The sequence below is a fragment of the Homarus americanus genome, unplaced genomic scaffold (genome assembly GCF_018991925.1).
Source record: "Homarus americanus isolate GMGI-L3 unplaced genomic scaffold, GMGI_Hamer_2.0 scaffold24523, whole genome shotgun sequence".
Classification (NCBI taxonomy): Eukaryota; Metazoa; Arthropoda; class Malacostraca; order Decapoda; family Nephropidae; genus Homarus; species Homarus americanus.
In genome coordinates, this window is record NW_024744357.1 from 1,141,603 (window position 1) to 1,212,400 (window position 70,798).

General features: G+C 39.7%; 10 protein-coding genes across 11 annotated transcripts; 4 read left to right on the plus strand and 6 right to left on the minus strand.

The window, feature by feature from the left end:
• Positions 1 to 12,909: 12,909 nt before the first annotated feature.
• On the minus strand, positions 12,910 to 15,388 carry LOC121877771 (cuticle protein 8-like). Its single transcript, XM_042383631.1, has 3 exons — positions 15,303 to 15,388; positions 13,665 to 13,766; positions 12,910 to 13,288 (listed from the first exon to the last, which is right to left on the minus strand). The coding sequence occupies exons 1-3, from the start codon at positions 15,312 to 15,314 to the stop codon at positions 13,019 to 13,021; spliced, it is 384 nt and encodes a 127-aa protein (XP_042239565.1). The 5' UTR covers positions 15,315 to 15,388; the 3' UTR covers positions 12,910 to 13,018.
• Positions 15,389 to 22,458: 7,070 nt separating this feature from the next.
• Positions 22,459 to 23,560, minus strand: LOC121877801 (cuticle protein 19-like). Its single transcript, XM_042383677.1, has 3 exons — positions 23,466 to 23,560; positions 23,032 to 23,133; positions 22,459 to 22,827 (listed from the first exon to the last, which is right to left on the minus strand). Exons 1-3 carry the CDS (start codon positions 23,499 to 23,501, stop codon positions 22,570 to 22,572), a joined length of 396 nt encoding a protein of 131 aa, XP_042239611.1. The 5' UTR covers positions 23,502 to 23,560; the 3' UTR covers positions 22,459 to 22,569.
• Positions 23,561 to 29,960: 6,400 nt separating this feature from the next.
• Positions 29,961 to 30,955, minus strand: LOC121877788 (cuticle protein 19.8-like). Its single transcript, XM_042383652.1, has 3 exons — positions 30,917 to 30,955; positions 30,489 to 30,560; positions 29,961 to 30,345 (listed from the first exon to the last, which is right to left on the minus strand). The coding sequence occupies exons 1-3, from the start codon at positions 30,926 to 30,928 to the stop codon at positions 30,073 to 30,075; spliced, it is 357 nt and encodes a 118-aa protein (XP_042239586.1). The 5' UTR covers positions 30,929 to 30,955; the 3' UTR covers positions 29,961 to 30,072.
• A 650-nt stretch (positions 30,956 to 31,605) lies between these two features.
• LOC121877836 (cuticle protein 19.8-like) lies at positions 31,606 to 32,483 on the plus strand. Its single transcript, XM_042383724.1, has 3 exons — positions 31,606 to 31,647; positions 31,903 to 31,971; positions 32,113 to 32,483. Exons 1-3 carry the CDS (start codon positions 31,636 to 31,638, stop codon positions 32,383 to 32,385), a joined length of 354 nt encoding a protein of 117 aa, XP_042239658.1. The 5' UTR covers positions 31,606 to 31,635; the 3' UTR covers positions 32,386 to 32,483.
• Positions 32,484 to 37,836: 5,353 nt separating this feature from the next.
• On the minus strand, positions 37,837 to 38,825 carry LOC121877805 (cuticle protein 19.8-like). Its single transcript, XM_042383682.1, has 3 exons — positions 38,788 to 38,825; positions 38,351 to 38,422; positions 37,837 to 38,190 (listed from the first exon to the last, which is right to left on the minus strand). Exons 1-3 carry the CDS (start codon positions 38,797 to 38,799, stop codon positions 37,918 to 37,920), a joined length of 357 nt encoding a protein of 118 aa, XP_042239616.1. The 5' UTR covers positions 38,800 to 38,825; the 3' UTR covers positions 37,837 to 37,917.
• A 1,706-nt stretch (positions 38,826 to 40,531) lies between these two features.
• On the plus strand, positions 40,532 to 41,003 carry LOC121877749 (cuticle protein 18.6-like). The gene is made up of 2 exons (XM_042383606.1): positions 40,532 to 40,627; positions 40,788 to 41,003. Exons 1-2 carry the CDS (start codon positions 40,532 to 40,534, stop codon positions 41,001 to 41,003), a joined length of 312 nt encoding a protein of 103 aa, XP_042239540.1.
• A 2,015-nt stretch (positions 41,004 to 43,018) lies between these two features.
• LOC121877844 (cuticle protein 19.8-like) lies at positions 43,019 to 43,877 on the minus strand. 2 transcript variants are annotated; one of them, XM_042383737.1, is made up of 3 exons: positions 43,856 to 43,877; positions 43,497 to 43,577; positions 43,019 to 43,360 (listed from the first exon to the last, which is right to left on the minus strand). In XM_042383737.1, exons 1-3 carry the CDS (start codon positions 43,865 to 43,867, stop codon positions 43,088 to 43,090), a joined length of 366 nt encoding a protein of 121 aa, XP_042239671.1. In that variant the 5' UTR covers positions 43,868 to 43,877; the 3' UTR covers positions 43,019 to 43,087. The 2 variants fall into 2 exon arrangements, with proteins under 2 accessions (XP_042239671.1, XP_042239672.1); XM_042383738.1 differs by having other exon boundaries at positions 43,497 to 43,565; positions 43,856 to 43,874.
• Positions 43,878 to 45,463: 1,586 nt separating this feature from the next.
• Positions 45,464 to 46,616, plus strand: LOC121877779 (cuticle protein 19.8-like). The gene is made up of 3 exons (XM_042383640.1): positions 45,464 to 45,492; positions 45,803 to 45,874; positions 46,035 to 46,616. The coding sequence occupies exons 1-3, from the start codon at positions 45,481 to 45,483 to the stop codon at positions 46,305 to 46,307; spliced, it is 357 nt and encodes a 118-aa protein (XP_042239574.1). The 5' UTR covers positions 45,464 to 45,480; the 3' UTR covers positions 46,308 to 46,616.
• Positions 46,617 to 51,340: 4,724 nt separating this feature from the next.
• Positions 51,341 to 52,486, plus strand: LOC121877803 (cuticle protein 19.8-like). Its single transcript, XM_042383680.1, has 3 exons — positions 51,341 to 51,359; positions 51,671 to 51,742; positions 51,903 to 52,486. Exons 1-3 carry the CDS (start codon positions 51,348 to 51,350, stop codon positions 52,173 to 52,175), a joined length of 357 nt encoding a protein of 118 aa, XP_042239614.1. The 5' UTR covers positions 51,341 to 51,347; the 3' UTR covers positions 52,176 to 52,486.
• Positions 52,487 to 67,016: 14,530 nt separating this feature from the next.
• On the minus strand, positions 67,017 to 70,352 carry LOC121877730 (extensin-2-like). Its single transcript, XM_042383586.1, has 3 exons — positions 70,252 to 70,352; positions 69,437 to 69,868; positions 67,017 to 67,675 (listed from the first exon to the last, which is right to left on the minus strand). The coding sequence occupies exons 1-3, from the start codon at positions 70,261 to 70,263 to the stop codon at positions 67,106 to 67,108; spliced, it is 1,014 nt and encodes a 337-aa protein (XP_042239520.1). The 5' UTR covers positions 70,264 to 70,352; the 3' UTR covers positions 67,017 to 67,105.
• Positions 70,353 to 70,798: the final 446 nt, after the last annotated feature.

The window sequence follows — 70,798 nt, forward strand, 5'->3', positions numbered from 1 at the left end:
AGACGTTTATGGTGATGCAAAAAGCTGGCCACCACATTCAGCACACGAGACAAGAACTCACTCAGACTAAGTTGAAGCGTAACAACTTGTTACTGCGTATTGTGGGCGCATGAAGAAGCTAACCAGAGCTGGTAGTCACTTCTCCAAACACTCTGACCTTCGAGAGACGACAAGACAAATGCTGGATCATATCAGGATGTCGGGTAAAAATGTAAAATCTTTGTTTATTATATAGTAACTCCACTAAACCGCCCGATCTAGTGTCGAATTTGACCTCGAGAGTGGAGGAAGATGTACACTACACAGGCCCAACTGTTTTATCCAAACTTGAAATAGATAACACTCATAAAATAAGCCAAGTTCTTCTTCAATAATTAAAAACCAAACAGTTAACAAGCTATAAAATAATCTTCCATCTACCTACACAACCCACACGGCACTTCACCCCTCTCTTCACCCACCGGGCTGACGCCACCATGTCCACCACCACCGAGCCTTCAGTGACTTAGAAAGCTGTATCTCTATAAGTTTTTAATCGTTTATGTCTACTTGACCAGTGTATTTACTAACCTAGAATACGCGCTTAGAGACCTGAGTTGTTAATGTGCAGTAATGCATTATAACATCAACATCGAAAAGCTATGTATAACAGTTTTAGGGACGGCAGTCTCATATACACAAAGACTCTCGCCTCGTAGTGCAGCTGCACCCCAAGTTTTAGTCACCGTTGACTGCTAGTGGGTGTAAGGAATGAGACAGAGGAACTCGTTCCTCGTAAAGTGTGCCAAGACTCTAGCTTCAAGTATACGGGTGTCCAGGACCCAGGGGGTTGGGTTCTCGGTCGAGCTTTTTGTTTGAGGTGGTCTTGGGATTCAAATCGGGAGTAGAATTGTTTGATGGTGACAGTCAAGTCATCATTGACCTGTGTGACAGACTGTGGCTCGTTTGAAGTATACCATGCTGCCATATATCTGACGAGCGTTTCTACATTATGATCAGGTAGAAGATAGTGTAGCCGACGTATGGGGAGTGTGGCCTCTTTGGGGACCCAGTATGAAACGGCGATGGCGATGTGGTCTAAGATGAGATGACGGACAAGGTTTGCCTCTATTCTGTCACTAATAAGACCAGCACTTAGTACGTGGTCAGGCGTCCCACCCATAGTATGTGTTGGACCTTGTGGAGTGTGGTTAATAATGCTGTAGGTATCGACGACGTGTACTAAACGTGTCCCATTAAGGTTGGTTCTGCCAAGGGGTCGTGGATATCAGGATAAAGTTAGTTGATATTGCCCATGTGTAGTATTGACTTATCAGCTGGGTTTGGGAGATGTTCACGTTTCATGGTCTGTTTGTGACCATAGATGTTGCAGAGATGAATGTGACTGTCTGCCACGTTGAGTTGTAGGAGTTGATCTTGGGTGACCTCGTCGCGGCTTGTTTTGACCTGTTTGTGCTGTAGGGACTGTTTGATGTAAATTATGAGGCCGTTTAGAATTGGTGAGAAGTACATTGCATATCCAGGAAGAAGCTTAGGGGTGTGAAACTGGGCGCGTCTCACAAACACTTCTTGTAGAAGAACAATGTCCGTGTTATGAGTGTGGACGTGACAGTAGAGGGTGGTGAAGCCATGTACAGTACGTATGTTCCAGGAGAGAAACATGAGCTGCTCTAGATTATGATGAGTGAGAGGGCTTTGTCGATTCACTGTTGTGAATTATTTGTGGAGGTTGTTCTCGAGTGCCGGATTGGTGCCCATTTGTAAGAGCTGGGATCTTGGTGGTCTTCCCGATGGGAGAGTCAGTAGCAGTAGCGTAGTCGACAAAGTGATGGTAAAGGAATTCATGTTGGCGAGTGATCATTTTATATAATTTTTCGAGCAGATGTTTTGGCTTTCATCGCTTAAATTTCAATTCACTATAGTCATAACTTATTTCCTCAGCTCATCCTCGTGGGAATTGTGTTTGTTTCCATTTCTCCATCTTGAACAGCCGTTCTCGGTCATGTCTGTCCTTCTTGAGCTGCTCCTCTGCCTTCTCTATCTGTTCAATGGTGGATTCAAGAAGTTGCTGGAGTTTGTCATTTTCTACTTGTTGTTTTAAGTCTCTTTCCTCTTGTGTTTCCAAGTGTTTCTACATTGCCTTCCCAAGGTCCGTCAGCTGGGTGTTTAGTGAGGTGATTTCGTCCTTAAGAAGTTGTATATGGATTTTGTTAGTGGTGAGTGAGGCTGGTGGTGGAGGTCTGAGACATAGCTATTGTCTCCAGCAGTGAGTTGATTTATGTCCAGTCTCTCAGTTTTTGAAGCAGGAGACAGGCCTGGAGTCCATTAGGGTGAGTTGGTATGGTGAGAGACAGTGGACACAATCAAATTTATATAAGGACGGGAAAGGTTCAGTTCCTTCCCAAAGGATAACAATTCTGTTGAGCGGCTGGCCATTTTTCATGAAGCGTTGGGTTCGAAACACTCCCGAGAGTTGATGTGCTAACTTGTGGTCATATCCGCAGGAAAGCGAGTCACCAGGTATTCAGGTAGCTCTCGGCTGCGGAGGGGCTGGTCATCCACTTTCATTTGGATGGTCAAGTATTCGCCGGCGACGATTGCGTCGATGATATCTTTCTGGTTTCTAACTATAAGGACAGCCTGGGACTGTGGTTATGAGGTTTTGACTGCTGACTTCGTCCAGTGTCGGGTCCAACATGTTGGTGCAACGGATTTCAGTAAGCTTGGTTATGTGGATAAACAAGCTTGACATATTTGTCACGTGGCTGTTGTTACATTTGATCCGCTGGGTGGACTTGACAATATAAGTGGCGGACCCAGAGTAGGCCAATCTTCAGGAGTTTCACTATTCACCCCACTGCTTGTTGTTGTTCCACTAGGCAGGGACTTGGACGTAATTTTTCTCCTCGGTTTTTCAATTGATGAATTATATTTGTTTTAAATAATTTTTGCTTGTTGGTGTCTGTATGAGCATCACTGCCAGACTTGTGGTAGTTGGCGCGCTTATCGCAATTGAGACAGTTGTATTCCCTGTGATCCTATGAGGCATGTTTAGTACCCCATGTCTCCGTGTTTGTCTCCACAGCATCTTTAGTAGTCGTAGTAGAGTGTCTTTGGTATATCCATGGTGAGGATTTTTGTATAATCGAAGCGCCAGGGACCAGATGACTCTGTTGTTCCAACACCGGCCATTACGCCAAAATGACGTCAGCTAACTAGGGATTCCTTAGTTAACCCAATGGCATGCCTCAATTCAGACCAGGATTGGTGGGTCTCGTGCCACCGATATTTACCTGCTAGAACCAAGACTTAACTCACATCACCGTGCTCTTGGCGGGATCCCGTTTTCTGTGTATGTATCCACTGAGTTTTGCTGCCCTAGACTCATGAAGATGAAGTAGACAGGGCGAAAAATCCACAGGTGTTAGAGAAAACCTTTTGTTAAATTGATTATACAGTAGGAGAATAGGTCAAATGCTGCAGTGTATATTATTATTATTATTATTATTATTATTATTATTATTATTATTATTATTATTATTATTATTATTATTATTATTATTATTATTATTATTATTATTATTATGATTATTATTTTTTTTTTTATTATTATTATTATTATTTATACGTGTTAAGAAAATGTAAAATCAACACTGCAAGATTAGAAATAAATTAACTACTAAAATATTTTAAGCTTGACTAAATGTAACACTGTTATATTACCGGTATGATAGCATGAAAATATAATTGTAGTTATGAATATAATTTGAATGTGGTTGTATTATAATGTACGATAAATAGTATTGGTTATTCATATATCTTAAAGATTGTATATTTGAAACTCAGAGTGAAAATGTAGCCTAGAAATAATATATATATATATATATATATATATATATATATATATATATATATATATATATATATATATATATATATATATATATCATGTAGATCCACAATGAAAACGTTGATAAGATAAATCTTGATAATAATAAAATAAAATAATGATACACAGAAGAAAGTATTTTGGTCTCTCTCTCTCTACTCCCCTTCCTGTCTGTCTGTCTCTCACTCCGTCTTCCTATTTCTCTGTCTCTTAATCGGTCTGCCTCCCTGTCTTTGTGTTTCTGTCCACCTGTTTCTCCCTCTAATCTCTATCTCCCTGTCTCTCTGTCTCTCTCTCTGTCAACATTATTCCGCTCAACGCCCAGTCCACCTGTGAACCAGTTTCTCCGCCGCAATAAACTGGTTTCTTAATCATTGACCTCAGTCTTGGCATGAGTTGCATCCCTGACACACACACACACACACACACACACACACACACACACACACACACACACACACACACACACACACACACACGCATCTTGTTCCTTCGTTTCTCGTGAAAAATATGAACTTGTGTGTAAGTGCAACGAGAGATGATGTTCAGGTGATAAAACTAAGCGGCGAGGAGAGATATTGCAGAGGCAGTCCGAGCTGAGGTTATATATATTTGTAATTAGTGATGTTATGGAAAGATGAGGTGAACAGGTGAGAAATATTGCAAAGTACTTCTGTGAGAGATTTGCAAGGTATATCTGCTAATGCTTTATGATAATGCAGTCTTGGACCTTGCAGTCATTAATGTAAGTGATATTAACATTAAAAGATGAAAAATGCAACTGCAAGTTATACCTGTTAGTAAGTTACAGAATATTGCAATTGGAAGCATTAAAATATTTGTGTATATGAAGTGTAAGTTGCAAATTTATTTCTTTTCTTTTAAATAAACGACCTGAGGAGACATAGCCAGCTCTCATATATGATCAGGTTAACCATCTCTTCCTGGCCGAGATTCTCACCGGGGAGTGATAGTTGAAGCAGGTCTGTTGAAGGTTTGAAGCCTGAAATTTATGGGAAAGCAGCTGTGAGGAAGTGAGTTGTATAGATATGCAGGTGTGGCAGCGAATACAGTTTTTATTTTTTGATAAGGCAGACGAAAGCAGTGCTCGGCCTCAGGTCTCCTTGTTTAGTACGATCTAACACGCTGAGCAAAGCAAGTAGAGCTAAAGGCAGATCTTATGTCATTATAGTCAATGTATACAAGAGAAAAGGATTGTTGAGTATTGCAACTTGAGACAATGCGATAATTATCATAATATAAGCATTGCAATGTGGCTCATCTTTATTTACGTCGCCAATAACGGCAGAGACACAAGTAGAGTAACAACCTTACGTGAGAGAAATATTGCAAGGTAATATTACCTGGGTTACAACTAACTGAACCCCGAGATACTGGTGGTATAATGAGCCGACCTGAGATAAATATGGTGAGGAAGATTTATGGATGTTGAGTTTTATGGTGAATTTTAGCATTGCAAGAAAACATAAAGAAAATTTACCACAAAACTAAATAAAACAAAAAAAAACGTAAAATTTAAGAGGTTTTATCTTTTTTATTTGCTTCTCCAAAATTACCAGCTGACTCCTATTATTTCCATTTATTTCCTTTAAAAGATTAATCATCCCCTCCAAAATATATAAATAACTAGATAAATAGATATCCTCCTTGTAGGTTTAATATCTTTAGGCATCAAAATATTCACACCCGAGTAGCGACCACCTCACTTATGACCAGTCTCACAGATCATTTCCTCAAATTATTTAACACCTAAAAAGAACGGCTAACCTGTTAAAATCTTACCCGTTTTTATTACAATATTTAACCTCCTTCTCCTCCAATTCCTGCCCTTCACTCTTTTCACTCCCCTCTCCTACCCCTCCCTCCCTCTTTCCCTTCCCCCCTCTCCCCCCTCCCTTCCCCCTCTCCTCCTCCTCTCTCTAATTAACCGTTCCCCTCCCCCTCTCCCCACCCACTTCCTCCCCTCTCCTTTCTCCCTCTCCCTTCCCTTCCCTCCTTCCCCTCTCCCTTCTCCCTCTGCACCCCTTCCTTTCCCCCTCTCTCTAAACCTCCCCTCCTTTTCTCCTTCCCTTCCCCTCTCCCTAAACCTCCCCCTCCTTTTCTCCCTTCCCTTCCCCTCTCCCTACCCCTTCCCCTTTCCTTTCCCCGTCTATTCCTACTCTTCCCCTCCATATCTTCCTCCCCTTCCCTTCTCTCCTTTATAAAAAGGGACAACAACATTTCTCATCAAGATATTTAAGGAAAAGATTCTTAGACGAAATTTCGCTTGGCAATATATATATATATATATATATATATATATATATATATATATATATATATATATATATATATATATATATATATATATATATATATATATATATATATATATAAGGTAATTCAAATTGACATTGAGTGGTAAGCAATAAATGATATGTTGTGGTAGCACCAGCTATTAATGTTTCCACTCTTTATATTATATACCTTATGTCAGCCCCGAAGAAGAGGATCACCAATTTAGAACTTACCTATAATTGTGAAAATGGATAATTATTACTCACTTTAAATATCTAAATATACATAATTATTAAGAAAAATTATTAACATGCAAAATTATTAATTAATCAAAGATTATATATGAAAGTTTAGTAATCACATAAAGAAAGTTATGAGATAGAAATCTTTTCTTACCTTCACTATCATTCATCATAATGATATAAGTGCAGTGATAACTTCTCACTAGTCATTCACTGTCATAATATTGCCCAACTCTTTAAATTCACTATTATTCACTCGTGAATTTCTCTCGCTACATTCACAATCATAATTGGTAACCACTTATCTTCACTTTTGTCTTGGTATTGTAATAAACCTGATTAAGTATTAATTATTTAAAACAAAAATTCTGATGTTAAAAATTTTTATTATGCGACAGAATTGTGTAGCTCAAAAGTTTAGACACCCCTTTGGTGTGTAAGAGAGTGAAGCTTAGAAAATGGGGCGTCGAATGCTGACCTCAGTAATTTGTAAAAGTTAAGAGAAACCTTTAAATGTGCTGTTATTATTGTTGTTAAGTAATAATAAAGTGGACAAGAGCAGTGACATAATATTTTTAAATAATTTTGAATTCTTATTTTTTTTAATCAATGAAGAATGTTTAAAGAGAGTAAATATTTTATGCCGTGATATCAAGTTCTAAGGTATATATATATATATATATATATATATATATATATATATATATATATATATATATATATATATATATATATATATATATATATATATATATATATATCTCAGTAAATAAATTATGTTATCTTTTTAAATATTAATTACAAGATAGGTTGATGATTGTAGATTGTGATGATATTCTGAACCACTTGTGAATAATTAAGATTAAGTCATAAATTTTGAGATACTGAGAGAACAGTCTGGACAAGTTGGAGTATAGTTGTTTAATGGACAGGTCCACTTCAGGTCAAGATGGATGAAACCACATGGTGTCTTACTGTGTCTGAAAGTGTAATAACTTAAGACGTAACAGGTTTAGGAAGAATGGTAGTGGTTTATAAACTTTTAAATAAGTAATGTAAAATTATCAAATGGAAAAATATTGCGAAATATTTAACATAACTAAACTGAGTCTGTGTTAATTATCAATAGATGTTAACTAAAATTTTAACCAATAAACGAACACAGTTAGACCGAGAGACATTAACCATACTGGTGGTGTTTTGATACTGAAGACTTCTCAGATCTCTCAATGTTCATATCTCGTGTGTTATAAACCTCATGAGGTAAAATTATGTTAGTTATATACCAGTGATATAATGAGTAGCTACTTGGTAATATAAGTGAAATATATAGTAACATTGAAATATATATGACAAACAATATAATTCTTTAATGATATTATGATATATATATGTGTGATACTCTTTTAGGTATTGTACTGACTTATAAAGTAATTAGATGTAATTTACTTAACAGTGAACATTTGAAAGAAATATGTTTTTAGTAATTTTAAAAAGAATAGTGATATACTTGATATTCCTTAGTGTAATATATTTACTTCTGTGAATTATTTACCCAAATGATTTTTTTGTAAAGCGAACATTAGTGATTGATGTGAATATTTTATGATTTATTTTACCTGGAATAGATTACTGAGATTAGGATATATTTCGAGGGTTTAATTGTAGGCTGTGTATTGTTCAGTGAAGTTCCGTTGTATTTGTACTGTAACCAGTTTGAAGATAATTACTGGATGAGAGAACATTGGATTAGGACTTACGTACAGGCTAAGTTTATGAACATTTATAGTTGTGAATGGAGTGATAGAATTTCACTAGAGAAGTTGTGAATTTATAATAAGTTGGAAAAAGTTTGTGTGTATACTAATGAGGCTCTATCAAGGGCCTTCTATCATTTTTGATGAATAATAGGAAAAATTTGAAAAGTTTCTATCTAATTTTGTGATTATTATACTTTCATATATATTATCTTCGTAATTATTAGTATTGCATGATACTAATTTTGCTTAATAATTAGGTATATTTCAAAATTAAAATTGTGCCTAATTATAAGTGAATTCTTAATTGGTGACCGTTTTTTTTAGACTTACATAAGGTAATATAAAGACTGAAAACATTATTAGCTGGTGCTACCACAATTTACCAATTGCCTACCGCTGATTATCAAGTTGAATTACCTTGTCTGGATAACAAAGAATAAGGTAATATACTCCAATATCTGATAGTGTTAAAACTTTGCAGTATGATTGTTCCATCCAGTGATCCTTCACGTTGATATTCGGATTACCCTTGAGTGCCTCTTTGAACAAGATTGCAGCATACAAATTAAAACCCTATATCAAGGGGTTTACTAATCCTCTCATAATATATGTACTATGTATATATATATTTTTTCCACTGCAGGAACTTTACGCAACCATCTACATAAAAAGAGTCTCACCAGTTCCCTTCAGGTCACTCCGTCATGCACCGCTGAGCTGAGGGAGCCGGAGCGACGCGCCTCAGGCTGATCACTGACACACGCAGAGTCACTTGGAAAAACCTGATATCAGAACCTTAGTGATAATAATATGGTTCTTGACTAATGAGAGAGAGAGAGTCAAACCTGTCTTTATTCTGTGTATGCTTGTATGAATTTTTTCGTAATTCTTATTATTTCAGACACTAACCTTCGTGTTCATGAATAAACCTCCCAACCACCCTCTTACACCTCCCACCCGCCTCACACACCTCCCACCCTCCCTCTCACACCCTCCCACCCTCCCTTTCAAACCCCGACCTTCCCTCTCACTCTTCCCTCCCTTCCTCCCTCCCTCCTTCTCACACCTACCCTCTCACATCCCCCTCCTTCCCTCTCACACCTCCCACCCTCCCTCTCACACTTCCCACCTTCCCTCTCACACCTACCTCCCCCCCTCTCACCCCTCCCTTCTGCCCTCTCACACCTACCTCCCTTCCTCTCACGCCTCCCTCCCTCCCTCTCAAACCTACCCTCCCTCTACACCTCCCACCCCACCCCTAACACCTCTCCCTCCACCTCACACCTCCTCCCCCTCCTTCCCTCTCACACCACTACCCTCCTTCTCACACTTACCTCCCACCTTCTCACACCTCCCTCCCACTCTCTCACATCTCCCGCCCACTCTCTACACCTCCCACCCTCTCATATCTCCCGCCCACTTTTCCACTCCCCCCACATCTTCCCTTTCACATCACTATCTTACCTGGCTCTACACTGTTCTAGCCTGAGGTAGGTAACCTTTCCTAAGTGACCTGGTGGAGTAAGTCATCGCTTTTGATGATAAGTGAAAGAGAAGAGTGACAAGGAGGAAGAGATAGAAAGACAAAGGAATAGAAGGAAGGGTAAAGAAAGAGGAAATGAAAGGGAGAAATTAAAAGAAAGAGAAGAGAAGTGGAGATATGATATACTACTATAGACACACAGACACATACACACACACACACACACACACACACACACACACACACACACACACACACACACACACACACACACACACACACACACACAGAATGAGAGACAAAAGGAGAAAGAAATAGTTTGATAAAGAGTAAGAAGGAAAGACAAATAGATAGGGTTTTGTTATGTTAAGTTTATTTGTATTCGAATAGAAATTTTTTGATACCTTTACTGTATATTATGTAAAACGTTCACATCATACATTATGAATATACTGGTATACAGTGTAGGTGAGTTGGCCACGAGTCCTTATAGACCCCAGGCTAATACTGAGCCTCATCCTAGCCTTATCAGACTTAACCTAACATATCCTAAGCTAATTTAACTTAACCAATCCTAAGAAAACCTAACCTAACCTAACCTGACTTAACAGGTCTTGGTTATGCTGGCCGAAAGGCTGGAAGAATATTATTATTCGTTATTATAGTTTTTTTATACCCTTATCAATTATTTATTTTGGAGTTGTCGTAACATCATTATATTTTCGTAGTAGTAGTAGTAGTGTAGCTATTGGGGGAGGCTGAAGGCCACGTTAAGTAGTAGTAGTAGCAGAAAGATCACTACTTGCACTACCACCGAGACTGGGAAGAATGGGATTGACCAATCCAGAGGAGATTGCTGCCACCGAACATCAAAACTCAGTTAAGCTCACGGCAGCTCTCAGGGACCACATAATAGCTCAGAACGCAACAGGGGAGGTGGATACCAGAGAAGTAAACAAGATTCGAAGGTCCATTACGACAGAACGACAGCACGGTCAAAGTGATAAGTTTCAGCAACTGATGGTGCAAGTACCAGAGAACTTGAAAAAAAAGTGGCTATAGTGCAGGAGGTGGGCGGCTCGAACTGGTTAACTATGTTACCGATAAGGGCAAATGGTTTCAGTCTCGATAAACAAGAATTTACAGATGCCATTGCTCTAAGGTACGGTAGGCCAGTAGAAGGTTTGCCCTCCCAATGCGTGTGTGGCTCTTCCTATGACGTCGATCACGCCATGGTGTGCAAGAAAGGGAGCTTCATATGCATGAGGCATGACGAAGTAAGGGATCTCACAGCAAATATGTTGAAGGAAATCTGCCGTGATGTCAGGGTAGAATCGACCCTCCTTTCATTGGATGATGAGATTTTCCAACATAGGACTTCAAACACATCCAACGAAGCCCGTGTTGACGTCAGTACTCGAGGATTCTGGACACGGGGACAGCGAGCCTTTTTCGACAACAGGATTTTTTATCCCATGGCCGCATTTCACCGTAACTTAGCTATCGATGCTGCACACAGGAGGAACGAGACGACAAGATAAGGGCATACGGGGAGAGAATTCAGAACGTTGATCAAGGCAGCTTCACTCCTCTGGTGTTCACAACCTCTGGTGGGATGGGACCAAGTGCAAGATGCTTCTACGCCAGACTCGCGTAGGTGATATCCGAACAGAAGCAGCAGCCCAGAAGTTATGTTACAGCCTGGATGAGATGTCGACTGTCCTTCTCTCTCCTTCGGTCGGCTTTGCTCTGCCTCAGGGGAACGAGAGCATCGGCCCCAAAGTCGACAACAGTTGCAGATATTGACTATGAGGCTACAGTCACTGAATGCCGCATAGATCTGCGGCTCAACTAACTCAACACAGCTAGGATAGCTACTTATGCATTAGGATATTTAATTTTAAGGTAAAAGATGGTGGTGAAGGTATGGCTATTGGGGGAGGCTGGAGGCCATTATGTTAAAAAAAACTAGAAGTAGTAGTAATCGATAAGGGCAAATGGTTTCAGCCTTAACAAACAAGAATTTACAGATGCCATTGCTCTAAGGTACGGTTGGCCAGTAGATGGTTTGCCCTCCCAATGCGTATGTGGCTCTTCCTATGATGGCGATCACGCCATGGTCTGCAAGAAGGGGGGCTTCATATGCATGAGGCATGACGAGGTAAGGGATCTCACAGCAAATATGTTGAAGGAAATCTGCCGGGACGTCATGGTAGAACCGACCCTCCTTCCATTGGATGGCGAGATCTTCCAACACAGGACTTCAAACACATCTAACGAAGCCCGTGTGGACGTCAGTGCTCGAGGATTCTGGACGCGGGGACAGCGAGCTTTCTTCGACATCAGGATTTTTGATCCCATGGCCGCTTGTCACCGTAACCTAGCTCTCGATGCTGCACATAGGAGGAATGAGAACGACAAGAGAAGGGCATATGGGGAGAGAATTCAAAACGTTGATCAAGGCAGCTTCACTCCTCTAGTGTTCACAACCTCTGGTGGGATGGGCCCAAGTGCAAGATGTTTCTACGCCAGACTCGCGGAGTTGATCTCCGAACAGAAGCAGCAGCCCAGAAGTTATGTTACAGCCTGGATGAGATGTCGACTGTCCTTCTCTCTCCTTCGGTCGGCTTTGCTCTGCCTCAGGGGAACGAGAGCTTCTGCCCCTACTCCGACAACTGCTGCAGATATTGACTATGAGGCTACAGTCACTGAATGCCGCATAGATCTGCGGCTCAACTAATTTAACACAGATAGGATAGCTTCTTATGTATTAGGATATTTAATATTAAGGTAAATAAATGGTGGCGAAGGTGTGGCTATTGGGGGAGGCTGGAGGCCACGTTTAAAAAAAAAAAAAAAAAAAAAAAAAATCGTAGTAGTAGCAGTAATAATTGTAGGAGTAGTAGTAGAGTAGCAGTTGTAACTGTAATAGTAGTCGTAGAAATAATAGTAATCGTAATAGTAGCACTGGTAATCGTAGTTGTAGTAGTTGCTGCCATCGAAATGAATCTCCTAATGGACACCACATCATCATGAACTACATAACCTTCACTGTAGTTATGACACACTATAATCATTATTCAATATCTCTTTACTTCTTCGTAATTGAGAGTTCCGTCGATCTTCATAATTTGACAACTCTGGATCACTTGGGTAAGATATTCCTGACAAACGCCTATCGGAAATGCATTCATATGTTACTAATGTTATGTGAAGGAAAGTATTTTATACACTATATTAACTGAAAGTTTTATTATTTTTTTCATTTAAAACGTCATAACAGGAGTACTATCATAAATCATAGAGTTATGTTTCAGCCTAAAGCTATTGATATTTGTTCGTTAAATTATCCATATATGGGTTGGGGTTGTGGTGCGGGTTGGTAGCTGGGGGCGGGTTGGTAAGCTGGGTACTGTGCCTCGCCTTGGAAGTCGACCTTAGCTACGTAGCCGGAGTCACCATCAACGTAGTAGGTCACTGTCTGTAAGCGACCGTCGGGAAGTTGCACGTAGTAAGAGCCCTGGGTGTTGTAGCCGTCCCGGGTCTCCTGGTGGCCGAAGTCGTTGCCAGCGTAATCGTCCTTCACAGCGTAGTTGAAGTCGTACTGAGCGGGACCCTGGAACAGAAGGCAAAATGCTGCACTATACAAGAACACCCATCATAATAGTGAGGACAAATTTCTAGCAGCCATGTATAACACAAATTGAAGGGCTGATGTTTGGCAAACCTACTACAGCATGACTGATCTACACCCGAGTGTATACTGTAGAGATTAAAGAGAAGGAAAGGGAAGGGAGATGTAAAGGGAGAATAAACGATATTCTAAGTTTGTGTCACAATCCACCCATGTACATATTCAACTTAGTACACACACACACACACACACACGAACACACACACACACACACACACACACACATCACACACAAACACACACACATACGGCATCAGTAGGGGATTAAAAGAGAGCAAGAGAGAAAGCAAGTTCTTACCACCGGCTCGTACACGATGGGGGCAGGTTGACTATACCCCAGGCTTGGTGGAGACTCTGGTCTGGCCACGGCGGCGGCCACAAGGGCAGCGAGGAACAGTACCTAACGCAGATAAATTAATTAATATCCCAGCGTGTACATACATTAACAGGTGTTAAAATTCCGTGTATGTGTTATGTATAATCATTAAAAGCTAATTGATATCAGGCAATTAATTAAAAAAAAACTTTGTCTGACAGAGAGTAGTGATATGTCAAATAAACAATTAGATAAATAGATAGGAAAGTAAACAGACAAATTTATTATTAAAGTGAGTGGAAAGTTTTTTTTTATCCACATAATTTTAAAACAGGTTCTTAAAAAAAATGATGACTGGTGAAAATTATCGTGATATGTGATGGTGCAGCGAGTGAAGGTGACCCAACCCACCAAACCTATTACTCAGTGTCGCCAAGGTTCATAAGATGATGTTTTTCCTCAATACATGACTTAAGAAAAATATGCAGTTACAGTAGAGCCTCAGGGCAATGTCGACACTAGTTAGGAGGTCAAGTTTGTGTATCAGCTTGAGTGAGGAGGAAGTTAAAGGCTTCCTCATATTCCCAGTTCAGAGAAAATCGTATTGTAAGAAGATCTAAGAATTCATATTTCTATAGTATTTTAAGTGAGGCAGTTAAGTTAAGTTACGTTTAGTTTAGTTAAGTTAAGTTATGTTAAGTTGAATTACCTTAAGATAAGGTAAATTAAGTTAAGTTAAGTTAAGTTGTTTAGTTTAGTTAATTAATTTTTTTTTACGGGGATTAAACCACCCGGGCACAGGTCACTGACCTACATCGGGGCCTGGGGGGCGAAAATGTATTAATAGTAATAATTCATAGTAAATAAAATTATAATAAAAAGTAAAATAAAATAATAATGATAACAATAATGATAATAACAACAGTAACAATAATAATAACGAAATACAAAGAAATACCTCCCCCCCCACCAAAAAAAAATCAATAGTGAGAAACGCTTTATGTATATTGTGTTGTCAAGTAAGAGAAACAATCGAAACCCTGCAATTGTGTGTAAATGAGGCAGAAAGTCAGATCAGCAACCTGGGACTTGGTCACAATTTTCGTGATGCCATATGGCAGCAGGGTCTACCATTAGACAACACATTGTGCTTCCAATATCTTCCCAGGCGGTAGTACCTCCCTGTTTGGTGGATAAGCCTACTCCCTACTAGTTTAGTTTAGTTTAGTTTAGTTTAGTTTAGTTTAGCTTAGTTTAGGTTAGTTAAGGAGGGACTCTGGTCTACCAATCTTCTGTTGTAGAAGTGAACTAGTTACATCTTTTAAATATCACCAATTAATGGGAGCATTTTACGTGTTATCTCTTGAGAATTAATGTTTGTGTTGTAGATGATCTCATTAACTTACATGTATTCCCATATTTTGAGTTCAGGAAGAATTTAACCAATAAGTCGGTCATTCCGATACTTTCTCAATTCCCCAATTAAAGGAGATAATTTACTTTTTAAGGTTAATATTTTGTCTTAAAAACTCTAAGAACTATAACTTTTCTATTGTAGTTTAAGCGAGCAGTGATAACTTAAGTTATAAAACTTATTAATGTAGAGGGAATGATGATTACCTTAGAAGCCATGATGGAGGAGGAGGCGAGTGTCGTTTGTGATGTCAAGAAGACACAACAGGTGGCTTATATACCTCCCTTCTCCCTCTCCTCTCTACCTGCCTTCCCCCCTCTCCACTTTTTGTACTCGCCCCCTTGCCCTGTCTTACATCACAGAGATAAAAAAATCTTCATATCACTTCTGGATGATTCTTAGCTTATGTAATCTGGAGCGAAACACTTGGATGACACAGCGAGGTTCGGTGATTATGAACGTCTATATTAATACGTTCTTTATATGATTTATCTCTCTACGTTCTTCAGTAAGTTATATGAACATGGACAACTACCCGTCTATGATTTCTTCTTTCTATACTGTGTGTGTTCTCCTGTAGGCTATGAGTTAGTCTCCCTTTACACTATACCAGCTGCTGACCTTTCTAGACGAAGGTAACACGAATCAAGTAAGTAGGGCGGTCAGTGGTGTCTGTGTCGACGAAGAAAGGGAAGTATGTCTGTAATAAAGGAAATAGAACCATGACAACCTCCAGAGATCCTGTGATGTGAAGGTCAAAGGTTGAAGTCGACCCTCGCTGTGTATTGATGCCCCCCTCGTGTATAGTCTAGATAATGTGTCTACACGTAAATCCACTTTTATTTTTTGGGTACTCGAAATAACTATAGTGCCAGATGTATGTATGTTGGTTGGTTGGTTGGCTGGTTGGTTGGTAGTTTTGTTGGTTGATTGGTTGGTTGGTCGTTTTGTTGGTTGGTTGGTCGTTTTGTTGGTTGGTTGGTTGGTTGGTCGTTTTGTTGGTTGGTTGGTCGTTTTGTTGGTTGGTTGGTCGTTTTGTTGGTTGGTTGGTCGTTTTGTTGGTTGGTGGATGTGTTGTTAATAATGTTTAGTAGATCTCAACGCTTTAACAACTAAATAAGAACATGAAATAGTCATCAACAATAAAAAGACTAAGAAAAGTTATACTGGAACAAAAGACTTTAATAACGTGTGTGTGTGTGTGTGTGTGTGTGTGTGTGTGTGTGTGTGTGTGTGTGTGTGTGTGTGTGTGTGTGTGTGTGTGTGTGTGTGTGTGTGTGTGTGTGTGTGTGTGTGTGTGTGTGTGTGTGTGTGTGTGTGTGTTTATTATATTTCTACAAAGATTTCTGCTATAATTTACAAACACTCATAGATGATATTTAAAGGCCCTGTCAGCTGAAGCACAAAGTTCTAATACAACAACAATCATTTAATGCATTATTATATATTTACGCGGAGGTTCAAAAATATAAAAATATAAATATCATCCTCACTTTAGTTGGGCAAAATATTTGATACTGTATTTAAAATTGAATAAACCTTAAAATTCGTCTGGTAATATAAAGAATTTTCTGCATCACATTCCAAAAGAAAATCTGATAAGCCACCTTAATGTTTTTGTTTTTCTTCTGGACATCTGATATATATTCTGAATACAAAAGTGATATTCAATTCCCACGAGCATGTCAACAACCGGTATAGAGGTTGATGGTGTGCCTTCATTTTTTGTGTAATAGTTCGCTCAGATGGTATTTCCATAAAAAAAATAACAACACATATTGCTTCTTTTTCGAATTGATTTCTTAGTCGAGCAAATTAAATAGTAAATATCAAATTATATTATAAATGCCAGATATTTTAGTTAGTTAAAGATTTAGTGTGGAGGCAGGTGGGCTGGTTGGCTACGGGGAGTTTCACATCTGGTTGTTTTTATTCATTTCGAATGTCGCAACTGGAATGTCTTTTGTTATTATTTCATTACAAGTTAAAAAGAAACTGCACATTCAGTAAATGCCTCATATTTTGTAAAGGTTTATAGAATTAATGAAGAAAAGGGAAATTTCCACACAAGAAATAGGCCATGACTTTAAACTACTTTCACTTCTACGTAAAGTAAAAAAAAAATCGAAAAGTTTTGTTTCCTAACGCGAGTTTTACAACCAGAGTTAGCAAGGAACATACAGATAAATATCACACTTAATTTTTAGTAACTTATGTCTAGTGTACAGTAAGATTTAGTTGAGAGTTTCACACGAGCACAACATACTAGGCAGGTCACCATCAACTACCAAATTCTTGATACTCTTACTTTCTGCTAAATGGCGATGCATATTTTTGTACTTTTCTTATTGATAGTCGTCCACATGTAGGTCATACCTTCTCTCTTACGAAATGCTATTGAATAGGTTAAGTAATTTTAGTTGTGGTAAGTTAAAGAAAATGCAATTATGTTTAAATGCCAAAGCGATATAGTTTTACTCCAACCAAAATTAGAAGATTGACTGTTAATTTTACTTGGCTCAAAAGGTTGGTAATATTGTTAATTAATTGTATAAAGCAGTTTGTTGAAGACTGCCTATATAAAGATTTGTAAGAGATTCCAAATTTTCAGACACCTTTTTTCTTGTAATTAGTAATTCTAGTATTTACTTGTCGTAATGATTCCAGCAACAATTGAACACGTGTCTTCCTCCTTATTACTTGCCATTTATAATTGATTTTTCGATAATGATTTCTGACGTTTTTTCTTTTATTGTAAACGATTTATAAGAGTTAAACTCGCTAATTTCCATGATTATTTTCAGCCAAAAGAATCACCTAACCAAACCTAACCTAACCTAACTTAACCTAACATAATGCAGTTCAACCTAACCTATTGTAAAGTAATCTCACCAAACCTAACCTAATTTACTTAACCAAATCCAGTTCAACCTAACCAAACCCAACCTAACCCAATTTAACCTGATAGATTTACTTTTAGTTTCAAGAAAAAATCCCTCCACCCCCCAAAAATTGAGATTATCTTCAAAACCTCATAATACAAGCTCCTCAGCACGCCAATTAATGCACTACTGTTATTATATGAAAATGACTGGATTAAACAATTTAAATACATATAAATTGGTTTCTTAGTTCAGGTAACATTAATGTGTATAAAGCAACGGGACGCTCGATTGTCAATATCTATAAAAAAAACAAGGGACACCGGTTACACTGTGGCAACTACCGCGGGATCTCACTGCTGTCCATAGCTGGCAAGATTATCGCCCGAGTCCTCCTAAACAGACTTTTTCCTGAGGCAGAGAACTTCCTCCCAGCATCTCAATGTGGCTTTAGACAATCACGTGGCACTACTGACATGATTTTTGCTGCTCGCCAGATACAGGAAAAGTACAGAGAAGAATGTCGTGATTTGTACATGGCTTACTAAGACCTTCGACTCGGTCAACAGGGAAGCCCTCTGGCGTACCCTCATTCGTTTTGGCTGCCCACCAAAATTCATTGCCATTGTGAGGCAAATCCACAATGGCATGAACGGCAGTGTCCTACACAATGGCACCCAGTCTGAGTTCTTCCCCATCCAAACGGGGATAAAACAAGGATGTGGACTGGCACCAACTCTCTTTCTTTTTCTTGGCTGCCTTCCTTACTTATGCCAGTGCCAACTTAGCCGGCGGGGTGGATATCCAGTACCGGATGAAGGGACTTTTCAGCATAAAACGATTCCAGGCTGGAACGAAGGTGTCGGACGCTTCCATTACTGAACTTCAGTATGTAGACGACCTCACCCTCGTCGCTCACACTGAATGCGACCTACAAGAGATCCTGAACACCTATGCAGATGCGTATACACACTTCTGCCTTGAGGTGAATGTACGTAAGACTCAGATTCTCTTTCAGCCTGCCCCTGGTTCAACCACGCCTCCAATATCCATCCAGCTTAATGGTACTACCCTCTCTAATGTTACCTACTTCCAGTACTTTGGCTCCCACCTGTCCACCACCGCGAACATTGATGAAGAGAGTGAACATCGGATCAGATGTGCATCTCAAGCCTTTGACAGATTCCGTACCCGTATTTTCAGCTGTAGGGAACTGAAATTATCTACAAAGTTGCTCGTAAATCGAGCAGTGGTCTTCCCCACCCTGCTGTATGGCAGCGAGACATGGGTCACATACAGGAGGTACCTCAAAGCACTTGAAAACTTTCACTAATGTAGTTAACATTCTACCCCTTCGAGTTCGCTGGGAAGACAAGAGAGCAAATGCCAGTATTCTTGCTGAAACCAACTGTAGGAACATCGAGGCTGCCATTATCCATGGACAACTACGTTGGGCTGGCCATGTTATCCGCATGGACGACAGTAGACTGCCAAAGCAGCTACAGCCACCTAACGAATGGTAAACTTAACGCTGGTGGACAACGGAAAAGGTATAAGACAAACCTGAAAAGTGCCAAATCGACCCCCTCACCTGGGAGACGATCACGCCACGCCGTAACGGTTGGAGGAGCTCCACGCGAGGTGTCAATACTTTCGAGTTAGCCCGACTGCATACCGAGGCAGACAAACGCCAGCGCCGGAAAGACGCTGCCGCCAGGACTGCACTAGATGTAGCCCTCCACACGTGCAACATCTGTTTAGGGCCCTGCCGATCCCGTATCGGCCTCTCGAGTCACCTCAAAGCTCACCAACGAAGGTGACATCATTAATGACTGAAATCGTTGTATTATAGCTGGATGATCGTCATACTCGATTCCGAGTGACAGCAAAGTATTAGTATTAGTTTGTGTGTGTGTGTTTGTGACATAACTGGGCCAGAGATAAGAAGAACTCATGGTAGGTAGTTCATCCATATATTATATACATTTATACATATCCTCAAACTCATACCTGTTCAACGCACCAGGAATATGTATACATACGTTCTCTGGGATGTATACAAAAAATGGTCATTGTGCCGTGGAAGGGTCAGCTGTCTTGTGCGGTCATTCTAATAAATCTGTCAAATGTGTGGCGCATGTCAGTCTGTTCTGCATCAGTGTGGTGCTTCATGGCCTATTCCCTCTGTAGGTAGAATAATCACAAGAACCACATAATATTCCTCCCCAGAGACGATCATATCCCTTGTCAATATAGCAATAAGGTGAACACAAAATGAGAGGGTGTTAAATATCTCCGGGTACAGCGATAGTGAGCTTGGCCATGTACAATGATAGTGAGATTAGCCATGTATAACGATAATGAGATTGGCCATGTACAATGATAGTGAGTTTGGCTATGTACAGCGATAGTGAGCTTGGCCATGTACAATGATAGTGAGAGTAGCCATGTATAACGATAATGAGATTGGCCATGTACAATGATAGTGAGTTTGGCTATGTACAGCGATAGTGAGCTTGGCCATGTACAATGATAGTGAGATTAGCCATGTATAACGATAATGAGATTGGCCATGTACAATGATAGTGAGTTTGGCTATGTACAGCGATAGTGAGCTTGGCCATTTACAGCGATAGTGAATTAGTGATCTTGGGCATGTACAGTGATAGTGAGGTTGGCCACGTGTAGAAATATAACTTTTCTTAAATGTAAACAAAAATAACTAGGAAAAGAAGCTAGAAGACGAGAATGGGATACTGTCAGGTTATGTAAAATGAGACAAAAAAAAAGCAGAACAACTTGAACTAAAGGAGTGTCGCATTTCTTACCATCAAGAGGGCAAAAACAGGCAGAGGAGTGGCGTGTGAATTTCCTCATTCATAAAAAACAAACATGAGAAGACCACTTTGGAAAATGAAAGTATCTTAGACCGAATAATGAGGCTACTAGCACATGAAATACCAGAGGGATTCAGGTATATTATATTATATTATTGAGACGAAAGCGTAGAAGAATTATGAGATGGATTTGAACTCTAGGTTATAGTTCAGGTATATAATGTGGTTTGACATTAATTTCTGGAGATGAAAGAGTGGAGGAATTTTATGGTGAACTTAATTAAAATAGGAAATTGTCATTGAACATTACCATTATTGTAGGTGACCGAAGCTAATACCGAGAGAAAAAAAATTAGTGAACGTCTGTCAGGTGATTGTGACAAGTGATTGAAAAAATCATCAACTTCTCGCGTAAATTGTAGAACATAAAAAATTTTACTTATGATAAATCATAATTGTTTCTCTAAACAGAAAGTTGATAGTAAATGAACTTCGAGAAAAGTTCAAGTGAAAATAGAAAACGTGACCACGATGTATCGGGTCTCACTCAGCCAATCCAAAACTTGCTCCGTAACAATCTTGTGCGAATTAATATTATTAACATTGTGATTATCTGTCTATAAAAGAACATTTATATAAATAAGAATTTATATTTGTTCGTGCATTTCTTATTTCAGTGCAAGTGTTCGTGTTACTGTGTATTGTATGTTTACAAAGACTAACATACAACTAAACTGGTTTTCGCGTGAGCTATTATTATTATTGTTCCATTATTATCATTATTGTTAATCATTCCTTTAAATATATATTAATACAGGACCATTATATTACTCTGTCGCGTTATTAACATGATAAAAACTTTAGCTCTTGCATTATTATTAAAACAATTATTGCTCTGAAAGTAGTTCTGAACAGCGTCTCACACTGTGGAACATATTGGACATTCTCACCTTTCGGGAGTGTCTACCCACAGCAAGCGTCTCTTCTCCATAGTGTACAATACGATCATATCTGTAAATATTGTTTTGGCTTCAATTTACGTTATATCACTCCAAATTTACACGTGGTAGGTGACTAAGACGACAATGAGGATGGCCAAGAAGGAAGAAACCTACCCGGAAGGATCTTGAATTGGAATAGGGAAGTTAAAACTGATCCAACGTAATAGGTCTTAATGGGGTCTCGGAGACACTCATCATCGTGTTTCTCCGATGAGCGTGAGCACACCTGTGAGCCACAGACACAGAGAGCCAGCGTGGTCAAGTATTTTTATCTCGAATGTATTTCTTTTCCTCACAATTAATTTCTTACGCAAATGAAAATAATAATTTGTGTATTGAAAAGTAAGTTGCCCTGGTAAGTATAGTTTAAGAGATTGTCTTTTAGCCCACGAGAGAAACCTACGGCTTTTCTGGCACACTGGATCAATATTGAATTGAGTTTCTTTCGCCAGAAGCAGAAAAAGAAACAAGGGTGTCCTCTCAAGTCATTACTCATCTTTAGACTTAATTCTCTACCTGCTGTGTGTGTGTGGTACTACGTTATATTGTACAATGTCCCTCGGCGATGGTCGTTCGTGATAATATACTAGGCGCGAGCTTGAGTCCTTGCAACGCACGATGGGTGTTAATGGTATGCATGACTTTACTTAGGTCTTTATTAAACTTTACAAAACTTAAATAATCATTAATAAGCATACATTAAGTCGACGTAATTATCACCAGAAGCCAGAAGCTATTGTCTTGCTATACAGTCTACCCATAGCTGGGGGTAGGCTGGTAGCTGGGTGAGGGCTGGTAGGCGGGGTATTGGGCAACTCCTTCGTACTCGATCTGAGGTACGTAGCCGGAGTCACCGTCAACGTAGTAAGTGACCCTCTGCAGGCGACCGTCGGGAAGCAGCACGTAGTAGGAGCCCTGGGTGTTATAGCCGTCACGGGACTCCTGGTGGCCGAAGTCGTTGCCATTGTAGTCGTCCTTCACAGCGTAGTTGAAGTCGTACCGAGCGGGACCCTGGAACATAAATTATGGCGAGTGACAGTAGTTCACTATTTGAGCAGCCACCTAATTTTCAGCAAAGATCACAGTTGATATCCTGTATTATATTGAAGTAGTTCCAATGATATAGACTGAATTAAATTAGAATGAATTATACACATTTTCAGTTATACAAAGTCACAGCCCCTATAATCATAAAATTTATAAGATTGAACTCACCAATGGCTCTGGAGTGTAGGGTCTAGGATGGCCATATCCTAGGACAGGTGGAATGTCTGGTCTGGCCAGGGCAGTGGCCACCAGACCGGCCAACACCACCACCTAATGCAAGAAATAAATGGTAAATTAGTTATGCTGTCTCTCAATTTAATAAAAAAAATGTAATCGGAGCCTCATACTAATCAAGTACTGAAATTTCTACTATTGTCTCTTTATTTTTTATATAAATTGAAAGTGAATTCTCCTCAAATCTTCAGGTCAACAAACCAGAACACTGTCACTGCTAATAAACCTCTTCATTTATTTACTAGATCACAGAACCAGTTTTTGCCTCCGTCCTACCCGAGCCCCGTGACTCAGGGGAAAGAGAATCGATTCACGTCTACTATCGGTCAGTAAAAGTGATCCAACCCAACCCAACCCTATGACCTTACCAGAGCAGAGAGGTTGAGTTGCACCTTACAAAGCATGGCTGGGAACCTCAGTGATACCTTCCCACCACCATCGTCGGCTTTTATACAGCTTACATAAGTCTACGAACCGACCTGCGCTTACGTCACCAAACTGAAAAAAGAAGAAAAAAGAAAAGACAATCGCTGGGGGGAGGTGGAAGGGAATGTTATTATGGTGTGCTTTAATTTAGGGCGACGCCGTTGCATGACTAAGAAGAAAGTCAATATACAGTATAAGAGGAATGTCACTGGTCGCTGAGTGTCGTAAGTTCGGTCCGGGAATTATGCACGTGATATCAAGCAAAACAGTTGGTTAAAGATTTTATTTTTGTAATTTAAATCTACAGTAATGGGTTCTGATGATGATGATGATGATGGGGGTGAAACTGTCAACTTACCTGTGCTACTTAATTATGCAGGAATTACCATAGATATTGGTGAGAATTCGTTATATAGTTCCTGGATTGATGGAGATATTATTTGTGATATTGGAAAGGATCTGACTTACTCGTGTACTGTAATGATTTATAATAAATTAGGATTATCTATGAAATATGTAAGGGTTTGATTTACTTGTGTACGTGAGTGATTGGTAAACAAAATGTAAGTTAGCGTTTCTTTACCGTGGTTTACTGACCACTAGTGATATAAATAATCCCCTTTCTAGAACAGCATCTCTTACCTGTGTCTGTTTTAATGATTGATGTTGCAAAAATGATTCCAATTAATGTCTCTCGAGTCTCCTTTTAACGGCGTGTTCTAGAGGGTGATGTCGAAAATGAAACTCTTCGTATGCTAGGACTGTTCATGTGTACTGTGTACCGAGATACCTTATATACATACTAAATCAATGTAAACTGGCATGGCAATTTTACTGAATCTCTCTCTCTCTCTCTCTCCCTGGTACTTAACCCACCTTAGTTCGTCTGTTCATTGCAAATAGGGATGACAAACTTGATAATATTATAATGTATCTTACCCTGATGTTCCTCGAGTGTAATGTTAGTTACTACAACTACCAGAGTTATCAAAGCACCTTTCACTAACTCTTACAATTTCCCCCAACAGACAAGTCATAAAAGGATAAGAATTACGTGGTATAATACATAAATTTGAATCTTCTCGACACGCAATAGCATGTTCAAGATATACACGGCTATTTAATGAGGCTAAATTGGCCAGGTATTCCCTCAGAAGGTAATATTAAGAGTCAGTTCGTGCTCGCGACGGTGATCAGAAAGTGACTGGAACGTAACGCTGGTAGTATAGGGTGTACTCGCCCGGGACTAAGGTCTATGTTGCGGCTCGTTTCGCTGATCACTTCCTGCCTCATATATAGGGAGCTGTATTCATGACGTTGTTATCTGTTACAAAAATTAATAATAATGAAGAATAAATCTGAATAATAGAGAAATAGCTATAATTTATATGTTGATTATTTTTTATTGAAAACTCAAGTAGTTGTGTACAGAGAATCGATCAAGTCTATAATCGTTACGTGTACTATAATTGGCTAGCTTCGTTCCATTGAGGAGCCACACGGCAAAAGTAAAGAAGACAAAATTTTAACAAATGTGATAAACAAAATGTAAACAGAGAAATATACAAACTGATACAATTAAGACAGTACAAGTGAGTTGAGGTTAAAATAAAGGTTATGGATAGTTATTATCTTATGGTTTAATGATACAATTCTGCCTAGAATTCCTCCAACATCTGTGGAATATAGTAAATATTGTGTAACATGTAAAGTACTTCAGTATATATACGTGAATTAATAAACAAGTAACCATGATAGTTTTATGAATTAAAATTAATCAAAAATAATTATGCAGATTTAGATATGTCGATATCAAATATATTACTGTTATACACTTCAATAACAACAGCGTATATGCCAGCACAGTAAGAACACTGTTCATCAACAATTAGATATTAAGAGAGACACAACTTTCTATGTTTTTATTTAGATTATAATGACGTTATGACATTATTTCGATTTACATCTCAGATATAAATGTAAGAATGTAAATTCCAGTGAATTTCATAATGTATTGTGAAGATGATGTAAATATACAATAACAAGACTAGTTCCGTAATATTATTTCAAAAGATGTACGTATTTTACAAATATTTATTTTCTATTCCCTGACAACATGGTTCAGATTCTTCATAAATTTATTCATTAATGTGTTTCTTGGAGCTGTGAAAGGTGAAATTTCAACCAGGTGGGCGACTCTTTAGATGCGACAAGAAAAAATATTACGTTTTCGAATTGGTTTGAGGCTCTTCCTTGATGTGCTCTTTCATCCCCAGAGAAGAAGAATAGACAAAATCCATATATTATAAAGAATCTGTCTTTAGAGAGATAAAGAATAAAATATAACTGCCCGTAACACAATTTGTTTAGTGTCCGCTTTCGATAAATTAATAACGAAATATCACACCTCAAATACTGTACACAGAATTAAATAGGAAGTCGTGTAAAGTAACCTTGACTTTTGGAGATGAAAAACTACCTAAATATTATTGTGTCTTTAGTGTTGATTCAGTTAAAAACTTTTAGTCGCTTTACACGTGGTATACGAAAGGACTGAGACTTTAAAGTACTGAGTTTTATAATATTGACCTACCATCACTCCAGTTCTTTATTATTACTAAGAAACTGGATCTGAGAACCATTATAGAAATTTTAATGATTTCACTTTCAGCATAGTCGTTCCTGTTACTGTGTCTCATTAGTATCACGTGATGACGATAGCCAAGACCTTCATGGCACTACTCTTACGCTGCCACAGTTATCATTTAATTTTAAGTTACGTTATACTGTACCTCATGTCCAGAGCCTGAATGTGAGAGAGAAATAGAGGGGTGGGAGGGAGGGGAAAGACAGAGATCATGAATGAAACAGAGAAAGAAGGAGAGGTTTTATTAGAGAGAGAGAGTGTGTGTGTGATTAAAAGAGATAAAATATATAAATTGACAAACAGATAAACGAGTCCTTAGGTTTCGTTAATTCAATTTGCTATTAAGTGATTATGGTAAGACAGAGGACTGCAATACCGTAAGAGATCCTATCCATGTTCCCATTATAGCGATAATAGTACACATGAATGGAGTTTTATATTAAACCTATGTATGTGTCTGTATTATGATTATTTACATGATAGAGTATGGCCCTTCAGAATTATCCCTATGTAGTGTAATATATATATATATTATATATATATATATATATATATATATATATATATATATATATATATATATTTCATTAGCCCAATAAAGCACACGGACTTCTACATATAATCAACAACCTCACCCCGCCAGGACTCGAACCCACGATCTTATGTGTGTGACCTGGGAACGTTACCTCTAGACCACTAGGACACAAAAGCAGTCCTAGACTTTGTTATATTTCACACAAAGTCTGTTCATCGAGCTTATGGCGCCGTGAACCTCCAATAGGGGACTACCCGTGCCTCGTAAGTTATCAGAGTAACGTTTTACCGAATCCAGCTTCGAAACATGAGGATCCATACATATTTCATTAGCCCAATAAGCATTACTCTGATCACCTAAGCGGAAGGGGTAGTCCCCATTAGAGGTTCACGGCGCCATAAGCTTGTTGAACAGGCTTTTTGTGAAATATAACAGAGTCTAGGACTGCTTTTAGTGTCCTGGTGGACCAGAGGTAACGTTCCCCTGACACAATCATAAGATTGTGGGTTCGAATCTTGGTGGGGTGAGGTGTTGATTATATGTAGAAGTCTGCGTGCTTTATTGGGCTAATGAAATATATATATATATATATATATATATATATATATATATATATATATATATATATATATATATATATATATATATATATATCCACAAGGAAAGAAGAAAACACGAAGTTCCCAAGCGCTTTCGTGTAATTCACATCTTCAGGGGTGAGTACAGACTAAAGAGAAATACAAACCAAGGTGTATATATACAGAGGAGGGTGAGACCAGGTCCACAATGGTCAGGTATTAGGTAATGATCCTACTAATCTTTAAATAGCACACAACGGTTGGTGGTCAGGTCAGATGGTAAGGTGACCCGACCATCTGACCTGACCACCAACCGTTGTGTGCTATTTAAAGATTAGTAGGGTCATTACCTAATACCTGACCATTGTGGACCTGGTCTCACCCTCCTCTGTATATATACACCTTGGTTTGTATTTCTCTTTAGTCTGTACTCACTCCTGAAGATGTGAATTACACGAAAGCGCTTGGGAACTTCGTGTTTTCTTCTTTCCTTGTGGTTATCAGTATATACCTAGATCACAATGAAAACGTGGATAAGATAAATCTTGATAAAATCACACGGGAAAATGGAAACAACGGAGTACCTTAGCTTCCGTCTTTATTCAAGACATCTTCAGAGGCAACTGGATTACATGGACAGAGAGAGGCTTAAATATACAGGGTGACCTTAAAAACATGAGGTCAGGTCATAATGATGACATCCACTAATCCCCACACCAACACACACGTAGAGGAGCTTAAGAGAAGGGTGGTGACGTGACTAGCCAGGTCAGGTCAGAAAAAAGGGACCCACAAAATAACTATCATACATCTAGATCAAAGGTTTTCAAAGCATTTTTAACCTTGGGCCACTGACAAATAAATTTATGTAACATATTATCAGTTTTGAACTGACCATCACTAAGGTTTATTGATTTTAATTCCTTAATCAAACTAGCTTCAACCAGAAGTCTTTCTGTGACACAAGAGGATTTGAATACTTCTAAGCTTTTTTCCCAAGCAATGGGGTGAATATTATTCCTAACATGAACGAACAAGGCACTGCTTTCAGATGCAGTTCTGATATTATACTTATGTTGTTTGATTCTGAGCTGCAGTGTTTTTCCTGTCTGACCTACATAATTACAATTACATTTGCTACATGGAATACAATAAACACTTCCATTTACATTCAAACTTGGGCTATTCCTTATTAACATATTGGTAATGGTTGAGTCATACTTGAAAACAACATTAATATTTAGAAGCTTGAGGGACCGAACTAACGGGACAAATTCATTACGATAGGGCAGAGTCAAAATATTCTTAAGTGTAGAAACTTGTCTGGTTTGAGAGGAATGAAAGGATTTTTTAGCCCTTTTAAAACAACGATCAACAAACACAGAAGGGTACCCGATACATGAACACACTATCTGGGATATTTATTGTACTGGGAACATAATGACATCACAAGGTACTGCGACGCGGGTCATCGTCAGTAGCAGCGTCTCGGCAAGGACGTGTTCTTTGTGGTATCGTCCTGAATGGTTTCATCCACGACAAGAACACTCCTCTAAGTATATTTTTGGTATCTTGTGATGGTAAGAGAATGAATATCAAAATGTTATGAGTAACTGTTTCGGTGTTTATATTTTTGTGATGTTGAAGGCACCAGTAACAAAACGTAAATCACACATAAACTGCCTCAATGGAATTAACATTGTGGTCATACGAAAACGTTTTAACAAGCATATTAACAGAGCAGAACCCGTTGGCTGCAGTCGTTAATGATATCAGTAAGATGGATGCGAAGTCTCCTCTGTCATTTTGTTTTTGTTTTTCTGAGGAGGATAAAGGCAAGAAGAGGTAGACAAAGGTAGAGGAGGACGAAGGAACTTAGCACGATGTTATGACGGTCTATGGCTCTATACGGAAGAGGATGGAGAGAAGGTGGAAGTCAATTACTGTGGTACGGTGTGTGAGGTAAAGGCAAGGACCGAGTGAGTGGGAGGTCAGCACAATCATGAGAAAGAATGCAGCAAACGGCCAACACAATCGAATTTCTATACTGAGAAGAAAAGGTCAAAGACTCTCGCGTGGATTTCATATCAATCATATTATTCTGAAGGTTTATTTCTGAGTATCTCCAGTCGTCTGATTAGTACTGGCTCAAGCTCAGCAGGGCGTAGAACGAAGTCGTCTGTTCCTTGCTGCTTAAGGTGGGGGTTTAACAGATGGCGTGACACTTAATTTATAAGACCATAGGTGCAATATATATATATATATATATATATATATATATATATATATATATATATATATATATATATATATATATATATATATATATATATAACCTCAAAAAGGAAGTGGTTATATTACTTTATATATATATATATATATATATATATATATATATATATATATATATATATATATATATATATTTATATATATATATATATATATATATATATATATATATATATATATATATATATATATATTTATATATATATATATTTTTTTTTTTTTTTTTTACACACAAGTCCCATACCAATTATCGGGACAACTGTAAATCCTTGACGTGTCCCCATAAGTCATATATAACTATAAACATATATGACAATTTTGCAGACCAAGATAAACAAACCAAGTGTGACTAACAACTTTAGATGGTATAATTAAGTCAGACATATTGCACCATTAACTTTATTTCAAAATATGGTCACCACAAAAATGTATAAAATGCCTTCATTAAAACCTTATAAATATTTAGTAAAGTAAAACTGGTTATAATGTTCGTCACACTAGCCATAGCTGGGCTCAGGTTGGTAAGATGGTGAGGGCCCATATGAGGGTGAGGGCTGGTAGGCGGGGTACTGGGCCTCGCCTTCATACTCAACTTGAGCTACGAAGCCAGAGTCGCCGTTGACGTAATAATTTACTCTCTCGAGACGACCGTCGGGAAGCTGAACGTAATAGTTGCCCTGAGTGTTGTAGCCATCACGAGATTCTTGGTGACCGAAGTCGTTGCCGTTGAAGTCCTTCACGGCGTAGTTGAAGTCGTACCTGGGAGGATCCTGGAACAAAGCGGCAGTTGACTCAAAACGCTGTTCCTGTACCATATTGTATTGGATACCCCAAAATTTTCCCTTCATATATGGACCATTTGGATGCATTAATATTAATATTCAGTCAATTATACAATAAGACGTGTACTCACCACTGGGCCGGGGTTAACATAAGCTGGGTTGGCCAGGGTGACAGCCACAAGGGCGGCCAACACGATGATTTGCTGACGAGAAAATCAAAGTGGTTATTATTTATGAGAAATAGTGTAATATGAAGAAATATTATATACAGGTAGATGTAAAATATTTGATGCCTTGTCATAAAGCTCTTCCTGTCAATTATGTTCCCTACGCCCAAAATATCCACAGATGAGACACATCCGCTACTATAATGATCCTTAGCATGGAGAGGAAATATAGTCATGGATTGTGCTCTTTTCTGCCCTTACTCCCTTTTTTGTGACAAACGAGACAAGTTATGCCAACCAAATTATGACCAGGTATTGGACACAATCTATGTCCCTGCTCTCAGGAGGTTGACCCTCAAGTGAGTGTCACACCTCACCACAGTTGTGTGTACCTTCTGCGCCATGTTCGGTGGAGCTGTGATGTCTGCTGGCGGGAACGATGGTTTTTATACTGCAGCTCCGGCCTTCATGCTGCATCACACCTGAGACAAGTAAAAAATCATTCAGTAAGATATATTAGTTTTAACTTTCGTGATCGGGAACAATGAGCTCTGTGTCTGATTACATTCTTATGTAATAATAACGTATTGAAAGGCCAGGGTCGTCACTGGTACAAAGGAAGAAATATGTAAACATTGGTTTTCATCCGCGAAATTACTTAAGAGATGAATAAATAATATATCTTATGATTTGATGGTGACAAAGTAGCGTAGCTGGTTACTATATACATCTTTCCAGTGCTGAGCGTGATGACGGTGTTGCGACCACTGACAAGTCATGCCTTACGGGGGGCTGTACTAGCTGTAGGACGCGGCAACCCTGGACGTTTTAACCGAAAAATTACTGTATTTCAGCTCATTCTACACATCGAACTTTATATTACACGCTCTGAATATCATTGAGGGTTGGGTCTTCCCCTGACATTGACAACAAGGGAATGTTTCTCCCGAGTCATGCACTGTTCACTTCCACACCGATGACAAATAAAAGACAATGAATGTTCCAGCATGATTTTCTTGGTTCAAGACTTGAGTTACGTAAATCTGGAGGTCGAAGACGAGGTATATAAAACAGCATCACTGAGGTCGAGCATCACTGTCACTCTCCCGATATGACTTGTAAGGTACATTTTACATTTTGTGTTTTTGCGTCTTGGAAAACTAGAATAAATGTTTCATGATATATTGATCTTAAGGTACTAATCTTCCTCCGTTTAAAATGAATATCAACAACAGTAGATGTTTTAACAGTAATGTGTGTAATTGTATATTTCAATATCAAGAGCTTGGAAGAAAATATTCTTTATCATTCACTGAAATTATACTAAGTTTTTCTCTGTTTCCTTCATAGTTTATTTGACTAATTCATTCTCCACCAGGTACTGTTCCTCGCCGCCCTCGTGGCCCTCACCCTGGCCAGCCCTGAGTATGGGCGGCCCGGCCCAGTGGTGAGTTCATACATGTTTATTTCATTCCCAAGTTTGTCATAACGCTGAGAAACTCACATAGTCATACCGGTCATTGGTCATAATGCTATGTGCAGTGTTATTATGGGATTGGTAAAGTGAACCACTGGCGTTTTGTTCTAGGATCCTCCCAGGTACGACTTCAACTACGCCGTGAAAGATTTCAACGGCAACGACTTCGGTCACCAAGAATCTCGTGACGGCTACAACACCCAGGGCAACTATTACGTTCAACTTCCCGACGGTCGTCTCGAGAGAGTAAATTACTACGTCAACGGCGACTCTGGCTTCGTAGCTCAAGTTGAGTATGAGGGCGAGGCCCAGTACCCCGCCTACCAGCCCTCACCTTCATATGGGCCATCACCATCTTACCAGCCTGAACCCAGCTATGGCTAGTCTGACGAACTGGGAAGTAGACTAATTTGAACAAAAATATACTTTTACTAAGCGAAATGTAATCATTATGATAGAATAAAGATATAATTATCTTAAAATGTCATTCATAATCACCTCATTTTACTGAATACGTCGTGAATGTTGCTGAAAGAGAGATAGATTAATCAGGTCCCATAGTAGTGGATCAGTAGGGTTGATGCTTAGATTAAATCTTTAAAATTGGTAATATAACGCTAAATATTCCACAGGTATTACGTATTGGCACTTTGAGGAACTCGTCATAGTTTTGGAATATCTAAAACTTCATAAGAACGAGTCTTAGTGTGGGAGGAAACGACATAGGTAAGGTTAGGAGTGAGGAACTTTTCAAGAGGTATAGGGAGGCGCTGGGGAAGATTAGAGATAGGGGAGGGATCCCGATAGTATGTGGTGTCTTGCCTAGAAGAGGGGTTGGTCGTGAATGGCTGTCCAGGGCAATTGCTATTAATTGCCGACTGGAAAAACATTGTGCAAACAATGGTTGGGCATTCATTGATGACTGGCAACGATTTTATGGCAACGACTACCTGTACTGTCGCGACGGAGTACACTTGTCTCGTGAGGGGGTAAAGACGTTGTCTGCATCCCTGGAGCGTGAAATTGTCACTCCGAAGGGGGGGTTTCGCCAGTAGAGAGGGGTCGGGGAAAATGGGAGTCAAAAAACAAGCAGGTCCTGGGAAGTAGTGAAACAGAAGTAGATAATGCTGAAAATATAGTTCGTCATAATAACAAACATCAAAGTAATAAATGTAAAACAGATAGAAACGGAAGAAATATATTGAGTGTTTATTATACTAATAGTAGAAGCCTGTGTAACAAAATGGACCAGCTCAGGGCCATTGTTAGTAAAGAGAACATAGATATAATTGCAATAACGGAAACATGGATAAATTCAAACAGCAAGCATTTTTTAGCAGAATTTCATATTCCAGGATATAACCTATTTAAATCTGACAGAGTAGGAAGGAGAGGTGGCGGTGTAGCAGTGTATATCAGGGTGTCATTAAAAAGCTGCAATAAATCAAACATTAAAACAAATAGCGACAATGAAAGTATTTGGGTAGAGATTGGTGAGGGCAGTGAATCCGTAGTCATTGGTGTTATATATAGACCACCTAATTTGAGTAGGAACGATGGTAAATTGCTATGGGAGGAAATAAAGAAGGCATCTGATAGAAACAATGTATGTATTCTAGGCGATTTCAACTTTTCAGGCATAGATTGGAAAAATCAACTTAGCGATAATGAATCTGAAGATTTTCTAGAAGTAGTACAAGATAGTTTTTTATATCAATTCATAAACTCGCCCACTAGAGGAAATAATATCCTCGATTTAGTTCTCAGTAATAATGAAAATCTAGTAAAAGATGTTGGGATTGTAGACGAACTAGGAAACAGTGATCATAAAGCCATATATTTTAACATAATATGGGATAGCAGGAAGAAGGAAAATTCGGCCTTGATCCCGGATTTTAGGAAGGCTAATTACGGTAGCTTAAGGAGAGACCTAAGGGATGACCCTATGGTCAAAAGATTAATCCCCCCCACACCTCAGGAAACTGTCAACTTAGGACGGGATAACCCCGAATTTAATTTAGCAGCTACTTATGAACAATTTATTGCGACAATCAATAATGCCCAAAATAAACACATCCCTAAAAGAAAATTCAGATCGATACGGAACCAACCAAAATGGATGAATAATAGACTCTTAGATCTTCTAGGGAAAAAGAAAAGAGTATATATAGAAAAGTTAAGAAAGGCGGAAAATCCCTTACTTGGTTACTATCAGGAACCTAACAAGACAGGTAAAAACAGAAATTAGGAAAGCAAAGAGAAATTTATATGAAATCAAGGTATGAAACAGATCGAAAAAAATAACTACGGCTTTTTATCAACTGTATAAATCAAAGGTTAGAATGCAATAGGTCCTTAAAACTACGACGGGAGAAATGACTGATGATGAGTTAGAAATGTGTGATACGTTAAATAGTCATTTTTCGCTCCGTGTTCACAAATGAAAACCTAGCACAAGTTTCAGAAGTTCATAAGGTATATAACGACAGTATGAAAACCATTTGATGAATATCAATATTACTGTAACTTACTTGCGATATGCGTAAAGTATTAACAAACTGAAGCCCTCATAAATCGCCTGGTCCAGGCAGGGTATATGCTAGAATATTAAAGAATGTAGAGATGAGTTGAGTAATCCATTAGCAGTTTTATTTAATAAGTCATTAGGAATCGGGCCTAAGTGCCAGAAGCTTGAAACTTTTGCAAATGTGGTTCGATTTTCAAAAAATTGATAAATGTTAGCATCAAATTACCGTACATTGGTCTCACGTCATCTACTTAGGCAAGTTGCTAGAGTCAATTATTGCTACAAATCAGAAGCCGCAGCAAACATTCAGCAATTCATTCTTCTCAACGGGGTTCACAGGACGTTCTTGTCTCTACAAATTGTAGCTTTTTTATAAGAAGTAGCAACAGCAAGAGCTTGTTGAATAATGATAAGTCATATGATATAATTTATTTGGAGTTTTAGTAAGCGTTATTCAGAATCCTCATGAGATTGATAAGGAAGGTGACACATGGAATAAATTGGATCAGTATTAAAATGGATTAGGTCATGGTTAACTTTAGTGAAACGAAGAGTCAGCATAAATGGATTAAGTCAGACTGAGGTGCGGTCAAAAGCGGAGTTCCCCGGGGATCATATTAGGCCTCTGCTGTTTGTTATATTCATTAATGATGTGATTTGAAGCATAACTAGTAGGATTAGTAAATTTGCAGATGATACCAAAATGGGGAGAGTGATAAATTCGAACCGGTGACTTTGAACACCTTCAAAGAGATCTAGATACCTTACATGAGTGGTCGTAAACTGGCAAATGAATTTTAATACTGATAAATGCAAGGTACTACAGATGGGAAGACGATACAAACGTTAAGTACATAAACTAGGTAACACGAAATAGAAAACTCAGTTTGTGAAAAAAGATCTGGAGTGTATTTATTGTAACGACTGAAACCTGAAAACAATGTATTAGCGGCGTTATAACCGAGCCAAGCAAGGATTGCGGTTCATATCTGGGTCTGTGAGTAACTAAGAACTGCTGACGTTATCTTGAAACTTTACTAGCATTGGTAAGGCCACACATGGATTATGCGGTTCAGTTCTGGTGTCCTTATTATAGAATGGACATAGATTCTTTGGGAGAGAGTACAAAGAAGAGGCCAGCAAAATGATCCATAATATTAGAAACCTTCCATATGAAGAAAGACTGAAAAGCGGAAGCACATTCATTAGAGAGGCGTAGAGTTTCTTAGGGAGATATGATGAGGGTGTACAAGTGGGGTAAGTCAGGATTAACAAGGGTAAAATGGAAGATGTTCTAAAAGCTCAGTAATAACGGAAATAACTAGAACAAATGGCTTTAAATTAGATAAATTCCGATTCAGAAAAAGGATATATGAGGCAAGCACTGGTTTGGTAATAGAGTTGTGGATATGTGGAATAGGCTACCGAGTGCTATATGGTAGGATCCCAGGGACGCTAAAGGAGGCTTTAAGACGAAGTTGGATAGGCACATGGAAGTGCTGGGATGGGTGTGAAAGGGATCTCTGCCTGCATGGGCCAGTCGGCCTCCTGCAGTATCCCACTTTCTTATGTTCTTATGTTATTTAATTCTGTACTCTCTTGAGGGTTGAAAACATTCACCTCCCTCTTACCTCACAATAAATTAGTCATGGCTGAAATTCTATCGATGACATGGCAATAATCTTTCATAAAAAAAAGAACTTTTGCTCAACGAATCTGTAATTTCTTTGTAAATTTTCAGGAACTCAGGTACGATTTTCTCCCAAATATTTAGGATGATCTTTGAAGCATCTGGGAAGACTTTAAATTTACATGAAAGGATAAATCATTAAGTTGTTTATAAGAAGACATATTCGTGTTATCTTCACATAAATAACACGTCCCTAAGTTTCACGATCATTAAGGCAGCCCACGTGAAGCTACAGCCACTAGGGAGCTGTACCCATTCCTCTCAGGCTTGGACGTGAGGTTCAGTTATCATATTGAAATAGATCAAAGATTAAATTGTTTTGAAAATCTAATTCAAATTGTTCATCAGTCCAATTGCTTCATTAACATTCATATATTTTCCTTTAACTTTAGCAATAAACAGATGTTAGCCATAACTTAATGATGTGGGATTGTGTTTCTGACACAAAGACTGTCATAGATTTCATCAGAACTTTTTCCGAATAACCTATTGTATTTTCATACACATTGTATCTGTTTGTTTAAATAATCCAATGTTCCCAGTATCAATTTGTCTTTTTATTATTCATGAACTTAAGTTAATGATGTCTCAGCTAAAACATCGAGAAGTCACTAACAAATTATAATTGCATTTATAGAGACTTTCATCATCAGAGATCACCAAATTTTCTGTTATTTCAAACAATAATTATCTGTCATTGACACGAAAGAGAACATCACTGTTATCCATAATATATTATTCATCTTTATATAAACTGTTGTCGAACTTTTGTAATTCATCTCTTTAAACATGTGTGTGTTTGTTGGTTTTCAAGATCATCTTAATCTGCACGGACACAACACACCAGGGTTACCACTTTACCGGGAAGCTGGGAAAAATTAATTATATTTAGGTTTGCACAACTTAGAACAGACTTTGAGATTCGTAATAACTAAAAAATCTGGTCAAGAACTGGATATATAGTTGTCCTGTATCAAGGTTGTAGCGTGTGTTTACTGGACTTTTTTATGTGAAGAGTAAAAATAATCTACCTGTACCTAAGATATAATAATAAGCCTCATCTAGAGAAGTCTTGTTAAACTGGGCAGTTTATCTCTGAATGAGGAGAATTATATTTGCTGAACTGAAAAAAAAAAAGAATAGACAAGACCTAGAATAAAAAAAAAACGCCTCAAGTCTAGGAAACTAGATATTTTACCTGACAGCAATAACACTTACAGAGTGGCGTCATGCTCTAAGTTCCGGCAGAGTTAATTTTGTTCAGTACCTTGTAACAAAAAAAAAAAAATTAAACTACGCGTGAAGAAATTTACATTACGTGAAACAGAAAGGAGAGAAACACTGGCAGGAAATGTAATAAATAAATCATTGAGTTTAAATTACGTAACGTAAATCAAATGTGTGCATGAGTGCAATAATTGTCTTACCTCAAAAAGATCACATTGGATGATTAAAAAGTCTATCTAGCTATTTATTGCATTATAGGTATTTATCTACACATTTTTCAAGAATATTTATAACCGCCTGGCGTGGTGTTACGTGGAAATCGTACAGGTGAATTATTATTCATAATTTAAAGTTTCGCATAACAAAGTTTCAAAGAGGTAAGTTAATACAGTTTTCCATTGGTATCTTTATTGTAAGGACTCCACTAAATGCTAACATATGACTCATATTTCAAACATTCCTATTCGTCAGACTAGCCATAGCTGGGCTCAGGCTGGTAGGAGGGTGAGGGTCCATACGAGGGTGAGGGCTGGTAGGCGGGGTACTGGGCCTCGCCATCAAATTGAACTTGAGCTACGAAGCCAGAGTCACCGTTGACGTAGTAATTTACTCTCTCGAGACGACCGTCGGGAAGCTGAACGTAATAGTTGCCCTCAGTGTTGTAGCCATCACGTGATTCTTGGTGACCGAAGTCGTTGCCGTTGTAGTCATTCACAGCGTAGTTGAAGTCGTACCTGGGAGGATCCTGGAACAACACGACAGTGGTTCATTTTCTTACGTACCAACACTATGCCACTCGCAACACAATGTTAAACCACGCATGCAAAAGTCTACTTGTGTGATTATTTGGTTTCATCAACACCAACACTTACTCCGGCATACTTAGGAAACACATGTAAACTCACCACTGGGCTGGGGGGAACATAATCAGGTCTGGCCAGGGTGACGACCACAAGGGCGGCCAAAACGATAATTTGCTGTTGAGAGAATATGGGTATTAGTTAGCATAATGTTGTAAAAGCACCGCCGGAGAGATATTATGAAAATGTAAAAATCTGAACCTAACAAAAAGTTTTTTGTGCTAGTTATATGCACATTTCTCTTTGGCACTAAACTCAAACCTATAAGCAAATTGTTTTTGTTGTTTTAAGTTTTGACAAAATTATAATTTTATTAACTCGTTACTTTTTTCATATTTTTTTATTCTATTACGGTTCAGAATACTTCGATCATCTAGAAAAGCCTTATAGTTATGTCGAGAATACAAGGTGTATCGCTGCTGTCAATAGGTTGACCCTCAAGTGTGTGTCGCACCTCACCACTTAAACTGTGTGTACAGTACCTTCTGGGCCATGGTGGAATGGAGCTGTGGTGCCTGCTGACGGGAACAAACGCTTTTATACTGCAGTCGCGCCCTTCATGTTGCATCACACCTTTGGCAATTGAAAAATCAGCTAGAAATGATTTTTTAACCTGGGCAAAAGAAAAGAATGAACTTTTTGAGTGTGATCACACTCTTATGTAACACTGTTGAGAGGCTAGGTTCACTCCTGATATAAACTATATAAATGTTAATATAGTTACTAACAATTATGAGAAATTGGAAAATCAAGTTTCAATACATATCGAGAAGTCTTGAAACTATGAAATGTTAACAAATTTTATTTTCTAATTTGATCATGAAAGAAACATCTCTTCCGTCTTGTCCGTGATTTCGGTGAACTGACCACAAACATGTCATAACGGATGGAAAATATGCCCGTCGTAGAATTAGTCAGGCACATGCATCTGGTTCGGAAATTTTAAAATAATACGATCCACTGCAGGTCGGTTTAGTCTATAGCGTTTGCGTGTGAACGTTTCCTGGCCTAACTTAACTAGGGCGAAACGTTCAGATCTAAAAGGCCGTAAATAAAGACATCCGATACTTCAACGTCCTTCACTTAAACATCCTAGGCTGAAGCTTCCAATGACACAACCGCGAAAATCCTGAAAACCACAAGAATTTACCTCGAGGTTTCTTCTGTCACGAACACCTCCAATGAGACTTAGCGGACCTGGGTGAAGGAATACAGTGCAGCAAGATGACGCCAAAATAAAACAGTGTAAACTACATGCACGGAATGACATTTGACTTGACATTACTTATTCCGTGTTCTGTATCTAACTTCAGATACTCGTTTGTGGATATTTTGTGTTAATCAGGCGTAATTTATTTTAATTTTTAGGCCCTTACGATTATCATCAAATACAAATGATTTTAGAAACGGTCTTAAAATTGTACAATTCGTTCGTGGTGAATATTTCTCTTTCATTGTTCAAGCAATATGAGAGGAGGAACCGACCTGTCCATCCTCCAGACTTATCTCTGTACGTTTATTTACTTTTCTCAAATAAAGATTGACTGTAATTCTCATCGCTTTATATATTTTGAAAATTTGCGTTTATCATGACCGTTATAATAAAAAAACCATTTGGATATCAGTAATGTAACTGAACTGTAAACAAACAACATTGCAGAAAATTCCTGTCGCTCTCTACGTGACCAAGGTTTCATTGTTTCCTTGACATTGATAACAAATGAGTGTTTCTCAAGCGTTATGCGTTGCTCTGTTCCACACCATTTACACCTAGTAATTAATAAACGTTCCAGCGTGAATTTTTTAAATCAAAAGTTGAGTTACATAAACTTGGGAAGTCGTCGGTGAGGTATAGAAGGCAGCATCACTAAAGTTGAGCATCGCTGTTACTCTCCTCAAATGACTTACTGTACATGGTACAATTCACCTTCTGTGTTTATATCCCACAAAACTTAACTAATTATTTCATGATGTAGTCCTCTTCGTGTACTAACTTGTCCGCTACTTACTCCAGCGTCCACATCATCAGTCTTTATCTTTATATGTCAGTGTTTAATCGACAGGAATATACTTAAATATATATATATATATATATATATATATATATATATATATATATATATATATATATATATATATATATATATATATATATATATATATTCAAAAGAAAGATGCTATTGTCTTAAATTGAAAATGCATTGCCATTTCTTTCTCCCGCAAATTATGTCCGAGCAACTTATTCTCCGCCAGGTTCTGTTCTTCGCCGCCCTTGTGGCTGCCACCCTGGCCAGCCCAGTGTATGGCCGACTCGGCCCAGTGGTCAGTTATCACACGTTTAATTTTCAAGTTTATGTAAATGTCGAGAAAGTCACAAAATCACACAAGTGATGTAGATTTATGTGTGCATTTTGGCTCAAAAATTTGATTGGTGGCACAGAGTTGTTACGTAAGAAAATGAACCACTGTAGTCTTGTTCAAGGATCCTCCCAGGTACGACTTCAACTACGCCGTAAAAGACTACAACAGTAACGACTTCGGTCACCAAGAATCACGTGACGGCTACAACACCCAGGGCAACTATTACGTTCAGCTTCCCGACGGTCGTCTCGAGAGAGTAAATTATTACGTCAACGGCGACTCTGGCTTCATAGCTCAAGTTGAGTATGAGGGCGAGGCCCACTACCCCGCCTACTAGCCCTCACCCCTTACCAGCCTGAACCCAGCTATGGCTAGTCAGACGAACTGGATTATTCCAAATGTTGGTCATATATCTTAATTTTATTAGAGTTAAGATATTACAATAAAAGTAGATGACATTATTTTAAGTTCCTTTTATGAAACTTCCTCGTGAAAGACTTTCAATTCTATTTATATATCAAACTGTGTTACAATTATCATGTAACACCAGCCAAACAGTCATATAGAAGGTAAATAAGTATCCGGACCTTTAAAAACAGTGTGTTTTTTAGGTTATAGCAACGATTCATGAATACTTACTCGTTAAGAGATTATAATCAATATTACTGTCTTAAAGTAATGTTAATGATCTGTTGATGACAATTGAGTGCAAACTTCATTGCATATAGACATAATGACTCGGATGTTCTACTCGCTACTCTTACTCTTGTTTACAATACACTATTAAACACATTGGTTTATTTCTAGCACCTGCCAACAACTCCTTCCTTGCTATTTTCTTTTTTATTACTTAATTGTCCAAGTCAAAACTTTTCACATTTCAAGTTTTTGGTCAGTGGTGTTTTTTCTCCCGATATACAACACAAACTTTGCGGGTATATTGAGCACGACCCACCGTGACTGTGAGTGTCAGGTTCCCGCTATTTATGCAACTTCAACTTCCAGGTTGTTCTTAGGTTTCCTCAAAGTTTTAAAATACAGTTTGCAAAAAGTTTCATCACATTAAGAGACAGAAGGCCTATTTTCACAATCAATTTCAAGTTGAGGTTGACGATCTCTTAAACCCCTGTTTGTTATGTTTTCTCTTCGCACATTAAAGAATTATCAGTTATCACTTGTACAGAACAGCTTAAAAGTCTTGATGATTTTTTCCCCAATACTTTCAAATTCTTTTAAATTTCAAAGTTCAGAGATTTCAATAAAACACGTTTACAAAAACTCCTGTGAGATTTTAGACATTGTCATTATACTGTATAAAAACAGCAATACCAAGTCATTCACTTATGACTAAAATCTGTTTATTTAATGATAAAGAAATCCACCAATGATAATTAATAAATTCGAGTTCACTTATTCTTTTTTAATCCTGTCGAAACTATTTCCATCCACTTTCTTACTCAACATCAAAGTGACCCAGAATAAATGTCTTCCCTTTCGTGAGCCAAGAGACCCGTCCTCTCTGGTGACTTCTATAGCGTTATCTGGTGTCTTACTTTTCATCAAACTTTAGGATGTGTGAGTAATATGAAGCTCAGACGCGTGTCTTCCTTAGAACAGCATTACCATTCTTAATTAACAGTAAGTTAAATACCTTAAATATGTCATGGATATCATGAAGATTAGACACCCCAGCTTGTTTCACCTAATGATTAAACACCTTAATGCTAACCTAACCTAGCCTAACCTAACCTAACCTAACCTAACCCCCTCTAATAAGCGTTAGGATGTTTAATCATCAGTTCAAATAAGATGATGTCATAAACTAAACTATAACTTAAATACAAAATACACAAGTTATTAGAAAGAACAAGAAACGTATACAAAAACAACAACAAATAAAGGAATGCTTAAGAGTATTGTAAAAATTTCCTCAAGTGAAATTTATTGCAATGTCATTTACCTGAACTTCAGCCAGCAACCCAGTGACTTTGTTGTGACGTAAGAGGGGGAGAGGTGTGACACGGCCAGTATTCTGACGTTTCATAGATATTGTGATATTTGTTCATCTCAATAAAGGGGTGGATATCGTAAAGGTTCTTAATAGTTCGTGTAAGTTTTTATACTTAAGCACATAGATTACTTACTGTATATACTGTACATTATAACTAATTCGAATGGTATAATATTATCATTAACTTTTATGTTTCACTAGAAAACAATCTCCCTCTCTCGATTGATTATTCACACCGGCATGAATGACTCTAAAATTCAAGTGAATACAAAATCCCCCCAAAATATTTTCGCCGGGCAATTTTTCAATTAAATACATGAAAAGGGAAAAAAAATACTTCATAAGCATTGTTCTTTATGGCATTATAATTACAGTTAAAATAAGTAAAATGTACAACATAATTCAACAGACTAGCCATAGCTGGGTTCAGGCTGGTAAGATGGTGAGGGCCCATATGAGGGTGAGGGCTGGTAGGCGGGGTACTGGGCCTCGCCCTCATACTCAACTTGAGCTACGAAGCCAGAGTCGCCGTTGACGTAGTAATTTACTCTCTCAAGACGACCGTCGGGAAGCTGAACGTAATAGTTGCCCTGGGTGTCGTAGCCGTCACGAGATTCTTGGTGACCGAAGTCGTTGCCGTTGTAGTCATTCACGACGTAGTTGAAGTCGTACCTGGGAGGATCCTGGAACAAGATGCCATTACTTTACCGTCTTTGTAAACGAAATATTTAGTATTTCCACAAAACTGTACCACACGTCTGGTTATTTTAAATTATGATCATCAACTCCGAAGATAAGAAAAAAACGGCTTGAACTTACCACTGGGCTGGGGTTGCCATACTGAGGACTGGCGAAGGTGGCGGCCACGAGGGCGGCGAAGAACAGTACCTGACGGAAAGACTATTATATAAATCATGTTAAGGACAAACAAAAACCTCGTATCATATCTCCATTTTTTACATTAGACAGACGATATTTTTACGATGCCTTTAATCTTGATATATTATTCTATATCACAAACATAACCAGAGACAATACTATGAATAATATGCTCGAGTGTTCAAGTTATTTCATTAAGTAAACAACAGTTTTATACCACAAGACCAACTATCTATTCTATACAGTATTCGTTCCAGTTCAATTTTGGGAGACACAAAAACACACAAGTTAAACTGTACCTTGTAAGTCATGCTGTGAGTATGACTAATGCTCTACCTTACTGCTGCTGCCTTATATACCTCGTTGTCACCCTCCAAGTTTACGTAACTCAACTTCTGAACCAAGGAAATCACGTCGGAACATTCACAGTTATTTGGTTGTCAAGTGCGCGCTACTTGACGCGTGAGAAACACTACTAGTTTATCAACGTCAATAAAGGTACAACAATATAAATATTCTTTAATTATGTGTGATTACAGTTCAAATACATTAATAATACAATAATATACAAAAGATTTTGTGTGTGCTCAAGATAAGAACATAAGAATGGAGGAAACTGCAGCGGGCCTATTGGCCCATACTGGGTAGTCCAATTTACACCCAACCCCAATTGCTCATATATGCATCCAACCTATGTTTGAAGCTATCCAGCGTATTCGAGTTAATGTTAATATTTGGTAACTTGTTCCATTCATCCATTAATGTTTCCAAATCAGTGTTTACCTATTTCGCGCCGAAATCTAAATTTGTCTAATTTAAAACCTTTGTTACGAGTTCGCTCCTGGTTGGATAGTTTAAGTACCTTTGTAATGTCCCCTTTGTTTAACCCTGACTTCCATTTATACACCTCTATCATGTCGCCCCCTCGCTCTACGTACATGTATATATACATGTACAAAATTCTATTACTGTTTAGACGAGTATTATCGTTTTTCCCAACATATTGCCTAAATGAGGATTGAAAATTTTTCACTGCAATGAAATTTGCTATAAGAGACTATGAATATGTTAAGAACACTATTACTTGCGGTAATATCTGATAATAACTGAAAATGGAAACAAATTATTCCTAATTAGCATTGAAAATCACAAAGAAAATATCCAGTGTCAAATACAGTATTTTTCAGTCAATTAGTTTTTAGTTCCCTATTTTCGTAGTGTTTTGCCACTTGTTTCTATTGCCATATTGTTGGACCTCCACCATTCATGTCCGTCTTGAGTCCCAGTGAAGATGTTCGTGACAGCAAAACGAAGCAGTCACGAGGTAAATTCTTGTGGTTTGGGTGATTTTCATTGTCGTGTCATTGGATGTTTCGGCTCCTGATGTTTATTTACTGTATGTAAAGGACGTTGAAGTACCGGATGTATTGCTTACGATGTTTCGCCTTCTGATATTTTAACCGACTTAGGTCAGGATACATTACTCCTGAGGGTCACTGGCTCACTCCTAGGGTCTCCCAGTCCACTTAGTTGTGAATGAGGAAGTGCATTTGGTCGCGTGCTATACCGACCACAGTGCCTCTTTATGTACTAAAAAAAAATATTAATATAAAGTCTGCTCGAGTTAGGAAATTTCTAGGTCGATACACCATCGCCTAAAACGTACTGTGCTGGATCGATTAAACGAAAATAATAACATTTACATCGTTTTTTAATATGAGGGAGAACCCTTGCTTCTCTTCACCACAGTTACATAAGAGTGTTATCACGGTCATAAAGTTCAATGATGTCTTTCATACAGACCATGAAAAATAGGTTACTGAGACTTTTTTATCAATTGTCTGAGGTGTGAGGCAACAAGAAGGCCGCAACAGCAGTATAAAAACCTTTGTTCCCGCCAGCAGGCATCACAGCTCCTCCCAACATGGCTCAGAAGGTACACACAACTGTGGTGAGGTGTGACACTCACTTGAGGGTCAACCTCCTGACAGCAACATCAAAACGTATTTCCTGCACCTGACCACAACTTGCCGAGATGACCGGTGTTCTTTTTAGGGTTATATAAACAAGAAATAAATTAATCATAAATTGGTTAGTTAGTGATGAGCGTCATTATGGTGTAAAGATGTATAACGCTGAATGGGAGCGCCTCACGTTACGTTTAGATTTATAATGTTTTGTAATGGTTCTTACCATTGATCTATATTACAACATTATGCTAACTAATACCCACATTCTCTCAACAGCAAATTATCGTATTGGCCGCCCTTGTGGTCGTCACCCTGGCCAGACCTGATTATGTTCCCCCCAGCCCAGTGGTGAGTTTACACGTGTTTCCTAAGTATGCCGGAGTAAGTGTTGGTGTTGATGAAACCAAATAATCACACAAGTAGACTTTGGCATGCGTGGTTTAACATTGTTTTGCGAGTGGCATAGTGTTGGTACGTAAGAGAATGAACCACTGTCGTCTTGTTCCAGGATCCTCCCAGGTACGACTTCAACTACGCCGTGAAAGACTACAACGGCAACGACTTCGGTCACCAAGAATCACGTGACGGCTACAACACTGAGGGCAACTATTACGTTCAGCTTCCCGACGGTCGTCTCGAGAGAGTAAATTATTACGTCAACGGCGACTCTGGCTTCGTAGCTCAAGTTGAGTATGAGGGCGAGGCCCAGTACCCCGCCTACCAGCCTTCACCCTCCTATGGGCCCTCACCCTCCTACCAACCTGAACCTAGCTATGGCTAGTCTGACGAACTGGGATATTTAAAATGTTTGTCATATTTTAGCGTTTAGTGGAGTCAAGATATTACAGTAAAGATGCCAATAGAAAACTGTATTAACTTCCCTCTTTGAAGCTTAGAATTATGTACAGTATAATCATCCAACTGCAGGTACGATTATCATACAACTCCTGCAGGCAAGCTCTTCTTTCTCCATATGGCGAATTGAATTGATGCTCTGTATTCTGAACCTTTGGCTTTGCAATGTAAATACAATTAACATTCATACACGAATGCTTATAGATGGATTCAAATTAAATGAAGAATTATTTTTCATTTGGTAATCGTTTTCCCCTTATGTTTGTTCCTTGTCACAGAAAAAGGCAATTCCGCTGTGATGTCGCCTCGTATTTAGTGATAATTCAATGTCATGTGAGAGATATGATGACTGTGTCTTGTGTGTACACTTAACACAAATGCATTCCCAACATTCATTGTTTATTCATTCACATAATTATGTTCACTTCCCGTATTGCTGTTATAGTAGCCTTTGTATCCTTGACTGAGTTGGTAGAGTCAGTTGTCCCCCACAAAAGTGACCAAGCTAGATTATCTTGACAAATCAATAACAATAACTACATTATGAAGAAATAATTAAACGTCAATTTCATTTTCAGAAACTGCCTTCCATAAAAGATTATTGTATGAGTATCAAAAGAGCTTCAGCCGTAAGCTATGTTTAAAAGGTGAGGGAATTATCCACCACTTATGTTGTATGTTAATCTCTGTCAGTTTTGATAAACGTAATAAATATTTGGATACCTTAAATTTGGTAATAATCCCTATTAGTGTATTTTGAATTCTGTCAAGCGATGTAGAGTCTCAAGTTGATCCATAAGATTTGGAGTAAGTTTTCTTTTTTTTTCTTTTTTTTTATTGGGCACCTTACATCCTTGTGTAAGGTGAAGCGCAGAAGCGTTTACAGCGCCTAACAGGGAAGCATGCTAAATTCATGCTTGCCTTATATCTCATGAGTTAAGGGCGTAGAAGCCTGAAGAGTAGAATGCTTAGAAGCCTGAAGAGTCGAGGGCGTAGAAACCTGAAGAGTCGCGGGCGTAGAAGCCTGAAGAGTCAATAGTTTATGTCTAAGCAAGTTATTGGAAGCTCCAACAACTTGTCCCTGAATACGAATTCGCAACTTCCGATTTACAGCAGGTACCTACTTTGCTGCTAGGTGAACAGGGACCAAGGGGACTAGGAAGAGTGTCCAAACAACTTCCGCCGGCCCGGGAAGGAGTAAGTTCATGTCTTTGTTCCGTCAGTGCCGGGATACACCAGAAAATAGAACTACAGTAATTATTGATTTACTCTCTTTTTTTTTTTTTTTTTATCTGACCCAGTACCTTTGTACACTCGGAAACCAAATTCTCTAGCCCACCTGGGTCGGTGCTGGTGGTTAGTACAGTATCCTTTCTGGACGGGGGCCCACTCTAACTATCACGAAGCAACACACGCATGAACAACACAGTCATAGTACGGCTCTATAGATGATATTATGTATAAATATTGTATATGGCATTTTATACTCTGCATTATCTTCATTATATATGAACAAGAAGATAAAATTACCATAGGTTGTAGTTACGAAAGTATGAATGGAAATAAACACTTCCAAACCACCCAGTGAATCCACATGTCGTTTGCAGCGCTTGTGGCCAGACCACGATGATTCCACCACACCCCATCTATATCTTTTATTTCCCATCATTCTCGTAACTATATGAAAAATCGTGTTTAATTTAACTACATATTTCAAAAACCTTAAATTACATGTGGATCAGTCACTCCCCATTTGACACACTTATAGTGTAATACTTTGACCATCCCACCTGGGCACATGGAGGCCCACGTTAACTCTCACGGGGCGACATACTCACGAACACACAAATTATGATATGAACCCTTCCAGGCTTCACTATCATTATCATGTTATGTTCATCGTGCTCTGTATCTTGGTAACTAGTCATAGTATCAATACATGACAGTGTTATTAGTATAATATTGCAACTTTTACTCTACAGTTATTGTTGCAAATCATGTACAGGAAGGATACAAAAATTGTAATATCAAGTGTATGGTTCGCTCAAAGCAGGGCCGGATTCAGGAGTGGGCAAAGTGGGCAGCTGCCCAGGGCCCTCCACAATCTGGGGGCCTCCACATATTACAATATTTTATTTATATGTTTATTCATTTGGATTATTTATATTTTCATTCTTTAAAATTCATGTTTATCTATTCCATCACGTCTCCAGTCATGTCTCACTTTTGTGTGTGTGTTTGTGTGTGTTGGGAATTTGTACACTATCAATAACTATACAGTTAATTAAAAATTTCTCAATGTTCTAATTTCCTCAATATAACTGCATATGGCTTCAAAATTCTCCAAAGAAGTGTTCAAATAAAAAAAAAATTTCCGGGGGGCTTACAGCGCCCCTTAGAACTTCCAGATGTTTAGGCTCGCTTCACTCGCCACCCCACCCTCTTGGGTAGTTATAATGAGGGGGGCCTCCACAAAGAAGCTGCCCATGGGCCTCCACAGGTCTAAATCCGGCACTGGCTCAATGCCACCCCAAGTCAGACAACGCGTCACACAAACATACACTGTGTGTGTGTGTGTGTGTGTTCTGTAACATTAAGCTTCACCCTTAGTAGGCAAGATGTTTCATAAAGAGGTTTCTGCCATTCGTCATTGTGAGCATCGTCCCAGAGCACATTGTTTCCATCAAAACCATGGTTCATCCTTATTTCCCGTCTTCCGTGTAACTATATCCATATGGCTAAGTGCTTGCTTTTCATTTTTTTAATTTCCCAAAATAATGTGGATCAGTTACTCGTTATTTAACACATACATGCACTTAGAGCATCAAGATTGTTTTGTAGGCTTGACTATTGGTTAATTGAAACCCCCCAAAAAATTTCACATTTTTAATGCATAAACATTTGACTCATATATATGTGATTATTGTAGTATATAACATATATTTAATGTCTGGACAGATTCCCAAGAGTTGTGCATATTAATGCATAGATTTTGTAAGCATACTTATGCGAAGTGATGTAAAACCACATAGTAAAATACCTGGACAAATTCCCGAGAGTTAGGAAACGAAGTCTATGTGGCCCCAACGAGGTTACACCAGAGAGCTAACTCCCCCGCCACCACCTACAAGGCACTGTCGTGGGCGGAGATTTAATTCTTGACCACAGGTTAATTCCGTGTCCAACCTCCCTCTGCTGCTATAACTTCATGTAATCTGGTGGGCATGGAATCTACCAGATTGCTGCAGATGTTCGGCCTCCTCCTTATTCCCTCCCACACATTATGTGCGTGTCTCCTCACTGCCTCACTCGTTTTCTCCTCAACATCCCATTCAACAACCATATGCGCCCATTGATTTTCTATTGGATTACAATCGGCTCCTTTAGGGGGGGGGGGGAGAGTCCAATAGAATAATCTGCGGGTGCGCCTCAAACCAACGCTTGACTGCCTGACTTGTATGTATTGGACTGCGGTCTTGCACCATACATATAGGCTGTGGGTCTGGGATGGTATATGAGTTGCTGGGAGGATGGTTAGCAGTCCTGTTGAACTAGCAGGTAGACAAAATAGAAAACTCACAGCCAAACTGTAAGAAAACCCATGGACAATGAGACATTAGTAAAATATACTAGGTCATTTTAGCTCGTGCACACACACATTATATACAGACCTATTGGTCCTTGCTAGGCTGTTTGGTTATGTTATGCTAACTAGTTTGCTAGGGTGAGGGAAAGTATATGTATATATAAATATATATATATATATATATATATATATATATATATATATATATATATATATATATATATATATATATATATATATATATATATATATATATATATATATATATATATATATGAACGGAGGAAACTGCAGCGGTTCCTATTGGCCCGTACTGGGCAGTCCCATTTACACCCAACCCCAATTGCTCATATATCCATCCAACCTATGTTTGAAGCTATCCTGCTCTACGTACATGTATATATACATGTACAAAATTCTATTACTATTTAGACGAGTATTATCGTTTTTCCCAACGTATTGCCTAAATGAGGATTGAAAATTTTTCACTACAATGAAATTTGCTATAAGAGACTATGAATATGTTAAGAACACTATTACTTGCGGTAATATCTGATAATAACTGAAAATGGAAACAAATTATTCCTAATTAGCATTGAAAATCACAAAGAAAATATCCAGTGTCAAATACAGTATTTTTAAGTCAACTAGGTTTTAGTTCCCTATTTTCGTAGTGTTTTGCCACTTGTTTCTATTGCCATATTGTTGGACCTCCACCATTCATGTCCGTCTTGAGTCCCAGTGAAGATGTTCGTGACAGCAAAACGAAGCAGTCACGAGGTAAATTCTTGTGGTTTGGGTGATTTTCATTGTCGTGTCATTGGATGTTTCGGCTCCTGATGTTTATTTACTGTATGTAAAGGACGTTGAAGTACCGGATGTATTGCTTACGATGTTTCGCCTTCTGATATTTTAACCGACTTAGGTCAGGATACATTACTCCTGAGGGTCACTGGTTCACTCCTAGGGTCTCCCAGTCCACTTAGTTGTGAATGAGGAAGTGCATTTGGTCGAGTGCTATACCGACCACAGTGCCTCTTTATGTACTAAAAAAAAATATTAATATAAAGTCTGCTCGAGTTAGGAAATTTCTAGGTCGATACACCTTCGCCTAAAACGTATTGTGCTGGATCGATTAAACGAAAATAATAACATTTACATAGTTTTTTAATATGAGGGAGAACCCTTGCTTCTCCTCACCACAGTTACATAAGAGTGTTATCACGGTCATAAAGTTCAATGATGTCTTTCATACAGACCATGAAAAATAGGTTACTGAGACTTTTTTATCAATTGTCTGAGGTGTGAGGCAACAAGAAGGCCGCAACAGCAGTATAAAAACCTTTGTTCCCGCCAGTAGGCATCACAGCTCCTCCCAACATGGCTCAGAAGGTACACACAACTGTGGTGAGGTGTGACACTCACTTGAGGGTCAACCTCCTGACAGCAACATCAAAACTTATTTCCTGCACCTGACCACAACTTGCCGAGATGACCGGTGTTTTTTTTTAGGTTTATATAAACAAGAAATAAATTAATCATAAATTGGTTAATTAGTGATGAGCGTCATTATGGTGTAAAGATGTATAACACCGAATGGGAGCGCATCACGTTACGTTTAGATTTATAATATTTTGTAATGGTTCTTACCATTGATCTATATTACAACATTATGCTAACTAATACCCATATTCTCTCAACAGCAAATTATCGTATTGGCCGCCCTTGTGGTCGTCACCCTGGCCAGACCTGATTATGTTCCCCCTAGCCCAGTGGTGAGTTTACACGTGTTTCCTAAGTATGCCGGAGTAAGTGTTGGTGTTGATGAAACCAAATAATCACACAAGTAGACTTTGGCATGCGTGGTTTAACATTGTGTTGCGAGTGGCATAGTGTTGGTACGTAAGAGAATGAACCACTGTCGTCTTGTTCCAGGATCCTCCCAGGTACGACTTCAACTACGCCGTGAAAGACTACAACGGCAACGACTTCGGTCACCAAGAATCACGTGACGGCTACAACACTGAGGGCAACTATTACGTTCAGCTTCCCGACGGTCGTCTCGAGAGAGTAAATTATTACGTCAATGGCGACTCTGGCTTCGTAGCTCAAGTTGAGTATGAGGGCGAGGCCCAGTACCCCGCCTACCAGCCTTCACCCTCCTATGGGCCCTCACCCTCCTACCAACCTGAACCTAGCTATGGCTAGTCTGACGAACTGGGATATTTAAAATGTTTGTCATATTTTAGCATTTAGTGGAGTCAAGATATTACAGTAAAGATGCCAATACAAAACTGTATTAACTTCCTTCTTTGAAGCTTAGAATTATGTACAGTATAATCATCCAACTGCAGGTACGATTATCATACAACTCCTGCAGGCAAGCTCTTCTTTCTCTATATGGCGAATTGAATTGATGCTCTGTATTCTGAACCTTTGGCTTTGCAATGTAAATACAATTAACATACATACACGAATGCTTATAGATGGATTCAAATTAAATGAAGAATTATTTTTCATTTGGTAATCGTTTTCTCCTTATGTTTGTTCCTTGTCACAGAAAAAGGCAATTCCGCTGTGATGTCGCCTCGAATTTAGTGATAATTCAATGTCATGTGAGAGATGTGATGACTGTGTCTTGTGTGTACACTTAACACAAATGCATTCCCAACATTCAGTGTTTATTCATTCACATAATTATGTTCACTTCCCGTATTGCTGTTATAGTAGCCTTTGTATCCTTGACTGAGTTGGTAGAGTCAGTTGTCCCCCACAAAAGTGACCAAGCTAGATTATCTTGACAAATCAATAACACTAAATACAATATGAAGAAACAATTAAACGTCAATTTCATTTTCAGAAACTGCCTTCCATAAAAGATTATTGTATGAGTATCAAAAGAGCTTCAGCCGTAAGTTATGTTTAAACGGTGAAGGAATTATCCACCACTTATGTTGTATGTTAATCTCTGTCACTCATGTTCATCCAAACCAACAAGACCTCTATCCAGCGAATCCTCCGCTCGGCTCTCCTCACCCAGCCCTATAATCTACAAGTCCGGCACATAAAGGGGGTGGACAACATGATTGCGGACTCCTTATCCCGAGCTCCAGTGGAAATGCAGCAGCTACTCTCCAGACGCACCAGGTGATCACCTCCTTCGCTCCCGCGCTACGGAGGTCTTTGGAGGGGGGGTGTGTTACGAACCCCGCCACCAATTGTCATGATCTACCTACCCAGCACTACGAACCACGCCATCTATTGTCTTGATCTACCTACCCAGCACCACGAGCAACGCCATCTAGGGACGAAACACGAGTATGACTCGTCTTAGTTACCACTCCGGGGTTTCCCTTCTCCATATCCTGGTTGTTGCATCACCTCCTCAAAGTCTTCTTTGTCAGCTCCAGTTCGAGGAGAGTTCAGTTCACTCTGGGAAGTGACCACAGGATCACCTATCCTGGAAACCTACGGCACAGTGACTACCTACCGTCTTCCACAATACTCAGCCTTACTCGTCAGCCATCTCAGCTCCGCACTTAAGTATTTGTAATCTTATATTGCCTCCCCCACGTCCACTTGCTTCAAAGTTGTTTATGTTGTATAAATATGTATATACTGTTAATGTTTAGGTTAAATATGGTTAAGGGTAAATTATAGAAAGCTGAATATTTTGTTAAGGAATTTATGGTACTTTATTATACACAACAAAAACTCGCATCCTTTGTCTACCCTTTTATAGTCCGATTGTCTTTGTTTTTTGTTGTTGTTGCCTGTTGGGATCTGGGTAGACTTTTAACTATATTCTAAATCCCCAACTCGCAACAAATGGCGACCGTGACAGGACCCGACCTTAAGTGCCATATTCCTTCCCCCCTTGTTACTCAGTATTAATTATTCCTCCCAGTCACTTCTGTTCACAATTGCTTTACGGTGGTTTAAAGTTTCCTTCATATGTGTGTGCATATATTGGTATTACCGTACAGTAAGAGTGACAGACGTAGGATATTAGGTTCCAAGTGTCATAAGGCTTACCTGTTATTACACGTGGCAGTCGTGTAGTAAGTCTTATCGAGTGTTGGGAAGAATCCGGATCTGTTTAATGCCGTACCCTCACTCCAGAGTAGGCTGTTCCATAGTCGCTAGTTTAGGGTGAAGTGATATCTTGGGACGCCCCGCTCTACCAGGACCCCATAATTATAAAGCCTCAATTATTGTTCTTCTCATTATCTCATTCGGGGTTGTTACGAGTTGGGGATTTAGAATATAGTTAAAAGTCTAACCAGATCCCAACAGGTAACAACAAAAAAAAAACAAAGACAATCGGACTATAAAAGGGTAGACAAAGGATGCGAGTTTTCGTTGTGTATAATAAAGTACCATGAATTCCTTAACAAAATAATCAGCTTATAAATTACCCTTAACCAAACTTAACCTAAACATTAACAGTATATACATATTAATAAAACATAAAACAATCGTGAAGCAAGGTGGAGGTGGGAGAGGCAATACAAGATTACAAATACTCAAGTGAGGAGCTGAGATGGCTGACGAGTAAGGCTGAGTATTGTAGAAGACGGTAGGTAGTCACTGTGCCGTAGGTTTAGAGGATAGTTGATCCTGTGGTCACTTCCCAGAGTGTAGTGCTCTCTCCTCGAATTGGAGCTCACAAAGAAGACTTGGAGGAAGTGACGCAACAACCAGGATATGGAGAAGGGAAACCCCGGAGTGGTAACTAAGACGAGTCATACTCGTGTCTCGTCCCTAGATGGCGTTGCTCGTGGTGCTGGGTAGGTAGATCAAGACAATAGATGGCGTGGTTCGTAGTGCTGGGTGGAGGGGTTCGTAACACACCCCCCCTCCAAAGACCTCCGTAGCGCGGGCGGAAAGGAGGTGATCACCTGGTGCGTCTGGAGAGTAGCTGCTGCATTTCCACTGCAGCTCGGGATAAGGAGTCTGCAATCAGGTTGTCCACCCCCTTTATGTGCCGGACTTGTAGATTATAGGGCTGGGTGAGGAGAGCCCAGCGGAGGATTCACTGGTTGGAGGTCTTGTTGGTTTGGATGAACGTGAGTGGGTTTTGGTCGGTGAAGACTAGGGTTGTTTGTGGGCAAGACTGGAGGTAACATTCAAACTTCTTTATTGCCAACACCAGAGCCAGGGCCTCCTTCTCTATGGTCGAGTAGTTGGTCTGATGTTTTTTCAACTTGGCGGAGTAGTATGCCACAGGGTGAAGGACATCAGTGGTTGGGTCGGGTTGTAGGAGCACAGCCCCCACTCCGACACCGCTAGCGTCGATTTGCAGATGGAAGGGCAAGGTGTAGTCAGGGGGGTGGACTACAGGCTTGGAGGCAAGGAAGGCTTTGAGGCGGTGGAAAGACTGGTCGCACCTCTGGTTCCAGATGTAAGGGACCGCAGAACTGGTAAGGTCTGTGAGGGGTCCGGCCACGCTGGAGAAGTTACTGCAGAACCGACGGTAGTAGCCGCACATCCCCAGGAAGCGCATGAGCTCCTTCCTCGTCCTTGGAGTGGGGAAGGACAAGATGGCTCTAACGTTTGCGTCCTTGGGTCTCACCATACCATGCCCAACGATATGTCCCAGGCAAGTCACTGATGCCCGGCCAAAAGCAGATTTAGCCAGGTTTATGGTGAATCCAGTCTCTTGCAGTCGTGCAAACAGTATCTCCAAACGCACCAGATGTTCGTCCCAGCTGTCCGACACCACCACCAGGTCATCCAGGTAGGCGAACGTCCCACCTAGGTCCTGAATAAGGTAGTTGATGGCCCTCTGGAATGTGGCCGGAGCATTAGAAAAGCCAAACGCCATAACCAAATATTGAAAAAGACCAAATGGAGTTATAAATGCCGAGATTATTTTTGCCCTATCCGTGAGTCCCACTTGATAATATCCTTTCAACAGGTCCATGGTACTGATAAATTTGGCACAGCCTATGCTGTCTATTATATCTCCAATCAAAGGTAAAGGGTAGGAGTCTGAGACAGTGACCTGGTTCACTTTACGATAATCGGTACAGAAACGAAAAGTGCCATCGGGTTTTGGAATGAGAAGGCAAGGTGAAGCCCAGGGGGAGGTACTAGGCTCAGCTAAGTTATGTTTTAACAAAAAATCTACCTCCTTTTTCATAATATCTTTTTTTTGTGGATTTAGTCGATATGCTGATTGCCTAATGGGTTGTACATCATCTGAGATTAGCTTAATATCATGTTTAAGTATATTGCAAAACCCTGGGAGGTCTGACGTGACTTTAAGAAATGTTGATAATAACTGAGTGAGACCTTTTGCTTGAGATGGATTCAGAACAGAAAAATACTCATCCAAGTTGTTGAGTATGTGACTGTTAGCAGGGTTTTCTTTAGGTAGAGGGAAGTCTAAATTCTCCAATAGATCCATGTCATCTGTCTCCGGCTCCGGCCCTGACAAAACCATATGCAATACAGGTTGGCTTATAGCCTCTGGGATGTCTTCCTCTGACTGCCTGGAATGGTAAAGTTTCATGAGATTAATGTGAACAAGTTGTGAATCTTTTCTGCGATCAGGAGTATGGACTATATAGTTGAGGGGAGATAGTTTATTAGCAACTATATAGGGACCAGTAAACTTGCTTTTAAGGGGAGAGCCTGGAATGGGTAGAAAGAGTAACACTTTGTCACCTGGAGAAAATGATCTTTTAACTAATTTTGGTTGGGACTTCACCATTTTTTCTTGGACTTTTTTTAAGTGTGACTGAGCAATGGTTCGGACTTCAGTTAATTTGTCCCGTAAAGTGTCAATGTATTGGGAAACTGTTGCGGGCTTAATAGATGTAGTGTCAAACCACTGCTCCTTTACTATTTTAAGGGGTCCCCTAATTTGTCTCCTATATAGTAACTCGAACGGGGAGAAACCCAATGACTCCTGGGGACATTCCCTGATGGCAAAGAGTAACAAGTCTATGCTTTCATCCCATTCCTTTTGGGGTTCTATACAGTATTTTTTGATCATTGATTTGAAAGTTTGATGGAACCGTTCCAAGAAACCTTGGGATTGTGGGTGGTAAGCCGAAGATGTACAATGGTCCACACTGAGGTCTTTCATCACCTGTTTGAAAAGATTGCTCGTAAAATTGGTGCCCTGATCGGATTGGATCTCTTTAGGAATGCCCACTGAAGTGAAAAGGTGCAAAAGATGTTTGATTACGTTTTTTGAAGTGATGCTTTTAAGGGGAAAAGCCTCAGGATAACGTGTACTGGTATCCATAACTGTGAGCAGGAATTGATTTCCCTTCTTAGTCTTTGGTAATGGGCCCACACAATCCACAACAATCTTTTCAAATGGTGTAGAAAATACTGGGATGGGCTTAATGGGAGCTGCTGGTATACTTTCATTTGGTTTTCCTACCATTTGACAAATATGACAAGATTTTAGGTACTTTGACACATCCTTCCTAAGTCCAGGCCAATAATAGTGTTGGAGGAGCTTTTTATATGTTTTCAGGATTCCCAAATGTCCTGAAATACCATCATGGGCAAGGGCAATTAATGCTGGTCTGACTGAGGCGGGAATTACCACTTGATGTATTTCAGACCACGTGTCTAGATGGGCAAGCTCAGGGGGCCTATAGGCCCTCATCAAAACCCCTTCATGATAATAAAAACACGGAAGGGTGTTAAAATCTTTACCCTCAACTGCTACATGATGAAGTTTATTCAAAGATAGATCAGATTGTTGGGCTTTAATGAGCTCATCCTTACTAATGGTCTTATTGTACAGATCTTCTGTGGGTAGGAAGATATTAGAGGTGGTTTTAGATGAAGAGGGCCCATTTCGCACACTCTGTGACCGGGTGACAGCACAAGATGGGAAAAGGTGAGGAGTAGTTTCTTTAAGGTCAGTGGTGGAGTTGACAGGTAAGGGAGAGTCGACTGTCTTTATGTTGGGAACCACTAGATCTCCTACCAAGTCATTACCCAATAATAAATGAATGCCGCACACAGGCATTGGGTCTTTCCTAATGGCTATTTGCACTTCCCCAGTAATCAAGGGACATTGGAGGTGCACTTTAGCTAAAGGATAGGAAGAATGGGATGAGAGATCTGAAATTAGAACACTCATTAGTAAATGCGGTAGATATATCAGGAATGACGTTAAACAGGAGGATAGATTGTGCTGCGCCCGTATCACGTAGTATACGAATAGGGAAAGAACGAGACCCCTCTATGATTGAAATTTTTCCCTCATAGGTGAATGAAGAGAAGAGATCCTGATGGAGCCTTTCCACATTGGTGGTTGCTATTGGTTTGGATTTGGGATCCAGGGAACTACTTTTAGCAATTCGACACTTTGGGTGTTTACAAGTCTGGATCGTATGGCCTGGGTTTTTACAGTAAGAACAATAAAACTTGGTTGCATCAGGGGGGGGTAGGTGTGGGACCTTTCGACCTACCACTCACGTCCCAAGGTTATCATCAGAGGAGGACCTAACATGCCGGAAAGTACCACGTTCCCTACGGCACAGTGACTCCACCAGCAACGCGTACTCATCAGCCAGCTCAGCCGCACGCCCTAAATTAACCTCTCCACGCTCCTCCACATGCTTCATGATGTGAAATGGTATCTTGCTCTTCCACTCCTCCAGGACTACCAAGTTTAACAAATCCTGAGGTGGCCATTAAGAAAACCTAGATAAATTAATTAATGGTCAAAAAGATAAGTGGATTACCCTAGAAAATATCACGGCAGTGGATAACCAGAAAGTCCCGGAAACTACCCAAATTATACCTAGGGAAATTACACTTATGAATATTGTTCTTCTGAGAAGATCCTTAGATAAGGATAAGAGACTTGAAAGGGAAGGGCGTATTACGGCATTAATATAAAGATCCGGATTAACAACCCTGAGATACTTGAAAGAGGAAGGGCGTATTACGGCATTAATATAAAGATCCGGATTAACAACCCTGGAGTTTGGTATGATTGACCCTGAATGAGATAATGAGAAGAACAATAATTGAGGCTTTATAATTATGGGGTCCTGGTAGAGCGGGGCGTCCCAAGATATCACTTCACCCTAAACTAGTGACTATGGAACAGCCTACTCTGGAGTGAGGGTACGGCATTAAACAGATCCGGATTCTTCCCTACACTCGATAAGACTTACTACACGACTGCCACGTGTAATAACAGGTAAGCCTTATGACACTTGGAACCTAATATCCTACGTCTGTCACGCTTACTGTACGGTAATACCAATATATGCACACACATATGAAGGAACCTTTAAACCACCGTAAAGCAATTGTGAACAGAAGTGACTGGGAGGAATAATTAACACTGAGTAACAAGGGAGGAAGGAATATGGTACTTAAGGTCGGGTCCTGTCACGGTCGCCATTTGTTACGAGTTGGGGATTTAGAATATAGTTAAAAGTCTACCCAGATCCCAACAGGTAACAAAAAAACAAAAAAAAGAGACAATCGGACTATAAAAGGGTAGACAAAGGATGCGAGTTTTCGTTGTGTATAATAAAGTACCATGAATTCCTTAACAAAATAATCAGCTTATAAATTACCCTTAAACAAACTTAACCTAAACATTAACAGTATATACATATTAATAAAACATAAAACAATCGTGAAGCAAGGTGGAGGTGGGAGAGGCAATACAAGATTACAAATACTCAAGTGAGGAGCTGAGATGGCTGACGAGTAAGGCTGAGTATTGTAGAAGACGGTAGGTAGTCACTGTGCCGTAGGTTTAGAGGATAGGTGATCCTGTGGTCACTTCCCAGAGTGTAGTGCTCTCTCCTCGAACTGGAGCTCACAAAGAAGACTTGGAGGAAGTTACGCAACAACCAGGATATGGAGAAGGGAAACCCCGGAGTGGTAACTAAGACGAGTCATACTCGTGTCTCGTCCCTAGATGGCGTTGCTCGTGGTACTGGGTAGGTAGATCAAGACAATAGATGGCGTGGTTCGTAATGCTGGGTGGAGGGGTTCGTAACAGGGTCAATAATCAAGTAACTCAAGGGTTGTTAATCCGGATCTTTATATTAATGCCGTAATACGCCCTTCCTGTTTACTCACGGGTTGTTAACCCGGATCTGTATATTAATGCCGTAATACGCCCTTCCTCTTTCAAGTCTCTTATCCTTATTTAAGGATCTTATCAGAAGAGCAATATTCATAAGTGTAATTTCCCTAGGTATAACTTGGTTAGTTTCCGGGACTTTCTGGTTATCCACTGCCGTGATATTTTCTAGGGTAATCCACTTATCTTATCTTTTTGACCATTAATTAATTTATCTAGGTTTTCTTAATGGCCACCTCAGGATTTGTTAAACTTGGTAGTCCTGGAGGAGTGGAAGAGCAAGATACCATTTCACTTCTTGAAGCATGTGGAGGAGCGTGGAGAGGTTAATTTAGGACGTGCGGCTGAGCTGGCTGATGCGTACGCCTTGCTGGTGGAGTCACTGTGCCGTAGGGAACACGGTACTTTCCGGCATGTTAGGTCCTCCTCTGATGATAACCTTGGGGACGTGAGGGGTAGGTCGAAAGGTCCCACACCTACTCCCCCCCCCCCGATGCAACAAAGTTTTATTGTTCTTACTGTAAAAAACCAGGCCATACGATCCAGCCTTGTAAACACCCAAAGTGTCGAACTGCTAAAAGTAGTTCCTTGGATACCAAATCCAAACCAATAGCAACATCAATGTGGAAAGGCCCCATCAGGATCTCTTCTCTTCATTCACCTATGAGGGAAAAATTTCAATCATAGAGGGGTCTCGTTCTTTCCCTATTCGTATACTACGTGATACTGGCGCAGCACAATCTATCCTACTGTTTAACGTCATTCCTGATATATCTACCGCATTTACTAATGAGTGTTCTAATTTCAGATCTCTCATCCCATTCTTCCTATCCCTTAGCTAAAGTGCACCTCCAATGTCCCACGATTACTGGGGAAGTGCAAATAGCCATTAGGAAAGATCCAATGCCTGTGAGCGGCATTCATTTATTATTGGGTAATTACTTGGTAGGAGATCTAGTGGTTCCCAACATAAAGACAGTCGACTCTCCCTTACCTGTCAACTCCCCCACTGACCTTGAAGAAACTATTCCTCACCTTTTCCCATCTTGTGCTGTCACCCGGTCACAGAGTGTGCGAAATGGGCCCTCTTCATCTAAAACCACCTCCAATATCTTCCTACCAACAGAAGATCTGTACAATAAGACCATTAGTAAGGATGAGCTCATTACAACCCAACAATCTGATCCATATTTGTTCAAACAGATGATGAAAGACCTCCGTGTGGACCATTGTACATCTTCTGCTTACCACCCACAATTCCAAGGTTGCTTGGAACGGTTCCATCAAAACTTTCAAATCAATGCTAATAAACTATCTCCCCTCAACTATATAGTCCATACTCCTGATCACCGAAAAGATTCACAACTTGTTCACATTAATCTCATGAAACTTTACCATTCCAGGCAGTCAGAGGAAGACATCCCAGAGGCTATAAGCCAACCTGTATTGCATACGGTTTTGTCAGGGCCGGAGCCGGAGACAGATGACATGGATCTATTGGAGAATTAGGACTTCCCTCTAACTAAAGAAAACCCTGCTAACAGTCACATACTCAACAACTTGGATGAGTATTTTTCTGTTCTGTACCCATCTCAAGCAAAAGATCTCGCTAAGTTATTATCAACATTTCCAAAAGTCACGTCAGACCTCCCAGGGTTTTGCAATATACTTAAACATGATATTAAGCTAATCTCAGATGATGTACAACCCATTAGGCAATCAGCATATCGACTAAATCCACAAAAGAGACATTATGAAAAAGGAGGTAGATTTTTTGTTAAAACATAACTTAGCTGAGCCTAGTACCTCCCCCTGGGCTTCACCTTGCTTTCTCATTCCAAAACCCGATAGTACTTTTCGTTTCTGTACCGATTATCGTAAAGTGAACCAGGTCACTGTCTCAGACTCCTACCCTTTACCTTTGATTGAAGATATAATAGACAGCATAGGCTGTGCAAAAATTAAATCTACCGTGGACATGCTGAAAGGATATTATCAAGTGGGACTCACGGATAGGGCAATAATAATCTCAGCATTTATAACTCCATTTGGTCTTTTTCAATATTTGGTTATGGCGTTTGGCTTTTCTAATGCTCCGGCCACGTTCCAGAGGGCCATCAATTACCTTATTCAGGACCTAGGTGGGACGTTCGCCTACCTGGATGACCTGGTGGTGGTGTCGGACGGCTGGGACGAACATCTGGTGCGTTTGGAGATACTGTTCGCACGACTGCAAGAGACTGGATTCACCATAAACCTGGCTAAATCTGCTTTTGGCCGGGCCTCAGTGACTTACTTGGGACATATCGTTGGGCATGGTATGGTGAGACCCAAGGACGCAAACGTTAAAGCCATCTTGTCCTTCCCCACTCCAAGGACGAGGAAGGAACTCAGGCGCTTCCTGGGGATGTGCGGCTACTACCGTCGGTTCTGCAGTAACTTCTCCAGCGTGGCCGGGTCCCTCACAGACCTTACCAGTTCTGCGGTCCCTTACATCTGGAACCAGAGGTGCGACCAGTCTTTCCACCGCCTCAAAGCCTTCCTTGCCTCCAAGCCTGTAGTCCACCCCCCTGACTACACCTTGCCCTTCCATCTGCAAATCGACGCTAGCCGTGTCGGAGTGGGGGCTGTGTTCCTACAACCTGACCCAACCACTGATGTCCTTCACCCTGTGGCATACTACTCCGCCAAGTTGAAAAAACATCAGACCAACTACTCGACCATAAAGAAGGAGGCCCTGGCTCTGGTGTTGGCAATAAAGAAGTTTGAATGTTACCTCCAGTCTTGCCCACAAACAACCCTAGTCTTCACCGACCATAACCCACTCATGTTCATCCAAACCAACAAGACCTCCAACCAGCGAATCCTCCACTGGGCTCTCCTCACCCAGCCCTATAATCTACAAGTCCGGCACATAAAGGGGGTAGACAACATGATTGCGGACTCCTTATCCCGAGCTCCAGTGGAAATGCAGCAGCTACTCTCCAGACGCACCAGGTGATCACCTCCTTCGCGCCCGCGCTACGGAGGTCTTTGGAGGGGGGGTGTGTTACGAACCCCTCCACCCAGCACTACGAACCACGCCATCTATTGTCTTGATCTACCTACCCAGCACCACGAGCAACGCCATCTAGGGACGAAACACGAGTATGACTCGTCTTAGTTACCACTCCCGGGTTTCCCTTCTCCATATCCTGGTTGTTGCGTCACCTCCTCAAAGTCTTCTTTGTCAGCTCCAGTTCGAGGAGAGTTCAGTTCATTCTGGGAAGTGACCACAGGATCACCTATCCTGGAAACCTACGGCACAGTGACTACCTACCGTCTTCTACAATACTCAGCCTTACTCGTCAGCCATCTCAGCTCCGCACTTAAGTATTTGTAATCATATATTGCCTCCCCCACGTCCACTTGCTTCAAAATTGTTTATGTTGTATAAATATGTATATACTGTTAATGTTTAGGTTAAGTATGGTTAAGGGTAAATTATAGAACGCTGAATATTTTGTTCAGGAATTTATGGTACTTTATTATACACAACAAAAACTCGCATCCTTTGTCTACCCTTTTATAGTCCGATTGTCTTTGTTTTTTGTTGTTGTTGCCTGTTGGGATCTGGGTAGACTTTTAACTATATTCTAAATCCCCAACTCGCAACAATATGAACAAGAAGAAAAATTACCATAGGTTGTATTCACGAAAGTATGAATGGAAATAAACACTTCCAAACCACCCAGTGAATCCACATGTCGTTTACAGCGCTTGTGGCCAGACCACGATGATTCCACCACACCCCATCTATATCTTTTATTTCCCATCATTCTCGTAACTATATGAAAAATCGTGTTTAATTTAACTACATATTTCAAAAACCTTAAATTACATGTGGATCAGTCACTCCTCATTTGATACACTTATAGTGTAATACTTTGACCATCCCACCTGGGCACATGGAGGCCCACGGTAACTCTCACGGGGCAACATACTCACGAACACACAAATTATGATATGAACCCTTCCAGGCTTCACTATCATTATCATGTTATTTTCATCGTGCTCTGTATCTTGGTAACTAGTCATAGTATCAATACATGACAGTGTTATTAGTATAATATTGTAACTTTTACTCTACAGTTATTGTTGCAAATCATGGACAGGAAGGATACATAAATTGTAATATCAAGTGTATGGTTCGCTCAAAGCAGGGCCGGATTCAGGAGTGGGCTAAGTGGGCAGCTGCCCAGGGGCCTCCACAATCTGGGGGCCTCCACATATTACAATATTTTATTTATTTGTTTATTCATTTGGATTATTTTTATTTTCATTCTTTAAAATTCATGTTTATCTATTCCATCACGTCTCCAGTCATGTCTCACTTTTGTGTGTGTGTGTGTGTGTTGGGAATTTGTACACTATCAATAAATATACAGTTTATTAAAAATTGCTCAATGTTCTAATTTCCTCAGTATAACTGCATATGGCTTCAAAATTCTCCAAAGAAGTGTTCAAATTTAAAAATTTTCCCGGGGGGCTTACAGCGCCCCCTAGAACTCTCAGATATTTAGGCTCGCTTCACTCGCAACCCCTCCCTCTTGGGTAGTTATAATGAATGGGGCCTCCACAAAGAGGCTGCCCATGGGCCTCCACAGGTCTAAATCCGGCACTGGCTCAAAGCCACCCCAAGCCAGACAACGCGTCACACAAAGTTACACTGTGTGTGTGTGTGTGTGTGTGTGTGTGCGTGTGTGTGTGTGTGTTCTGTAACATTAAGCTTCACCCTTAGTAGGGAAGATGTTTCATAAAGAAGTTTCTCCCATTCGTCATTGTGAGCATCGTCCCAGAGCACATTGTTTCCATCAAAACCATGGTTCATCCTTATTTCCCTTCTTCCGTGTAATTATATCAATATGGCTAAGCGCTTTCTTTTCATTTTTTTTATTTCCCCAAATAATGTGGATCAGTTACTCGTTATTTAACACATACATGCACTTAGAGCATCAAGATTGTTTTGTAGGCTTGACTATTGGTTAATTGAAACCCCCCAAAAAATTTCACATTTTTTATGCATAAACATTGTAATCATATATATGTGATTATTGTAGTATATAACATAATTTAATGTCTGGACAGATTCCCAAGAGTTATGCATATTAATGCATAGATTTTTTAAGCATATTTATGCGAAGTGATGTAAAACCACATAGTAAAATACCTGGACAAATTCCCGAGAGTGAGGAAACGAAATCTATTTGGCCCCAACGAGGTTACACCAGAGAGCCAACTCTCCCGCCACCCCCTACAAGGCACCGTCGTGGGCGGAGATTTAATTCTTGACCACAGGTTAATACCGTGTCCAACCTCCCTCTGCTGCTATAACTTCATGCAATCTGGTGGGCATGGAATCTACCAGATTGCTGCAGATGTTCGGCCTCCTCCTTATTCCCTCCCACACATTATGTGCGTGTCTCCTCACTGCCTCACTCGTTTTCTCCTCAACATCCCATTCAACAACCATATGTGCCCATAGATTTTCTATTGGATTACAATCGGCTCCTTTAGGGGGCCAGTCCAATAGAATAATCTGCGGGTGCGCCTCAAACCAACGCTTGACTGCCTGACTTGTATGTATTGGACTGCGGTCTTGCACTATACATATAGGCTGTGGGTCTGGGATGGCATATGAGTTGCTGGGAGGATGGTTAGCAGTCCTGTTGAACTGGCAGGTAGACAAAATAGAAAACTCACAGCCAAACTGTAAGAAAACCCATGGACAATGAGACATTAGTAAAATATACTAGGTCATTTTAGCGCGTGCACACACATTATATACAGACCTATTGGTCCTTGCGAGGCTGTATGCTATGGTATATGTATATATATATATATATATATATATATATATATATATATATATATATATATATATATATATATATATATATATATATATATATATATATATATATATATATATATATATATATATATATATAAGATCGGAGGAAACTGCAGCGGTCCTATTGGCCCGTACTGGGCAGTCCCATTTACACCCAACCCCAATTGCTTATATATCCATCCAACCTATGTTTGAAGCTATCCTGCGTGTTCGAGTTAATGATGATGTTTGTTAACTTGTTCCATTCATCCACTACTCTATTTCCAAACCATTTTTTACCAAGAGGAATTGGTCATTTTTCTATATAAAGACCTGCACGATATATTTTGTACGTACAGTCCCGTTCACTATTTTTTTTACAACGGCTCATCAGGTTTTGTACAGTGTGGCAGTCCTGTGTTTGTTTACATTCGACAGAGGGAAACTTACAATAGTAAACATACTATGGAATCAAACCAAAACAATAGTAAAACAAATATCTCAAAGATAATGATTTGTGAACTGTTTATATGACGATCCCCTGTAAACGCACTAGTGAAGGGGACTACATTATATACCCGCACTGCTTTTATACTGCGTTGTATATATTGAACTGTATACCTTCATTATCTATGTACATCTTGAGCTATATGCCTACATTGTCTATATATATGCTGATTTAGTATAATCTTGTATGCCGATTTTATTATCTTTCTATCTATCTATCTATCTAAGGAAATGAATTAGAAATGGCATCTGTATTCATATCAGTCCCTCGTCTCAATCACAACACCATCATAGAAAATGTAAGACATGTAAGAACTTCAAGACTCCACCTACAGCTGCTACACTAGGGATGAACTATCTCAGACCTGACAAAAATATCTCAGGCTTGTCGTAACTTTGCTTAGGCCACCGGGAGGTTGGTAATTATAAAATAAAGAACTTAGATGGGAAATAACACACGCTGATCTATCAACGCTAAGGAAACCTGGCTGTGAGTCAGTCAGAAAACGAGGGCAATGAGATGACTCCCCAACACAAAAACTGGATCACTTTTACCCAACAGGTATAATCAATGAACGCTAAAAAGATTTTCTCGTTTATATTTAATAGAGATCTATATACAAGAGTAAATTCACAGTTGTTATCACTTATTATTTACATTAGTTTGAAGGTTTATGCGTAAGGGAGTTCGACCTGGTAGTCGGTTGAGGGTACTGACTCGTACTCTTGGCTAGGAACTTCTTCATATGTTGGCGTTGGCTCGTTGCTAGGGGCTGCCTCGTAGTCTGGGGTCTCCCTATAGCTGTTGGGTGGTGTAGGTCCGCGTCTGCGATATGATGTGGGTTGGTAGTTTGGTCTTGGGGTTGTCTCATAACTTGGGGTTTGTGCAGGTTCGTAGGCTGGGCTTGGAGCAGGCTCGTAACTTGGAGCTGGCGTGGATCTGTAGTCCTGCCTGGGAGCTGGTCTGCGTCTTGGGGCCGCTGGTGCAGGATTGTAAGCAGGTTCAGACTCTCGCCCATACTGCTGTGGCTCAGGATAGGTGGCCTCACCTTCGTAGGTCACCTCGGCCATGTAACCTGAGTCGCCGTCAACGTAGTAGGTGACCTTCTGGATACGGCCGTCGGGAAGGGGGACGTAGTAAGAGCCCTGAGTATTGTAGCCTTCCCGGGTCTCCTGGTGGCCATAGTTCTGGCCAGTTTCAGCGTCTTGGGCGTCATACTGGAAGTTGTATTGAGCGGGACGCTGTATGGGGAGACAGTCTTAGTTTTTCTTCTCTGGAAAATGCTCAACATATCAGTGTGTTAAGTTTCTGTGTTTGTGTGTATGTAAAGAGGTTATTTACAGTCACTTGTCAGATTATTCTCGTCACTGGGATAGATATAATGTATATACAGTATATTATGTTTTGACTCACATTTAAACAGTTTATTTTGTTGAAACATTTTAGTACATTGCGTTGAAAATTGGCAGCTGAACTTATTACGTAACTCAAATATATGTCGTAAACGCCTGTAGTTTATAATTGTACGTTTCTGATTCCTATCCAATAATTAATAGATAACGAAAAAAATCTCATTTTTTCGAAATACCTGAAGATTAGCAACTCCCATCTCATTTCACCTTCAACACACTAATGTTAACCTACATTTACCAAACCTAACCCACAGGTAGCGTTAGGGTGTTTAATCATCAGGTAAAATAAGCTGGAAAGGCTAATCGTCAGGTGATCCATTTTTTCCCAAACGAGTGCCTGTATTATGAACACATACAACAAACATCTGTACTCCACCAATGTGTACCTGATCTGAAGGTGCTCATGATTGAACACTTGCACTTTAAAATGGGAACATGCAGCTATACAAAGAAACTGTATATCTGAAAGAGAGGAGGAACTTACAGGTGTACTCAAAACACGTAACTGAATTGCACACGTACACAGTGCATCAGATCAGAAAGTGTTCTCGTGTGTACATCAAGACGCGAGGAAGAAAGACTCCACCTACGGTAGTGTTGTCACAATTACTGTAATAACACCATCATGACACACACTCACCACCACACACTCACACTACACACTCACAACCACACACTCACCACCACACACTCACTCTACACACTACACACTCACAACCACACACTCACCACCACACACTCACCCTACACACTCACCCTACACACTCACCACCACACACTCACTCTACACACTCGCCATCACACACTCGCATCACTTAATAACCTATAACATATTATTAAAATGATCTAAATTACTAAAAGACTTGGGAAGATTTACGGTAAAGTTAAATACCTTTCACCCAAATCCTTTACAGGTTTAATAGAACTGCTTTTGGAGAAACTTTCCTGATTACTTGTTATTAGTTTTTGTTTTAATGTGTCAATCAGGGGTTTGAGTCCACGAGATAATGTGTGTGTGTGTGTGTGTGTGTGTGTGCGTGTGTGTGCGTGCGTGTGTGTGCGTGTGTGCGTGTGTGTGTGTGTGTGTGTGTGTGGAGAACCCATTCAAGAAGACATTCACAACCACTCAATGTTCCGAAAAATGAGCGCCTTGCTCCTGGTATAATCCTTTACTGTCTTCAAGCGAACAATAATTAATAACTAATTAAGCCAAAAGTTTAGTCCATGTGTTGTCAATATCCTGACGAGTATCCAGTAGTACGTTAAGTAGCAACATATTAGCCTCCTTACCTCAGTGTTAGCCAATAGTGTGGTTGGTTGAGAGGGATGTTTACACAATACAGGGAGTGACGAAGCTGTGTGTCTTGCTCAAGAAGTGCGTTTTGGAGTAATGTGTCTACGGTGTTTTATAAAGGCAGTCAAATACATTTTTTTTTCAATAGAAGTGTCTGTGTAGGGTTACCGAATGTTTGTTTTCTAATCCTATATCCCAGTATGGTTCTCCTTTAAATAACGTGTTCTGTGTCCTCAAACAACACTAAGGTGTGCCCCCAAGAAAGTTTATCATTACATAAACTATAACCCTCTCACCTGGACGGGGGCGGAGTCGTGAGTATTTTCTGTGTATGAGGGGCTGGCTGGTGCCCTGGATCTGGTACGGTCCCCAGATCTCTGTCTGGGAGCTGAGGCTGCTGGACTGCTGTAACTGGGACCTGGGGGAGCAGGACTGCTGTATCTAGGGGTTGGGGGGGCAGGACTACTGTAACTGAGATTTGGGGGGGCAGGGCTCCTATATGAAGGATCAGGGTGCTCAGGGCCGTTGTAGGTAGGGTCAGGACCACTGCCTGAAGGGCCAAAGTGGTCTGGGGTGGTCAGGGCTGCAGCTGTGTGGGCATTGAACCCTGGAACGTGGCTAGGGTCCGACCCGAGGTCCGGGGGTGTGTAGGGCGAGGCGGGGCGGGCTGGGATCTCGGGGCGGCCTTTGACGGACCCGACAGTTACTGCCACCACCAGCAAAAGTATCTGCAGGAGATAAGATAATCAATAAATAAAGGTTATAAAGAGAGGGTCATCCCGTTATAATTGTTTGATTTATGTTGTCTTCTCTAAAGCTATGAGTTTCCAACACCTGCAGACAGTCAGCAATGCATAATGACAACAAGTACTCCATGCCAGGCACCCCAAGGAAATAACTTGGCAGAATAATATTACTGAACATTTCCTTCGCCGCCACAGAACATAATAAACCATGATGAAAAAAGCATAATTCGTTCCCGTTAGGACACCGTTACCAGACGAAGAATAATAACTGTTTTTTTGTTGTTGTTAAAGCACCGTATCGGAACCTGCCTAGCGTGAGTGGGGTGATGGAGGGCGCGTGAACACCTTCCTCTTACCATCCTTACCTTAGGAGTCATGATCGTGGAGTGACGTCTCCCTCCTCTCCGAGTCGACTTATATACCCGCCACCCACCACCCACACCCAAAACGTGGCGGGAAAGGTAACAGGCATGACCAGTGGAGTGTTTCGGAAATTCCTTCATTGCCCTGGGTGGTGTTGGTGACTCTGTATGTGTATGTGAAGGTTTCCTAAGAGAGATAAATATACTGTATATATCTTAGAATTTCTCAAGACGCAGACTATCATTCAACACCTTAGATATATTAGCTACAAAGATAATATGTAAATGTAGGAAACTCTTTTAGTCTCGTAGTGAGCCAATGTTAAGTAAACAATTATAAGGAATTTTAGAATAATCACTCTCTATTCATCTCTTTGATAAATACTTTTCCTTGGTCTCATTTAGCTAGATTTTAGGTTAAGTAAGAACATTTTAATTACCTGGTCCGATTCACTAGTCTTTTGTGTGTATTGTCAAGCTTAACTTTCTGATTCTACTCAGTCACAAAGAAGAGGTCATATGTCAAGGTCAGGTCACACACACACACACA

Bases quoted from the DNA above. Each gene is read 5' to 3' on its own strand.
- LOC121877779 (XM_042383640.1), top strand. The intron at 45,875-46,034 runs GTGAGTTTACAC...GTCTTGTTCCAG, and splicing joins ATGTTCCCCCCAGCCCAGTG to GATCCTCCCAGGTACGACTT.
- LOC121877844 (XM_042383737.1), bottom strand. The intron at 43,361-43,496 runs GTAAGTTCAAGC...ATCTTGTTCCAG, and splicing joins ATGGCAACCCCAGCCCAGTG to GATCCTCCCAGGTACGACTT.
- LOC121877801 (XM_042383677.1), bottom strand. From the start codon at position 23,501: ATGCTTTGTAAGGTGCAACTCAACCTCTCTGCTCTG. The intron at 23,134-23,465 runs GTAAGGTCATAG...TTCTTGCATTAG, and splicing joins AACTCAACCTCTCTGCTCTG to GTGGTGGTGTTGGCCGGTCT. The intron at 22,828-23,031 runs GTGAGTTCAATC...TTTATGTTCCAG, and splicing joins CCTACACTCCAGAGCCATTG to GGTCCCGCTCGGTACGACTT.
- LOC121877803 (XM_042383680.1), top strand. The intron at 51,743-51,902 runs GTGAGTTTACAC...GTCTTGTTCCAG, and splicing joins ATGTTCCCCCTAGCCCAGTG to GATCCTCCCAGGTACGACTT.
- LOC121877788 (XM_042383652.1), bottom strand. The intron at 30,346-30,488 runs GTGAGTACACGT...GCTTTGTTCCAG, and splicing joins ATGTTAACCCCGGCCCAGTG to GATCCTCCCAGGTACGACTT.
- LOC121877749 (XM_042383606.1), top strand. From the start codon at position 40,532: ATGTCCGAGCAACTTATTCTCCGCCAGGTTCTGTTCTTCGCCGCCCTT. The intron at 40,628-40,787 runs GTCAGTTATCAC...GTCTTGTTCAAG, and splicing joins ATGGCCGACTCGGCCCAGTG to GATCCTCCCAGGTACGACTT.
- LOC121877730 (XM_042383586.1), bottom strand. The intron at 67,676-69,436 runs GTGAGAGGGTTA...CTCCCCATACAG, and splicing joins ACGACTCCGCCCCCGTCCAG to CGTCCCGCTCAATACAACTT.
- LOC121877771 (XM_042383631.1), bottom strand. The intron at 13,289-13,664 runs GTAAGAACTTGC...CTTCTGTTCCAG, and splicing joins CCATCGTGTACGAGCCGGTG to GGTCCCGCTCAGTACGACTT.
- LOC121877836 (XM_042383724.1), top strand. The intron at 31,972-32,112 runs GTGAGTTCATAC...GTTTTGTTCTAG, and splicing joins ATGGGCGGCCCGGCCCAGTG to GATCCTCCCAGGTACGACTT.
- LOC121877805 (XM_042383682.1), bottom strand. The intron at 38,191-38,350 runs GTGAGTTTACAT...GTGTTGTTCCAG, and splicing joins ATGTTCCCCCCAGCCCAGTG to GATCCTCCCAGGTACGACTT.